This window comes from Aristolochia californica, unplaced genomic scaffold, assembly GCF_029961685.1.
Source record: "Aristolochia californica isolate CCGP_79_NKW_82.1479 unplaced genomic scaffold, dmAriCali1.0.hap1 SCAF_3, whole genome shotgun sequence".
In the NCBI taxonomy this organism is placed as follows: Eukaryota; Viridiplantae; Streptophyta; class Magnoliopsida; order Piperales; family Aristolochiaceae; genus Aristolochia; species Aristolochia californica.
In genome coordinates, this window is record NW_027181992.1 from 28,311,670 (window position 1) to 28,379,261 (window position 67,592).

Below are 67,592 nucleotides of genomic sequence, written 5' to 3' on the forward strand. Positions count from 1 at the left end.
GCTTGAAGTAAAATTTGACCAATGAATCCGTATGTGAAGAGCATACTGATATATTTAATGTCCACATCTGGACCTAGTACCAACCTATTCCAATGTTCGCTAGAATTAGTGGTAATGAAGGGAGAGTTAATCCCTTTGCCAATATTGTCATTCCAAGAATGAAATCGAGTCAGGTTCTTGGTTGATTCTTTTGAACAATCATTGTCCACCTTTTGGGGGCATAGCAAGAGCTCTTTAGACATTATATCCAAGAGTTTTAGTGGTTTGATTTTCTTCAAAAAATCTAGTTTTCTAAATTCTTTTTTGTCTAGTTTACCCATGCTTTTCAATCTAGTAAACTCGGATGGGGTATCCAATTTCATCTTAAATGATTTTACATTTTCAAAGAAGTTCATTTCCTTACATGAAGGATCTGTTATTGCTTCCTTTGCAGTTCGAGACTGGTAGGTACAAGTCCCTGAATCCTCTGTCTTATTATAAGACTGAGTTTTGGTTTCTTTTTCATGCATATCATAACCAGTAGAAAATCTGGGTCGACATGTATTCAACAGAATATTCATCCATCTGCTCTAAAGCGGACATTAAGACTTCATTTTTTCCCAAAGGAGATCTGGTAGAAGTCCCAAAAGAACTTGGTGTAACATGTGGTTTGTGGAATTCTTGAAGCTCGTTAGTTAATTTCTTTACTTTGAGTTGTAAGTACTCAACTTTAAACCCTAAGCGGGCGAAGTTCTCATTAATTTCTCTTCGTTCGAAAAGAACAAAGAGGTTGTCAAATAGAGATTGGAGTGTAGAGTGAAATACCATAAGAGTCGTTATTGTTGCTGCTCGATCGTTCAGGCAGCCACTGAGAGGATCCATTTTACCTGTCTATAACACAAGCAAATTCTAGAGTCAAAGTATTTGGTAAATAATTCTTTTCTCCTTTAATATTGTTGGAAGATAAGCTCAAGCCCACACGACCAAGGAAGGCCCACATATCTAAGATTATTATAAGATGGGTCCCAAGCCCATAAGAAGTAGGACCCACAATGATTACCATGAGTTGGCATCCTTATCACATAAGTTGGAAGATCAAGAAGGACTCACAAAAGTATCTTATCTTATGGTCACGTCAAAGAAGAGTTTTAGTTTGAGTTATGTTTGTCTTTTATCTATATTGAGTTATTTATTATGTTAGGACTTATCTTTAAGTGTTAGAGTTTGGGTGTAATTGGGACAAGGGTAGTTTTATTGTAATTGAACTCTACTACCTTCCTCTATTATAAATAGAGGTCCATGTACTCTGATTACAACAAGTTATTGATGTCAATGAAGTATTTTCCTTTTCCATAAATTCAACATGGTATCAGAGCAGGACTATGAGTTGACTTGGTCAACTCACGGAGGTAATGTGATCCTTTTTCTCTAAACCCTAGACCCTAAGGTCTAGGTTCGTAGTTATTTTTTATCAGTCCATACATCCGTAGTTTGCTTTGCATTTTTTACCTCAATACATAGTTTTTTATATTTATAAATATATATTTAAGGAAATATATTTGAGTCTACTTTCCAAAGAAAACATATTTGTTCCAATCGGAGTTATCTATAGAAAGATATCGATATTTGAATGATCGAAGATCAGATTGCAAAAAGGTTCTAGAAGCAGCAGCAATCTTCCGATTCCGAGGTATTTTTTGCTATCAATAACAAACTTTATATGAAGAAATATATATCAAAATAAATATCTTTAAGTCTATTCTTTCACCTATTCAACCAATTTTATATCTCAGTTATCTACAAAGAGAAATCGGCATTTGAATCATCAAAGGTCAGATTGAAAAAGAGGTTCGAGTAGCAGCATAAAGCTTCAAATTACGAGGTATTTTATGCTATAAAGAAAGAGACTTTATATGGAGAATTATATATCAAAAGAAAGATCCGTAAGTCTATTATATTACCTATTCAACCAATCCTCAGTATGATCTTTTTATAAGGAGATATTGATCTTTGAATAGTCAATGGTCATTCAATAAAAACAGGAGAAACAGTATTTAGTTCAACCAGATGACAGAGACCGAAATATATCAGATTATATATCTTCTGAAAATTATATTTTATGAATTTAATATATACTTTGATGAAATCTATTTAAGTCTAATTTCATAAGGGAAAAATTTTATGTCAATCTGATCTATATTTAAAGATATATTCGAATTGGAAGAATCAAAGGTCATGTTGGTATTTTGTTACATTGAAAATCCAAATTTAAGCCGATATTTTTGCATCACTGTTTGAGTTGATATATCAGAAAATATCTCACTTCTCCTTGGTTTGAGAGATTATTTATATATCTCTATTATTTGGGCTTATTGCTACATCTATGATATTTGGTTCAAGCTGGGATCACTACTATTACCTCTCAGCTTGAGGGGGAGAAGTACAAGAAAGAGGTATTTTATTTCATATGTTGTGAATAAGTTTATGTGGCCAAAATATTCAAGAAATGGGGCGCACAAAAAATGAAGCTTGTTCATCTAAGAAGAATTTTTATATCGTATTATTTCATGGGTTCTTTTACAAAGTTTATTATTTGGTTCGTGTTATATGTGCTGAAAGATGGTCATATTATATACAGTTGCTGCTACTATGTCTCTTTGGGGACATTATTTCTTGGGTTCTCTTTCGTGTTATATATCACATTGGGAAACCATGACGGAGAAACTTAGTATTACATCTATGTTATCCCCCCCCCCCCCCCCTGTAATGGCATTTATGTCTCCTACCACATGAGAGTTGTTGTCCAGTGGAGGGACATCGTGGTGAACACTTCAGAGCAATGCCAATAGACACACTACCGATAGAAGACGGAGTGTGCCCTACATCCAGCATTAGGACTGAAATATGAAGCAATAGCTTGCTGGCAAGGAGTGATTTTTACTCTCACTTATATAATGTTGCGGGGCCTCAATGAAGGACGCAACATCGTGAGGGGGAGTATTGGAAGATGAAGGCATATTAGAAGATGTGCCATTTTATACAAAAATATTCTATACATCATTTGCAGCAAGTTGGGAGTTCATGTTGTTCTCTCACCCCCCAGCTTGAGGGGGAGTGTTGGAAGATAAGCACAAGCCCACACGACCAAGGAAGGCCCCAAGATGGGCCCAAGCCCATAAGAAGTAGGGCCCACAATGATTACCATGAGCTGGCATCCTTATCACATAAGTTGGAAGATCAAGAAGGACTCACAAAAGTATCTTATCTTATGGTCACGTCAAAGAAGAGTTTTAGTTTGAATTATTTTTGTCTTTTATCTGTATTGAGTTATTTAATTATGTTAGGACTTATCTTTAATTGTTAGAGTTTGGGTGTAATTGGAACAAGGGTAGTTTTATTGTAATTGGACTCTACTACCTTCCTCTATTTAAATAGAGGTTCATCTACTCTGATTACAATAAGTTATTGATGTCAATGAAGTATTTTACTTTTCCATAAATTCAACAAATATATTCAACAATAAAAGAGAATTGAAAAAACCATTGTTGCCAGCAGAGTAATCTACCACTACAAAGAGAATCTTCAATATTTTGTTTCATGAAACCTACAAAGTTTTTATAGTCGGTACGTACTAGAAATTTTTTCGGTGCAAGATATTTAATGAATTTTTTTATACCATTTTTTATACCTAAAATTTATTTCTCGTAAGAATGATAATTTATTTCTACTGATTTGAATGTTCCAAAAGTGTATTTACATACTTTTTCTGAATCATTTTTTTTACATTTTAATACAGCTACCCAAGTGTGATCTGAAGCATCTGTTTCTAAAATTAGGGAGGCATCTAGATTAGGTAATGTTAAGGTTGGAAGTTTAGTTAACATTTGTTTGAACTCAATGACACTACTTAATATTATTTGGGGATTGACCCTATTCCTGCTGGCTTACTACCACGTGGGCTAAATCGTTATGCGTGTTGTGGACTCAATAGCTAACCGAGCACACAACGAAGAAGCACTGAGTTACAGAGTTAATAGTTTTCTTTCCACATTGTTTTAAATTCGTTTTTCATTCATTATTTAAGTTAAATTGCCATAGGGACAGAATTGTAATATTTAACCCTAAAACTAGGGGGGACGTCAAGCCTACTTAGGGGGCAAAGGAATGAGAAAAGGGCAAGCATTGAATTAGGTAAACAGGGTTTGGAGTTCTCCTTGATGAGCTCTAAGGTTTGGAGGTCTCCTTGATGAGCTCTAGGTCCAAGTTCCCTTAGAATCTGAATATCTTTCTCTCATCTTTGATTACTGTTTTCCATTGATCTATACCAAGGAAGAGAGGGAGTTGTTGTCCCTTTTCTGAGTTCAAAGAGTGGTTTCAGCCTCCTTTTCACCATCAGTAGCAAGGTAGGGATACTACCCTCCTTTTTGAGCAAGAAGTGAGGATTCTCCATCCTCTTATCACGAGCAGCACTGGTGCAAGGAATTGAAGCATCAAGACCAGCAAGAAGAAGGTAAGGATCCTCTAATATGTGATACAAAAGTTATACAAGATAGGAGTTTTCCAGCCCTATCACGAGCAGAACCAAGAGGGTTCCAAACCCTCTTTTCTGTGATCAAAGGAGGAGTCTTTCTTCTCCTGTCTGAGCAGCAACAGTAAGGGCTCTTTGCCCTTACCCTAAAATAGCATATTAGCCTCATAAAGAGAGCTCCTTTCCTTCAATCCAAGATCAACTCAAAGAAAGGATTTTTCCTCTTCCTTAATGAGGCCAGCAACTCACTTACAGTGCTGGATTCTCAAATCCCACGTCGAGTTACTCGATCCATGACTAGGGACCATAATAACTTGGTATCAGAGCAGAGTAACATGGGGGATACATCCAGTAATGAAGAACTTCAATTCAGGATAAAAACATATAGAAGAGAACTAGGCTGCAACACAAGGAGAGTTGGAAAAAAATTCTGGTATTGAAGTGGAAGTCAATAAGATAATTATCATGTTGTCTGTGCTAATGGTAGAGAGACAATCTATTCAAGAACTAAGGGTGGTGGCTCATTCGTACAACCGAAGAGGGGTGCAGTTGGTTGGGCGCACTGCTGGCCAAGCACCACAGAATGGAGGTACAATACAAAGGTACACAAAATTAGATTTTTCGACCTTTAATGGGTCAGTCGACCCTTAATTTGGTTGCATAGATGCAAGAATTTTTTTTAAATCAAGGGACTGCTGAGTTTGATAAGATGTGACTTATTTGAAAATTACAAGAAATATTTTAAAATTTTCTTAGGAAAGTTAAATGGACCTTTTATTGCCTCTTCTAGGGAAATAAATAAAAATTAATAATCAATCTAATATATTATTATACTTATAGATAAATTTTTAATCAAATAAAATGTCAAACACAAAATTGCAATGAAAATTGTTTCATGCTAAAAGTATTACAACATCAACTATTAAATACTTATTCAAAAATTTTCTATACAGTTTTCTACCCCATCTTGGTAGGAAAATCTTACTTAGAAAATTATATGATTTTTAATAAGAATTTTCAATTATAAAAATATTTTAAAAAAAACATGAGACATTAATAGTCCATAGAAATTATTTCTATAAAATGTAATTTTAATTTTTTTCAAGAGCAGTTTAAGGAAAAAAAAAATTTTACTTTTTGATCTCGCACATGCGAAATCATCTTCGCATGGGAGAGGGGGGGGGATTATTTCTCTCCTAATTTCTCCCCTGAACTTACTAGTTCTAGTTTTCTCTGAGATGAGATGGAGGGAAGGGGGTTATGATGCCGAGGAGGACCTGTCGTCGAGGATGACGGCGGCGACGGAAGCGGCAATGACGGAAACAGAAGCGATAGCGAGGAGAGAAAGAAATCGGAGGAAGAAATCAAACGGATGGCCACAGAGGCGGCCGACGAGCAGTTGTCGATGGTGGTAGAGGTGGCGACAACAGCCGATGGGAGGGGCTTGGCAATGATGAGGGGAGGAAAATGTTTCCCCCCCTCGCACCCGCTTCCCCGCTCCCTACCTGATACCAATCCCGACTCACCTCGAGCCGGCTCACGAGCCGACGAACCAAACCTGGCTTCGGTCGAGCTTGGCTCATTAAGGTAAACGAGCCAATTTCAGAACTCAAGCTCAGCTCGAGCTCGATAGATAACAAATCGCACCAAGCCAGCACCGAGCCGAACTCAAGCCGCTCACAAACCGACTCGGTTCAAAGCCACCCCTAGCCAAGCCTTCCTTTGATGATATTTGTGTTGCCATGTATAAAGTTCTAGTCAAAGATATATTTGGCTTTAAGAGAAAAAAATATTTCTTTTTTGGTCGATCTTCATCCTTTTCTTCTAGTTCCATCTTGTAGGTGAGGACAATGCCAAGTTGCTCCTCCAAGCTCATTGTTCTAAAATTCGCTTTCTCGTGAATGATGATTTTCATCATATCCCATGATTTGGGAAGTGCCTTAAGGAGCTTTTTATTTCTCATATATAGGGAATTTCTTCCCCTAGAATCTTCAGCTCATTCATAATATGGGTGAACCTAGAGTTCATGTGCTTGATGTGCCCATTTTTATTTTAAATTAATCGTATTGGGTGATGAGCAAGCTAATTCTAGAGGATTTGACCTAATTAGTGCCTTCATGGGTCACTTTCATCTTGTCCCAAATTTCTTTGACTATTTTGCAAGTGGAGATTCAATTGAACTCATTGGGAGCCAAGGCACATAGGAAAAGGTTTTGTGTTTGTCCAAATTTTGTCTTTGTCTTCCCTATTCAAGTCCTCATACTCCTTGGAGATGAGATGATCACCAACCATTTTTTGTGTTCAAACGGTCCATTCAAGGTGAGATGCCAAATGTCCCAATCCATGGATTGAATGAAGAATTTCATTCTTACATTCCAATCTCTATCATTTATCCCATTAAATATTGATGGACAGTTGGCAGATCGGCCTTTGGGAAGAAGCATTCTATCTTGAGAGCCCATTTGAAATCGAGTGTGAAATTCAAATAGGTTTTGATTGCTAGGAATTAGACGCCCTAATTCCAAACAAATGAAGCAATAATAATAGGGGGAGAAGAAAAAATCAAGCACAAAAATACCACAAGATTTATACAGGTTCCCCTCAAGGTGAGACTACGTCTTGTCTTCCGTCACTACAGTAATCCACTATGAAGATGAAATAGTTTACAAGAGAAATCGCACACACTTACAGGTGTTTGCTTTAACCTCTCCTCAAGCTGCAACTCAAGGTCTTCCTCGACGATGATAATGATGAAAGCTTAATTGACCCCCCACCCTTAGTAATAAAGAGAAAACTAGGGCAGCCACTTTACAAGAGTGAAATTCCCAAGCTACCTTAATAAAACATCTATCAATATATCGTAGATCTGGCAGGGGCTCCACCCCCTTCCAATCCCCATGGCGACCTTACCGTAAAAGGTCAATCTGCGTACCGACTCAATGTGATGCATTAATTTGGCTCGACAACTTAGCAAAGATTTCAATGAATAACTTGCTTTGATACCAATTTTTGGCTCAGGTGGCTTCTCAAGAGGGAGGTGAATTGAGATTTTTGAAATTGAAACTAAGTGCTTATGTAAAAAATTGAAAACAATTAGAAAAATTAACAAGCATACACCATAATAGAAGATGAGGAATTTTATTTATCCATGTTTCCTATTGGTAGTCACCATCCATGAACCCTTGCTTTAGAAAAATTAAGTAATTGCTCTATTAGCTGAAATTTTTAAATAAAAGATATTTTGGCTCTTTTTTAAGCCATGTATATGCTCAAATACACGATTAAAAATATCTTTGTGAGATTACACAGCTAGATTCTAGCTCTAGCAAGCTTTCCTATCTAGATTCCTTGGCTCTTGATCAACCGTGAGAAGAAACAATGAAAATCCAAAAATAAAAGAAAATGTTACACCCTTGAAATTTGGAAAGGCTTTTTTATCCTTGAAATTTCTGAGTCTCTAACCTTTGATGCACAAGAGATGAGTATCTAGATCTTGAATGACTAGTATGCATGGAGAGTTTGATAAAGATAGGCAGTTTTAGCAAGATTGTAGCTATTTTTCTCAAAAATGGGTTTGTGAAGAAATTTCAAATAAAAATAGTGGTTGAATGCAATAAATTTCAAATAAATGCTCACATTACTCTTCACAATGTGTCTACAGGGATATTTATAAGTTTCCCCCTCAAACTAACCATTTTTTGTTTGTTTTAATGAAACTGCAAAAAGTATTGATAGAAACTTATGATTGATCAATTAGGCCATCGATTAGTCAAATTCTCAACTTATTAGAAATGGTCTATTGATTGCTCAATCCAATTAGGTTGATCGATCAATGCAATTAGGTTAATTAATCATGCTTTATGGGGCTGGCTATACAATATTTTGGATGATCAATCATAGACTAGGGTATATTCGATCATGTTTTATAGTTCAATATGGTAGTTCTTGGTATGATCGATCAATCCGTTACATTGATTGATCATCCTTTATGTTCTTCTACCAAACCATATTTTGTATGATTGATCAAGCCCATGTAGGTTGATGATCATGTTTATGCCAGATTTAGAAAATTGGTTCTAAGCATAATGATTATGTATTTAAGGGGTTTTATAAGTTGAAAACATTATGATTTTGAGAAATGACATGCCATAAACCTTCAAAGCTCTTGTGCACCTTAAAATCCAAGTTTGGTGTTGTCTTCTTAGATGACTAATGTTCTTGAGATATTTCTATGTAGCGTTGTTAAAAGACACCCACAAGTTTAGAGTTGGCATAGCTAGTAAATAAGGAAAACTTCCATAGAGATGGCATAGAGTTGTAATTATACAAGTTAGTGTATGTTCTCTTATGTCTTTTTCCTTTTGAAGCATGTAACCCTAAGGGCATTGTAGTCATTGTAAACACCCTCAAACAACTCTAAATATAGCCTCAAGGCATGGGGTATAGCATTCAAGCCTCCTCCTCTTGGCTCAAAATTTTCCTTACACCTCTCTCTTTTTTCTTCTTCTTTGTCTCCCTTGGTTTCTTCTCTCCTCTCTCCCAAGAGCTAGAGTTCCTCTTTTCTCTCCTTCCCTTGAGATCTCTTTGGTTTATGTATTTGCCCTAGAAATCAATATGGTATCAACGTAGGCAAAGATCTAACTTGGAAAAGAAGAAGAAGAAGAAGAAAAATGAAAAAAAATGGAGTTTCTCTTTTTTTTCTTTAGTCCTCTTTCTCAATTTCAATTTTTCATTGGATTTTTCACCCTAGTACCGTATGTTTCATATATAAAATTATATATCATTGGAAATATATTTGAGTCTAATTTCAAACTCAAAAATAATCATTGAAATCACATTTTTTTAAAAAGAGAAACCAACATATGAAGCAGCAGAGGTCAAGTAACAAAAAAGTGTCATGTAGTAGCACAAAGCTTTAGATTTCTAAATTATTTTCACTAACATGACTGAGAATTTATATTAAGAAATAAATCTCAAAATAAATCTATGTAAGTCTAATTTCTATCCCAATAAACCATTTATCAATCTGATCTTTCTAGAGAGAGATATCCATATTTGAATAATCAAAGGTCATGTTAGTATCTTATTGCATGCGAAAATCCAAATTCAAGTCAAATTTTTTGCATCACTTTTTGAGTTGCTAATGCAATTTGAGTTTCCTATTTATTTTAAAAATATACTCAAGATTTTACCAACTTGAGTATATTTCCTTTATTAAAAAATTCCTTTCTTTGATGTTGTTAAAAGGTGGGACCAATCCCAACATGCCCACAAGGAATGAGTCACCACAAGAGATGGAATATGAGTCATCACACAAGGTGGAATCCTCATCACATGAGGTGGAAGGTTTGGCAATCTTCTTTGATTAATATACTTGATTGATCTTCTTTTGATTGATGTAATTTAGCTAATCATGGTTGATGTAATTATCACTCTAAACCCTAAACCCTAACTACATCTATCATGATTAGCTAAATTACATCAATCAAAGGAAGATCAATCAATTACATTAATCAAGGAAGATTGCCAAATCTTCCACCTTATATAATGACTCATCATGCCACCTCTTGTGATAACTCATCATGCCACCTCGTGTGGGCATGGTGGAGTTGGTCCTACCTTCTAACACTCCCCTCAAGTTGGGGTGACAAAACATCGTAGATGTCCAGCTTGTTGCAAATGTGGACTGGTTTGGTGATAATGTCTGCAACTTACCCTTGTGAGGAGATATGTTTGAGAGATAATATGTCGGCTTTGAATTTCTCTCGTATAAAGTGGCAGTCCACCTCAATGTGCTTTCTTCTCTCATGGAAGACCGGATTTGAGATGATATGAATTGCCTCTTGATTATCAAAATATAGAACCATAGGAGTTTCTTTATAGAATCCCAGTTCAGTGGGAAGGAACCTTATCCATAGAAGCTCACTAATTGTGTATTCCATGGCCTTGTATTCTGCTTCAGCACTAAACCTTGCAACTACATTCTGCTTCTTGCTTCTCCATGTTACCAAGTTTCCTCCAACTGTTGAACAATACCTAAAGTAGATTTTCTATCATCTGGGGATCCGGCCCAATCTGCATCTAAGAACCCTTCTATGTTGAAGTGACCATGGTTCTTATACAGAAGCCCTCTTCCTGGAGTTCCTTTCAAATATCACAATATTCTTTCTAGTGTTTTCCAGTGAGTAAGTTGTGGTTTGTGCATGTATTGACTCACAACACTTACTACATATGATATAAATGAGTTTCCCCAAAAGTCTTTGATATTTTTTGATATCCACATCTTCTCCAGTGCCTACAGATAATTTTGTATTTGAATCCATAGGGGTTTTTGCTGGTCACATCCAATCATTCATGTCTTCTGTAGTAGATCAAGGACATACTTCTTTTGAGATAGTATAATCCCATGTTTGGATTATAGTACTTCAATACCCAAAAATTATTTAAGTAGAACAAGATCTTTTTTCTTGAACTTTCACATATGTTTTCCTTGGTTTTATGATTACCCTTGATATCACTGCCAGTTAAGACAATACCTTTAACAAAAATGGCCAAATCACTTTCCCTTTAGGTGTGTCTTTAAGAAACATGGAGTGATCTATGAAACATCTATGAAACCCAGCCCTTACCAGTGTTTGGCTAAATTTATCAAACCTTGTACGAGGAGACTATTACAGACCATAGAGGGATTTCTTCAATCAACATACTAACTCCTCTTCAACCACAAATCCAAGTGGGTGTTGCATAAAAATTTCTTCCTTTATATCCCGATAGAGGAAAATATTTTTTACATCAAGCTGACAGATCGGCCAGGAAGAATTAGCAGCAAGGGATAATAAGATAATTATCGGGTCTAATTTGGCCATCAGAGAGAATTTTTCCTCATAATATATCCCATAGCATTAAGTATTGCCTTTGGCTACGAGGCGAGCAACTAACCCATCTAGATTGTGTTTAACCATTAGACCCACTTACAATCGACGGGTTTTTTGCTTGATGGAAGAGGAACTAGAGTCCAAGTCTGATTTTCATAGAGTGCATGCATTTCTTCTTCCATTTTATTTTGTTGATCTCACATCACATTAGTTTCCTTAAGAGAAGTCTTTCCCTATATGAGTTTTGTTTCTTTTTAACAAAGTCTGAAATTTTTGAATTAAAAAGTCTTGTCTCCTTATTCTGAATTCCAAATATTTTAGTGTCCTAAATCTCCCTTGGAATTTATCTCTTGAATGTTTTCTTTACAAATTGGTCGAGTTGTGTTCAAATAATTGTCTTATATGAGAAGTTTATTTTTATAAAGTTCTCATTATTATGTTTCATCTCAAAACTTTCTTATTGGGTTTTGTTAAGTGTCCTTAATGATCATGTTCATAGAGGAACTATTTTTTAACTCCTTCTTAAGTAATTTATGGTCACTTTTTATCCATCTATTAGTCTAATAGCTCCTTCTTACTTGGAAGTTTAAAGTGTTGCATTGTATATGCCTCCTTCCTTTTGAAGTATGAGAACTATTATCTTTTTATCCTCTCCCTTCATTCCTCAAAGTACTTTCCTCAATTTATTTTTGTTAAAATCACTTTAGAGAAATGCCTATAGACCTGCTACCTGAAAGTATAGGAGTGTGCCAATATCCAACTTGAGTCACGTTTTTTTATTCTTCACCCAAGAGGTGTTTTTTGTTTGAGCTAGAAAGTGAGTAGTCTCTTTGTTGTGCCCTAAAGTTGGGCTATTTTTTCGCATTGAAATTGAGCGGAGTATGTTTCAAATTATGACCATTTTGATTGGTGTATGAAATTTTGTCAAACACCTAGGAGTGATTTTTCTTCTCTCACCATTATGTTGTGCAAACTGGGTCTCTTGGTAAAGAACAAAGAGATCCCCAGTTTGAGGGAGAGAAGTAGAAGAAGAAGTACAAGACAAAACTAACTAACAATGAAGAATTCCAAGTGTTATGGTAATCATTATGAGGCTAGAATATCCAAGTAAGGCGGAGACAAGATGAGAAGAAGATGAAGACTACAAGCAAGATGTGAACAAGAAGAAGATGAATCAAAGCAAGGCAATCAGAAAAAAAATTCTAGCCTCAAAAGATTGGAATTTCTTCTCAAGCGCATAAGTTTCTTGACCAAGATTATTTTCAAAGTTGAGTTACAACACCAACTTGAGTGGGAGTGTTAAAATACACCCACATGTGTAGGGATGGCATAACTAGTAAATAAGGAGAACTCCCATAGAGTTGGTGTAGAGTTTTAATTAGGCAAGTTGGTGTATGTCCTCTTATGTCTTCTTCTTTTGAAGCATGTAGCCCTAAGGGCATTGTAATCATTTTAAACACCTTAACACATCTATAAATATAGTCTCAAGGCATGGGGTTCTTGACTCAAATTTGTCCTTATACCTCTCTCTCTTTTCCTCTTCTTTCTCTCCATTGGTTTCTTCTCTCCTCTTGAACTAGAGTTCCCCTCCTCTTCTTCCCTTGAGATTTTTTGGGTTTATGTGTTGGCCCTATAAATCAAAAAGCCTAGACTCCAGTCTTGAAACTTCATTTCTTCACTTTTGGTTGCTTCTTCAAGATGACTTGATATACAGCTGAGCTCAAGGTCGTACATTGATTTTTGTCGGTTCTTTGTGCATACTTTAATCATTGTCTCTCTCAAAGGAGTCACATCTGAAATGGTTGATTACAAATACTATTATGCACATGGTTAAGTTTAGTTAAAATATAGATGGAGGTCGACACCTCACCCTCATGCACCACCTAGATATCATCGGCTTTTCCATTCGACACAACCACCCACCGTTGTCCAAGAGAAAAAAGTTGTCACTCTAAAAGAAGCTTTGTTTCACTAAGATCTGGCTTGCAAGCTAAACAATCACCAGTTCAACATAACATCAATAAAAAATCAAAATGAGTTCAAAGCATCCAAAGCCAAAAAAATTATTTTAGTTTTCTCGCACTCTCTCTCAAATCAGTGCCTTAGCACATGTCCTCTCTTATTCTATGTTTTCCTTTTTTCTCTCTCTCTCTATCCCTCAGTTCCTCTACTTTACTTCTCTCTTCTTCTGTTTTCTCTCATTTCAACCCTCTCTCTCTCAATCCCTCCTTGCAATTTCAAGAAAAAAGATAGGACCTTTACTTGATTTTCCATCTCTATAAGTTGGGACCATTCCCATGTAAAAGAAACCTAAAAGTTAAGAACTTTTGTTTTGGTTAGCAGCCACTATATATGAGAAGCTATAAGTATTTTCCTATCTAGACTTCAAATTAGGCTATTACCAAATCTAAATGAATATGAGATGTACAAAGAATATGGGTTTTCACATTTATGATAGTTTTTAAGAATTTTTAGTTGTGCCTTTTGGATAGACTTAGCTGCCCTAGTTATAATTATTATTATGCTTGATGAATGATATTTTTTTGGTTTCTATTGGGTAGGTTATTTTTAAAATACAAATTATTTTGGTCATATCTTATATTTTCCATATTACATTTTTCTCTTATATTATGGCTACTAGATAGAGAATGTCCTACTTTATCTCTAGTTAAATTTTTATTCAATTTAGACATTTATTTTAGGATATATGTAATTTTGAGTATTGAGGGGTATTTTTATCCTTTTGTAAATGTTCACTTAAACCCTGATTATAGAGAAGAATGACCTTTTTGGCTAGGATTCCAAGGCAGCAAAGCCACCCCTCTTCCATAAATATTTTCCTTTTCTATTTTCTCCCCAAATTACCTATTTTTCATGGTATCAGAGCAGTAATGCAAGTCTTGGGCTTTCCTTCAATTTTGTGGATCTTCTCTCCATTTTTAGCAATCTCCTTGAAGGTTTTCCCCAGATTTCTAGACTAGTAGAGCAAAAAATTCATTTTTTTTCCATTTTTATGCCTATCTTAGCCTACTGGCTAATGATTACTACTTCTATTTGATTGAATGTTGGGATTTAGAAGTGTTTGATGATCCCAATTTGAGGAAATTTCTCAAATTTGCCTATGTCATCAACCTAATGCTTATGTCATCATCCATGTAGCCTACATCATCCTAATTTCTTGCAATTAGGTCATTCTTTCGTTGATTTATGGTCTCAGTTGTTGGAATTGATCACTATTGGTTCTAAATTGAGTGAATTGGATGTTGCATTGCTCTAATTGAATTCGGTGTCAGGCCCACTTGACTATACAAACATAGAAATTTGGGGAAAGTACTTCCCTTTGTTTAATTGATGCTCTAGTGTACAGAATTGTGGTTGATTCCAGCACATATTTAATGGTTGATTCCAGCACACGGGTTGTTGACCAATGGACGGCTGAGATCTCATATGTGAAATTCTCTCAGTCTATTCAAATAACTACGATGTGTGAAATAGATTGAATTATGTAAACTGGTCTAGATCAGTTTTGATGTATTTGAGGACCAAAAGAATGGCAAAATATATATATGATGATCCCCCGGTACCTGTTATTGATGATTGGGTGGCCGAAGATAATTTAGTAATGACCCTGTTGGTCAACAGTATGGAATCCAGATTTAGTGATCAGATTTTGAGTTGTAGTACTGCTAGGGCAATATGGACTACATTGGCTTCCATTTTGTCTCAAGAAAGTAATTTTTCAAGGATCTATGACTTATATGTGAAGTTATTTAATATGAAGCATTGAGGTAAATCAATGACATATTATTTCACTGAGATGAAGGGAGTATTAAAGAAGATGAGTACATTCCATCCTTCTTCAACATTCATAAAAAAGAAATCCAGATTCAAGTAGCCTGGTTTTTGGATGGTTTGGTGCATGAGTATGATGTTATTAGAGCCCAGTTGTTAGTCAATGAGGATGTGACCACTCTTGAGCAAACCTTTAACAAAGTTCTTTGAGCTGAAGGTGCAGTTGTAAATAAGAATGAGTCGAGTGGAGCCCTCTCAGAAGCAGTTGCTCTTAACCTTCAATATGTTGGAAGATAGGCCCAAACCCACACGACCAATGAAGGCCCATATATCTAAGAGTGTTATAAGATGGGCCCAAGCCCACACGACCAAGGAAGGCCAACATATCTAAGAGTATTGGAAGACGGGCCCAAGCCTATACGACCAAGGAAGGCCCACATATCTAAGAATGTTGGAAGATGGGCCCAAGCCCATAAGATATGGACCCACAGAAGAGTTTTAGTTTAAAGGTATTTTAGTCATGTTAATCTTCTATTTATATTGGGTTATTTAATTATTCTGGGACTTATCTTTAAGTATTATAGTTTGGGTGTAATTAGGACAAAGGTAGTTTAATTGTAATTGGACTCTACTACCTTCCTCTATTATAAATAATGGTTCATGTACTCTTATTAAAAACAAGTTAATGAAGTATTTCTCTTTTCCATAAATTCAACATGGTATTAGAGCAGGTTCTGTGAGTTGACATGGTCAACCCACAAAGATTATAGTTTGGGTGTAATTAGGACAAAGGTAGTTTAATTGTAATTGGACTCTACTATCTTCCTCTATTATAAATAATGGTTCATGTACTCTTATTACAAACAAGTCAATGAAGTATTTCTCTTTTCCATAAATTCAACATGGTATCAGAGCAAGTTCTGTGAGTTGACATGGTCAACCCACAAAGATAATGAGATCCTTTTTTTGATCTATTATTTCAAGCAGTTTATGTTTTGTATTTATCTTTTTCTCTCTTTTTAGTCCTTATACCCGTAGTTTACTTTGATTTTTCACCTATATACTGAGATTTTAATATTTAACTTTATATATTGATGGAAATAAATTCGATTTTTCCAAGGAAAAATTATTTTTCCAATCGGAGTTATCTACAAAGAGAAATCGATATTTGAAGTAGCAAAAATCAGATTGCAAAAAAGGTTCGAATAGCAACAAAAAACTTCAACTTTTGAGTTATTTTATGATATCAAGAATAAAACTTTATATAAAGAAATATATATCAAAAGAAATATCTATAAGTCTATTTTCTTACCTATTCAACTAATTCTCGATCTGAGTTATCTACAAAGAGATATAGATATTTGAAGCAGCGAAGGTCAAATTATAAAAGAGGTTTGAGCAGCAGCAGAAAGCTTCAACTTCCGAGGTATTTTATGCTATCAAGAATGAGACTTTATATGGAGAATTATATGTCAAAAGAAAGATCTATAAGTTATTTTCTAACCTATTCAACAAATTCTTGATATGAGTTTTTTATAAGGAGATATTGATCTTGGAAGAGTTAATAGTAATGCTGGCAAAAGGAGAAAAAGAACTTAGTTCAGCCAGATTACAGAAACCGAGATCTATCAGATTATTTATCTCAAAATTTTTATATTTTATGAAGAAAAGTTATACTTGGATGAAATTTATGTAAGTCAGGTTTCGTAAGGAAAAACTTTCATGTCAATCTGATCTATATTTAAATATATATTCGCATTGGAAGAACCAAAGGTCATGCAGGTATCCTGTTGTATTGAAAAATACAAATTTAAGCCAATTGTTTTGAGTCACTTTTTGAGTTGCTATATCAGGAAAATATCTCACTTCTCCCTGGTTTGAGGGATTATTACTACATCTATGTTATTAGGGTTATTGTTACATATATGATATTTGGTTCAAGTTGGGATCACTGCCATTACCTCCCAGCTTGAGGGGGAGAAGTAGAAGAAGTATAAGAAGGAGGTATTTTATTCCATATGTTGTGGATAAGTTTTATGTGACCAAAATATTCAAGAAAGGAGGTGCACAAATGAATCTTTTTCATCTAAGAAAAAAAATTTATATCGGATTATTTCATGGGTCCTTTTACAAGGTTTACTATTTTGGTCAGTGTTATATGTGTTGGAAGATGGTCGTGTTATATTGGACTAAACCCAATTCAACTGCAGCTATTGTGTCTCTTTAGATGAGACATTATTATTGAAGACGAGGTAGCCTCAGTATCATTTCTCATACCATCATTTATTTGACTCTCACAAATATCTTTGGGCCAAACCTCATTGTAACCTTATGAGTGTTGTTACGGTTGGGACACCGTGATGGATGAACTTATTACTACATCTACTACCCATTAATTTCTTCCTATGAAAGTCGGTGCCCGGGTTGGGACATCGTGATGAATGAACTTATTAATACATATATGTTTCATCACCTTGATGGCAGAACTTATTACTACATTTATGTTATAAACCCCCCCCCCCCCCCCCTGAATTGGCATTTATTACTTCTACCACTTAAGAGTCGTTGTCCTGTGGAGGGACACGGTGATGGAAGAGTTTTTATTACACTTTTGAGCATTGCGTACAGACCCACTACCTACAGAAGATTGGAGTATGCCCTACTGGAGTATAGAGCAATGTCATACGACTTGGAGTGATTTTATTTTCACTTATCTTATGCCAATTGGGACTCATGGAAAAACCACCAGCATGAAGGGGAGTGTTGGAAGATGTAGAGGACTGCCATTTTATACAAAAATATCATATACATCATTTGCAGCAAGTTGGGAGTTCATGATGTTCTCTCACCCCCAACTTGAGTGGGAGTGTTGGAAGATGGGCCCAAGCCCACACAACCAAGGAAGGCCCACATATCTAAGAGTGTTGGAAGATGGGCCCAAGCCCACACGACCAAGGAAGGCCCACATATCTAAGAATGTTGGAAGATGGACCCAAACCCATAAGATATGGACCCACAGAAGAGTTTCAGTTCAAAAGTTAGTAATGTTAATCTTCTATTTATATTGGGTTATTTAATTATGCTAGGACTTATCTTTAAGTGTTAGAGTTTGGGTGTAATTGGGACAAAGGTAGTTGAATTGTAATTGGACTTTACTACTTTGCTCTATTATAAATAGAGGTTCATGTACTCTGATTATAATAAGTCAATGAAGTATTTCTTATGGAATTTAGGACTCCATTAATAATATCTCGAGCAAGGGGAGAGAGAAAGAAAAAAAAGAGAAAGAAAGAAGAGATCTCGGGTGGAGAGAAGAGAAGAAGAAGAAAAAATAAAGACTTCAAGAGGGAAAGCTTTTCATGAGAATGAGAGAAGGGGAGAGCTTGATTGAAAGCTTCAACCAAGACCCCCTATTTATACTATTTCTAATACATAATTATGGAAAGTCCTTAATCAATTAGGATTCCTACTTTCCCTTAGAATACATCAATCTAAGGAAGATAAATTAACCATATAAATCAAGGAAGATATTGATCGGTGCAAAACTGCAATGCACAGTATTGTAGTTTTATAGTAAAGTGATGAGAAGAGTATCATCTTTTGGGATTGGTAACTTACTTTTGACAAATACCAAAATTATATTAATCTCAAATTTATCTAGAGAAGTCACTAAGATTTTTTTAATTACAAATGAAAATAAATCAATTCAAAAAAATACTCAAATGAAAAGAAAGATGTTGTTCGAAAATCAATTTAATGAGAAAGAAAACTTCAAGGAAATCGATTTCACCTAATCTCTTACTATGGTTTACTCATCTAATTAATTGAATTTAATTCTCTCGGTATCTTAGCTAATCTCCAACTCATCCAAAAGGCTCTTTCAATAGTCAATTGGAAATATTATTGTTCATCATTTTACACAAGAGTATGCAAATTAATAAAGCAAGAAAGTTAAGACTAACGATTTTAATACTACATAGGTTCATACAAGTCTTTTGATCTCTATATTTACCTATGCCAAAATATCCAAGATCTATCCTATAATTCCCTCTTTCGATGGCAAATCACAAGATCAAAATCATCTTATTAATGGCTAGACAATTAGAAGCAATAAGCCTAGAACAAATAGATAAACATGGAAGAGAATTAATTCCAATTAGCATAGAAAAACAAGGAAACTAGATTACATTGTTTTCCTAGAATAAAGAAAATTTAGTTCATGTTCAAAAATAAATATAACGAATTCACCCTCTTTGGTTCTATGAGGGGAAAAGAATAAAATGAATGGAGAAAAATAATCTAGCCGTCTGTTCTCCTTTTCCTTCTCTGTTGTAGCTTCATCAAAACCTTTGCCCAGCTTCTTCTTAACCTCTTTGTCACAGGTCTTCTCTGATTAATCTTTTGTTGCAGCATCTTGTTCAACTGCCAGAATAATCTTCCTCCGTCTGTGCTTCTCAGTCCTCTCCAGAATCCTCTCTCTTTTTCCTTTCCGTCCTCTCCAGAATCCTCTTTCCTTTGTCGTGAGCGTCTTCCCTCTCTTCTCCGAATTTTTATCTCCCTCTTCCGTCCATCTTTCCTCTCTGTTGTAGATGTTGGAATTATGGTTTCAAATATATTATTTATAAAATAAAATTACCATGATATTAGAGGCATGGGGCCTACTTCTAGATGATTTTTCATTGAATGTTTAGTACAGGGAATAATGGCCAGCACATCCCCCTGTAGAGGTAGATTCATTGGGTGCATTGACTGGACACATCCCTTGGGCATAAGGAGATGTATCTCTCTTGAAGGGATGTATCTCTCCTTAGGGGATGTATCTCTCCTTAGAGGATGTATCTCTCCTAAGGGGATGTATCTCTCCTTAGAGGATGTATCTCTCCTAAGGGGATGTATCTCTCCTTAGAGGATGTATCTCTCCTATGGGGATGTATCCTTATGAATAGTCATTAGTGCCACACCCTTTGGAAATCTATAAATTCCTCCATGGTCTTACAAGTGAGGCTAAGGCTATTTGCACACCCAGTCTGTTTGAACGGGAGCAAGCTTATCACTTGTAAACGAATTATCAAAGGTTATCTTGTGCACTTCAAATTTCATTTATATTATTCAAGATGAAAGGTATGCTCTCTTTATTCTTATTATTTCAATTCTATGATATATGTATGGCTCTCATGAAAAGAAAAATTGTGGATTTAATATCTATTTCAATGATGTTTATTTTATTATTATTAGACATCAAGTCTAACAGCAGAGTCGTCAAAACTCCCCAGAATTTTTCTCCGTCAGCCTCCTCTCCAATTCGTGTTGAATAATCTTCTTTTCCTCTCTTCTCTCTATCGCAACTTCTTCCCAGAACTCTTCTGAATAATCCTTTGTTAGGTTCTTCCCGAGCCATGGATCGAGTCACCTTCTTTCCTCTCTTCCCTCCATATTGGTTCTTGAAGCTGGAAGAGGATTCTTGTTCCTTGAACGTGGAATGATGGAAATAGGAATGGAATGATTGAGCTTTGAAGGAAGTTCAACCTGAACCTCAGAGGGAGAATCTGACCTAGTCCTCTGAGGGAGAATCTGACCTGTTTAATTCTAATTTCTCAATACTTCCTTTTCCTTCACCTTGACGTCCCCCTAAATACCCTAAATAGGGTTGAGCGTGGAATTACAAAATAGACCCATGGGTCAAGTGGTTCACGCCACATTACATCTAAACCAAACCAAACCAAACTAAACCAAATGAAAATACATTAAAAGTAAATTGACATAATTTAATTCCTATGCATGTGAATAACTCGTGATGCTATGGAGTCCATAACATCACCCCCCTCTTGGAGAAAGAGCCTGTCCTCAAGCTCGAAGTAGGGGTAGAAGGTGTGAAACATAGCTTAAGGGCTCCCATGTCGTGTCACTGGGATCAGCATCAGCCCATTGCACTAGGATCTCCCAATCACCCAGAATGCGGCGAGCTTGTAATACCTGTGCTGGAGCAGAAAGGACACATCCCTCATGTAGTGGGGGCAGAGGTGTGTGCATCAAGGGAGAGTCACCTTGGAAGGCCTTCAGTTGGGAGACATGAAACACATTGTGAATCCTGACCTATGGCTGAAGTTGCAAGCGGTAGGCAACTATACCAATGCGGTCCATAACCTGAAAGGGATCATAATACTTCGGAGAGAGCTTGTGGCATTTGGAGGCTGTCAATGACAGCTACCTGTAATGTTGGAGACGCAACCATACATAATCTCCTAGAGAAAAGAAGACTTCCCAATGCTTTTGGTCATAATACAACTTCATGTATGTTGTGCCTCCTGGAGATGAGTGCGCACCTCAGTGAGCAAGGTGTCTCTTTCTGCTAATGCTTGGTCCAAAGTGGCGACCTTGGAGGCACCCGGTTCATATGATAAAAGGTTGGGCGGGTTTCTACCATATACTACCTTGAATGGGGTTGTTCCGAGTGCGTTGTGGTAGGAGGTGTTGTAATAGAATTCAGCCCAGGCGAGCCACTTAACCCACCGTTTAGGTGAGTCGCCCACGAGAAAAAGAAGATACATCTCAATTGTCTTGTTGACAACCTCTGTCTAACCATCTGTCTGCGGATGGTAGGTTGAAGAGAATGCTAACGTTGTGCCCTGCAGATTGAATAGTTCTTTCCAGAATGTATTGGTAAAGATGTCACCCCTGTCACTTGTAATGGAATTAGGCATCCCATGTAAGCGGACAATATTATCCATAAAGAGCTGCTCTACGTGAGCTGCAGTGTAAGGATGCGCCAGAGATATGAAATAGCCATACTTTGACAAACAATCAACCACTACAAAGATAACGGATTTGCCGAATGATGAGGGAAGTCCATCTATGAAGTCCATGGAAATATCAGACTAGACATGTGATGGCAGCTGAAGTGGTTGGAGGAACCCACCTGGAATTATTGATTCAGTTTTATTCCATTAACAAATCTGACAAGCCGCCACATACTATACTGCGCTTCATACCCCTCCAATAAAATTCCCAACTTGTCCGAAAATATGTTTTTTGTCAGCCCTCATGTGTACTGTCATGGAAGGAGGCTAAAATGTTGTGAATCAGTGGTGACGTGTAGTGTAGAAAGATCCTATTTTTGAAGAGGACCAGATTATCCTGAACCGTCCAATGGTTTGCCGTTGTTCCCTGCTAGATCTCATGATATAAAGCAATAATGTCCGGGTATTGTTGTGTCTCTTCCCGTATAGAATCCAACAAGAGAGCTCTGGGCTGACTTTATGGCATGTAATTGCGGCTCTGGAATGTCCCGGCGAGATAAAACATCAGCCCCCACATTCAAACTCCCAGGTTTATACTCCACAGTAAAGTCAAACCCCATAAGTTTACTTAACCAATGTTGTTGCGGTGAGGTAGGTAGGCGCTGCTCAAGCAGATACTTGAGGCTGCAATGATCAGTGCAAATAAAACTCCCAGGTTTATACTCCACAGTAAAGTCAAACCCCATAAGTTTACTTAACCAATGTTGTTGCGGTGAGGTAGGTAGGCGCTGCTCAAGCAGATACTTGAGGCTGCAATGATCAGTGCAAATAAAAAATGGGCGCCCCCAGAGATAAGGCCGCCAATGTTGTATGGCTTTCGCTAATCCGATCAGCTCCCTCTCATAAGCTGCTAACTTGTGGTGGTGTTGGCCATGTTGGTGGCTAAAATAAGCAATCCGGTGTCCCTGTTGGTGTAACACTGCACCAATACTGCCCCCCGAAGCATCACATTCTACCACAAATGACTCATCAAAGTTTGGTAGCTGCAAAACTGGTGCGGATGATAAGGCCTCTTTCAACTGCTGAAAGGAATGAGCCGTTGTCTCGGATTAGGTAAAGGCATTTTTCTTTAGTAGGTTGTTGAGCGGTGCTGCAATCTGGCCATAGCTGCCCAAAAATCCCCTTAATGTTGTAATGGATGTGGGAGGAGGCCAATCTATGATGGCCTGTATCTTACTCTGGTCGACCTTCACCCCAACTGCTGAAATAACTTGGCCCAAGTATGCCACTTCTGAGGTTCCCATAAAATATTTGGACTGATTTAAAACTAAATGATGTGAGCGGATAAGAGTAAATACCTGGTGAAGGTGCTAAATATGTTCTTCCCAACTGTTGCTATATACCAAAATATCATCGAAAAATACCAAAATGTATTTCCTCAAGAGAGGAAAATACCTCATTCATGAGGGCCTGGAATATGGGAGGCACATTTGAGAGACCAAATGGCATTACGAGGAACTCGAAATGCCCGTGGTGCATGCGGAATGTTGTTTTCTCTACATCTGATGGATGAACTCGGATTTTATGATAGCCAGATTTCAAATCGAGCTTGGTAAAAATAGTAGCACCATGTAACTCATCTAGCAACTCGTCCACCACTGGGATGGGAAATTTATCTTTAATGGTATGCGCATTGAGTTGCCTGTAATCCACACAAAACCTCCACGACTTATCATGCTTGCGGACCAGTAATACCGGTGAGGAAAAAGGAGACCTGTTGGGCTGAATAATCCCATGGGCTAGCATCTTTTGGCACTGCCTTTCAATCTCATCCTTCTGTAAGTGGGGGTAACGATAAGGACGCACCACTATAGGTTCAGTGCCCGTTTTCAAACGGATACGATGATCACAGTGCCTAATTGGTGGTAGAGCAGTAGGTTCCCAAAAGATATCCTCAAAGCCTGTAAGTAATTGAGATAACTTACAGTTGTCCATGCTCTGGACTTGAACAACCTGAAGTGCGCAGGGCACTGGTGCTTGGGTGCCATGCAATGTAATCTGACTATGGTTCTCTATAAAGGACATGGTGAGAGCCTGAAAATCCCATAAGATTGGCCCCAATAGTTGTAGCCATTTAATTCCCAGTACCAAATCAAAGCCGGACAGTGGAATCACCAAGAAATCTGCAATAAATGTTTGTCCCTCCATATCAAAGTGTGTGGCTGGAGAGATGCCCACACTGGTAATTTTAGCCCCATTGGCTACTGATACAGAAAGGCTAGTCTGTTGCTGAACTACTAACCCAAGTTGTTCTGCCGCTGGCTGACTGGTGAAATTATGTATACTGCCAGAGTCAATAAAGCAAGTAACTGTAGATGATGTAACTGGGCTTTAACATGCAAGGTACTAGAACTGCACAGACCAGTCATGGCATGAAGGGAAATCTTTGGACCCTCTTGGTCTATCTCCAAAATCTCCTCCTCTGGTAGTATGTCTTCACCATCCTCCCACAGACATATACTGAATAATCTTTTGCATAGATGTCCTTGTACATACTATTCATCACAGTTAAAACAAAGGCCCTTGGCCTTTCTCTGATCCATTTCCTGTTTGTTCAGCTTTTTGAAGTAAGGAGCAGGTAGAGTCGAGTTAGAGCTGTCTGGGCGTGGTGCTGCACTGGCTCCAGAACGTGGAGGTCCATAATAAGGGGTTGGCGCAATGGCATTGTGCCTTCCTAGCCAAGCTGGTTTTCTGACCAGGGAATCCTTTAGAACTCGTTGCCTATGCTCAATTGACCTAAATAAATTCATAGCGTGGTCCAAATCTGTAGGTCCATGTAATTCAACTTCTAGCCGTAGAGCTTCTATCAAACCACTAGTAAAAATATGAACATACTAGGTGTGACTGACAAACTCATTAGCGCGGGCCAACCGTTCCTAGAAGGTCTTTTGATACACCTCTAGTGATCCAGTTTGCTTATAATTGATTAATTCGCCCAATGGATTGCTACTAGCTGGAGGACCAAACCTCATCATGCAAGATTGTCTAAAGGTTGCCCAATCCTGAACCAATTGGTCATTTCAGAATTTGAGGTACCATAGAAGCGCTTCATCGAGCATGTGGTAGGCGGCCAAATAAACTTTCTCATCCACAGGTGTTTTTTGATGATAAAAGAATTGATCACACTTGGTTAACCAAATCAAGGGGTACTTAGACCCATCATATGTAGGATAGTCTAGTTTTAAATACCTGGGAACCGTATTTGGTCCCTGAGTGGCAGGCCCCAGATGGGGATTGTGATGATGCATTGGTGGTGGTGGAGGAGGTGGTGGGTGGTATTGATGGTGGTCGGCCAGTGGAGAGTAGGCTGTCGGCGGTTGTACTCGTGTACCACTATCATCTTGTTGCCGGAGGAGAGCTTGGATGGTGGCATCCATGGATTTTATGGCCTCACGCAGGTCAGATTTTGTCTGACGCACCTCTTCCAGGGATTGAGCCAGAAGGTCTGTCCTTTGGCGATTATCTTCAACTAATTGCCTCAAATCCTTAGGGGAAGAGGAATCCCCAAGGGTGGACTTATCTGATACCAAGATGTGAGGTTCTTCCCGAGCCATGGATTGAGTCACCCTTCTTTCCTCTCTTCCCTCCATATTGGTTCTTGATGCTGGAAGAGGATTCTGGTTCCCTGAAAGTGGAATGATGGAAATAGGAATGGAATGATTGAGCTTTGAAGGAAGCTCGACCTAGACCTCTGAGGGAGAATCTGACCTGTTTAATTCTAATATCTCAATACTTACTTTTCCTTCACCTTGACGTCCCCCTAAATAGGGTTGAGGACGGAATTACAAAATAGACCCATGGGGCAAGTGGTTCACGCCACATTACATCTAAACCAAACCAAACCAAACTGAACCAAATGAAATTACATTAAAAATAAATTGACATAATTTAATTCCTATGCATGTGGATAACTCGTGATGCTATGGACTCCATAACATCCTCCTTCTCCCCTCTTCCATAGCGTCGCCCCGAAATAATATTCCTTCGGTGCTCATATGGTTATCAGGTATTTCGGATTCCCCTCCAGATCTACCCCCTTCGATGATGCCATTATCTCTTAAGATTTGAACGAAAATGATGTGGACGTGGGAGTGAGAAAATGAGCAGCCACGAACAGACCGGTACCGGGGGAAAAATCTCCTAAAACCAAGTCAAAAACCTCCTCTTTTTCGTGCTTGCCAAATCCCAGTCAAAAACCCCATAGCTGCTGTGTGAATCTCTCATCAATCAAACAGCCGAAGAAAATCTTTCACTCATGATTTTCCTTTTTGCCAATTCAAACCTCATTCTGGTTTGTGTCAGATCCTATTCTCTAATATTTCCATAAAGGATGGGGATGCGTTCCGCTCCAAATAACCAAGAAAATGGCCAACCTGTGATGAAAATCTGGATAAGGAAATTTGGATCTTTAAAACCGATAAAAATAAATTAAGTTAGATTAACATTTAAAGGTTAAGAAGAGATAAAATATACTAAATTATACAAGTCGTCAGATATGCAAATCTTTCCAACTCATATTGGGAAAGATACCAGCTTGTGGTATATTTGTGAGTCTCACTTGATCCTCAAATCTTCGAATGTATTTCAGCTCATTCCAGCTCATATGATGACTCCTCAAGGTGGGTCTCACCAGCTCGTGCAACCATGGTAGGTCTCACATTGTAACACTCCCCCTCAAGCTAAGGGTAATAAAACATCATAGATGCCCAACTTGTTGCAGATGGTGGACAAAATTTTATGTGTGACTATTTTGGTGAGAATGTCTGCAACCTAGTTCTATGAAGATATATGCTTGAGAGATAATATGCCTGCAGTGAATTTTTCTCGTATCAAGTAACAGTCTACTTCAATATGTTTTTTTCTCTCATAGAAGATTGGATTTGATGTGATGTGTATTGTGGCCTGATTATCGCAATATAGGTCCATAAGAGATTCTTTCTACAATCTCAGTTCAGTAAGAAGATATCTGATCAATAGGAGTTCACTGATTGTGTGTGCCATGACTTTCTAATCTGTTTTTGCACTAGACTGTGCAACTACATTCTGTTTCTTGCTTTTCCATGTAACCAAGTTCCCTCCAACCATCATACAATATCCCGAAGTTGATTTTCTGTCATTCGGAAATCAGGCCCAGTTCACATCTAAGAATCCTTCGATGTTGAAGTGACCATGATTTTTATAGAGAAGCCCTCTTCTTGGTGCTCCTTTCAGATATCGCAATATTCTTTCTAGTGTTTGCCAATGACTAAGTTGTGGGTTGTGCATATATTGACTTACCACACTAACTGCATATGAAATATTTGGCCTCTTTACAGAGAGGTAAATAAGTTTTTCCACCAATCTTTGATATTTTTCGATATCTACCTCTTCTCTAGTACTTGCACATAGTTTTGTATTTTGGTCCATTGGACTTATTGCTAGTCTACATACCATCATTCTTGTCTCCTCCAATAGGTCAAAGACATACTTCCTTTAAGATAATATAATTCCATGTTTGGATTGTAATACTCCAATTATAGAATTAGATAAAAGAATAACTTTCCCTTCTATTACTTTCATTGATACAGTTATTTATAGGTACAAAATGATAAGAGGATTTACATGATTGTAGAATTACAAGTGTACACGATAGTAAACTTACAAGTTGAGACAATCTCAACTTCTCTTATCTTCTTTATCTCTATCATGCCCCCGCAAGATGAAGCTCTGCGAGGAGATGCCAATCTTGGTCTTCAAGAGGAGAAAGCGTGTTCGGGGAAGCGGTGTAGTAAGAGCATAATTAGGGAAATTCCTTAATCAATTAGGATTCCTACTTTCCCTTATAATACATCAGTCTAAGAAAGATAAATCAATCATATAAATCAAGGAAGATATGCAAATCTTTCCAACTCATGTTGGGAAAGATACCAGCTCGTGGTATATTTGTGGGTCCCAGTTGATCCTCAAATCTTCCAATGTATTCCATCTCATGTGATGACTCCTCTTGGCTAACGTCCTCATGGTGGGTCCCACTAGCTCGTGTAACCATGGTGGGTCCCACATTGTAACATTTCTCTTTTCCATAAATTCAACACAATCTTCTACTAGTGAGCCTGATGGTCAATTTTATGGTAGAAATAATAGAGGTAGAGGTCATTCTTACACAACCCGTGGTCGTGGCTGAAATGATTGGGGGGATCAGAAATGCGTTTATTGTGGTAGGACTAATCATATTTCTGAGAAATGTTAGGACAAATTTGGTAAACCTATATGGGCGAACTCTATACTCACAAATAATGACACCTCCTCACACACTGGATCCTGTGAGGAAATTCAGCAGTTATTATAGTGATTGGGTCAATTGACTGCTTCAAGGACTACCGAGACTCCTCCTTCTTCCTCAACGAGTGCCACGATGGCTAGTACAGATATGAATGCATTGAATGTGTCTCATTCTCCCTCTTGGATAATTGATTCAGGAACCTCTACATACATATCAAGTATGCCTCCTCTATCTCAATCCATTAGTCCATCTCATTCATATCATCGAGTTACTTTCGCTGATAGATCCACCTCTGCCATTCAAGGGGAGGGTATACTTCACACTACTCGAAAAATATCCTTAGATTCTATTTTATTTGTACCAAAACTTCTAGTTAAACTCTTGTCTGTGATTCATATAACTAAATCCTTAAACTGTTTAGTAACCTTTTATCCTACTTCTTGTGTTTTCTAGGACTTGCGGACGAAGAGGATGATTTGGTTCAGGACATGAGAAGGGAGGGCTCTACATGCTAGATGACGTGTCCGTTTCATGAGTTGTAGCTCTCACTATTGCAAATTCTTCTTACTTGTGGCCTATACACTTGGGACATCCCTCACCAGCTAAGTTGCGTCAGTCTTTTCCTTCTCTGCTAGCCAAAATTTCATTTGATTGCCAATCTTGTTAGTTGGCAGAGCCCCAATCCGATCCACAGTATATTGATTGTTGTTTCATTAAGCGCAGTTTGATAATTTTACTCTTGTATCACGGTTACCCTAATTTTCTCTTTATAATTGAAGGGCGCTACTATTAGGGTTTTATCATCTTAATCCGAAGAACATCTCGAGTTGCAGCCCAAGAGGTTAGAGAGAAACACCTGTAAGTGTGCGATTTCTCTTGTAAACTATTTCATCTTCATAGTGGATTACTGCAGTGGCGGAAGACAGGACGTAGTCTCACCTTGAGACGAACCTATATAAATCTTGTTGTTTGTTTTTGTGCTTGCTTTTCCTTTCTTCAGTGATTATGATTATTGCTTTCATTAGTTTGGAATTAGGGCATTTAGTTCCAAACAGTGATCTACATGAAGAAGTGTATATGGAATAACCTCCTAGGTATGTTGCTCAGGAGGAGATAGAAAAGGTGTGTAAGTTGTAGAAGACTAATTATGGACTTAAACAGAGTCCACGAGTCTGGTTTGAAAAGTTTAGTGATGTGGCACTACAGTTTGGGTTCTATAGGAGCCATTGTGATCATTCTATGTTCCTACTTAAAAATGAAGACTAGTATGGTGGTGTTGGTTGTCTATGTAGATGATATTGTGTTATTTGGTAATGATCTTGATGGTATTACAAAAGTTAAATAATATCTGGCCTCACATTTTCAAATAAAGGATATGAGCTCTCTCAAGTACTTCCTTGGCATTGAAGTTGCTCGTAGCAAGCGAGCAATTTTTCTTTTTCAGAGAAAATATATATTAGATATAGTATAGGAGTATGGTTTATTAGGTGCTAAACCCATAGACACCCCATGGAAGTTAATCATAATCTACATGACACCCACCTACACTCAAGGATAAAACTCAATACCGACGGTTAGTAGGTAAACATCTATGCTACAGTTACTAAGCCGGATACCTCATTTGTTGTGGGAGTTGTGAGCAAGTTAATGAAAAATCCTCAAAAAGTCCATTTAGAAGCTACTCAAAAGGATTTTAAAGTACTTGAAGGACGCACCTGGAAAAGGTCTTCTACATACTCAAAATGGGAAAATTGATGTACTTGGGTATTTTGATGCCGATTATGTTGGGTGTAAGATGGATAAACGTTCTACATCATTGTTGTTTTGTTGGAGGCAACCTAGTAAGTTAAAAAAGTAAGAAACAGACAGTTGTGACTAGGTCTAATGCAGAGGCCGAGTATCGAGCAATGACTCATACAATTATTGAGTTTATGTAGATTAAGTTTGTGCTTCTTGAGTTGTTTTTTTGTTACCTGACCCTATGGTTATGAATTGTGATAACCAGGCAACCATTTTTATTGCCAGTAACCTTGTATTCCATGAGTGACTAAAACATATAGAGGTTGACTGCCATTTTATTAGAGATGCAGTTATGCAGGCGAAGGTGGTAACTCCTTATGTAAAGTCTTAAAACGAGTTGGGAGATATATTTACCAAGCCTTTGGGGAGATGTGAATATGTATCCTCAAGCTGAGATTGTTTGATATCTACTCTCTCGCTTGAAGGTGAGTGTTAAAATACAAGTTTAGGGGGATTTTGGTTATTTCCTATATTTTTCATATTACATTTTTCTCTTATAATATTGACTATTAGATAGAAAATGTCTTACTTTATCTCTAGTTAAATTTTCATTTAATTTAGACATGTATTTTAGGAGGTATATAATTTTGAGTAATGAGGGATATTTTTATCCTTTTCACTTAAACCTTGATTATAAAGAAGCAAGAAAGGCCTTTTTGGCTCAAATTCTAAGGCAGCAAAGCTGCCCCTCTTCCATAAATCTTTTTCCTCTTCTGTTTTCTCCCCAAATCATCTATTTTTCTTAGTCTTCTTTGGTGAAATTTTATTCAAATAGTTTTTATTTGATAATATTAGTCTTCTTTGATTCTTTTAATCAAAGAATTATACTTTTGATAAAAATACCTTTTTTATATTTTGACTTTTAATATTATATATTTATTTATTTGTCAAAATGAAAATTTTGGACTTTGATAGGATTTGCAAAATTTTGGAATAAGTGAAGGTAAATTTTACCTTGACTTAAACATACTCTTGGCCAAGTAATTTGTCCATGAAACCAAGGGCAGAAAAGAAAAAAAAAATCAAATATTAATAAAGAGGTTAGCCTTTAATTGTCACAGTTGAATTTCAAAGAAAAAGAAGAAAAAAATTGTCATTCTCTCGTTGAGAGGAAGGTCTCCTCTTCCCATGTCCGTTGTTCTGCACTTTAAAAACTGTATCTGCGTTTTCATTGCTGCTTTCCGGGAGTGAAAAATGGAGTTCTCCTTGAGCGGGAACGCCCTCAAAACCTTCCACCGAGCTGTCACGTGCCTCGCTCGGGTTGGCAACGAGCTTTTTATTCAAGCTTCTGCTTCTCATGTAAGCATTTTCTGTTTTTCATTTTTATGATCATCTGGATTTTTTCCAGCAGTAATGGGGCTTTTCATTAACTGGCCGATGGAACCGAATTGAACCGTTTTCGGTGTAGATTTATTTGCGTTTTGCTAAGATATATAGCTTGTGTGCGCGTATAGCTGCCAGTTCTATGCTTATTGAGTTCTTGCTCTGTGGATTTTTTTACCGTCTGACTTTCTTCAAGGAAATCGCCACATAGTCAGTGAACGTGCAAGTGGCTCTGTTGCGTTTAATACTTAAAACATCTCACATTTCTTGATTAACACAGCAAGAGTATGTGAAATAAAGGAAAAAATGTCTTGCTTATTTTCTTAAATATATCCAGATAAATCTGTCTTTAACTTGTTTGAATTGTTCTTATTAGTGGAGTGTCAGCCTCTGTCTTAACTTTCTTTGAACTCTCATTTGTAGAGCAGAGGAAGTGATATGATGACATCGGTCGTGCTTTGGTTTAACAATTCTTTCTGTATTAAATGCTGAGACCTTGGTTTTGATAATATTTGCTATTGATCGTATGTGATGTGTGTTTCACAAAAAAATATGACACAAATGAGAGTGGGATTTGTCATTTCCTGTGTTCACTGCACACGAGCATCTATGTACTATGTGAGATTACTTCAAGAAATGGTGCTACATTGTTCAATACTCATTGTGGGAACACTTTCTGTGCAACCACATTTTGAAACCTACGCCTGCGGCGGAACTTGCTAACACAATGCAGTGCTATTACACTCTGAAACTTTTTATGATGGGGTGAAATTTGTGACTAAGTCATGGACATGAGACTGAAGCATGAATAGAGCATCATTTTGCCTTGTGTACACTTTGGTTAAATGTCTCAAGGTTGTCTCCTCGAATGTTACCATTACACTTCATGTGTCAAAAGTGTATAATTTGTGAAGCATGTAAAAAATATATTTACCCTAATTTGTAAGTTGTACAATATTTTAAATACATAGTGAGGGGGAGGATTAGGTATGTGACCTAACCCTAATCCTCCTTCCCTCTTCTCCGTCCCTCCCTCTCTCTCTCTCTCTCTCTCTCTCTCTCTCTCTCTCTCTCTCTCTCTCTCTCAGCCAACCTCTCTCATTCTCCTTCCTCTCTCACTTGATCATCTTCTCCTCTTCTTCTTATAACTCTTCTCTCTAGTTATTACTTGTTACATGGGATCCTAAATCTAACAACACCTTGGCCAGGTTCAATCATGCTAAACTTTGATGGGAGTGCTCAGGAAACCTGGGGGCAGTTGGATATGGAGGTGTTTTCCGAATTGATGGAAACAATCTCATCTTTTATGCTAGACCTACAGGAGTATCTGATTCCACCTCGTCTAAACTCTTTGCCCTTCTCCAAGGGCTTATCATCTTTCAGGCCCCCTTATCATTGAAGGAGACTCTTAGGTAGTCCTCAGTTGGTGCTCTTCCTTCATTACTCCGTGGTGCCATTAGCTGTTCTTTCACCGCATTTCGATTATATTTCCCCTTTTCCACTGTACTTTTTTTTATAAAAAAAAATAGTGTTGAGAATTGTATTAACAAGAGGAAATTACATCAGGGGGGACCGTCCCAAACAGTGAGAGATTGGATGGAGCTCCCAAACTTAGCTAATTAATCGGCTAAAGAATTTGCCGATCTGATTACATGGTTCCAAGAACATGAAATAGCAGATACAATGTCGAAAATGGAATGCTGGGTAGGCCAGTGGTGTCAAGGGGGGAAACCGATCCCGACCCCCAGCTAATAACGATACTAGAATCTCCTTCAATGAGTAAATGCTTGGAGAGACGTTTCTGGAATATATTCAGACCATGAAGGAGAACAAAGATTTCACAAGGAGTAGAGTCAGCAAGACCCAGAGGTTCCACATAAGATAAGATGGCCTCACTTGAGGAGTTGTGGAATACGCCCCCAAATCCAGCCGGACTTGGGCATCCCAAGGCACTATCGTCAAAGTTCAACCATGCCAAATGTCTTTGATGGGCCTGCCATGTGGGCGAGGATACACCAGTTGGTTCGAATCAGCACTCCCTTGAGGGCAGAAATTTCTCAATGAGAGCGAAACCAGTTGACAATATGACCCACAACTAGCTCGATAAAACAATCAATGCTGTTGGACTTGTGATTAAAACACTCTAACCAAATGCACCAGGACACGTGGTCAAGACAAGCATATAAAAGGACCTTGTCAAGCTTGGGGAGAGGGGTGCCTCTTACCATCCGGATAGTTCCAATTTGGTCTTGCGGGTGGGTAAGCTGAAGATTGATTTTTTTCGGAAGGCACACATCCAGACTTTCAAACAATAGCTGTAATGGAGGAAAACATACTAGACCGACTCCTTGCACATATCACAGAGAAGGTAGACCGCATTAGGGCTTGAAAACCCCCGCCTATGGAGGTTTTTGGTAGTAAGAATCATCCCTCTAATGGCTGTCCATATGAAAAACTTGATTTTATTTGGGGCGGAAAACTTCCATGCAGCAGCGGCATCGTGCTCAGGGGGGCTGACCTTTTCCACTATACTTGGATCCGTGTACCGCGTTCAGCTAACTCCCTAGTTGATTCTTTGGCCAAAAGAGGAGCCTCCCTGTGATACCTTGTTATAAAGGGAGGACTCCTCTAAATGCCTTTGTATTCTTTTGTCTAATAAAATTCTCATTTCTATCCAAAAAAAAAAAAAAAAGTGTTGACTATGCAACTTATTTCCTGTTTTCTACAATACTCAATTAGTTCTTATTTATTTGGACTTAATTTAAAGCAGATAAAGAGTGAAATGTAATTCTTTGGAAGAGCCACTAGAAAATCTATCTGGTTGTAATTATCATTATCACATCTTCTCCCCGGATATGTTGGTTTTGCTATATGTATCATCTTTCATACTGCTCTATCATTTGCTTCCTCCTTTGCGAGGTCAACTTTCTTCAAAATTTTCTTACGACTGCCATCCTTGTTTAGGCCTTTCCTGAGAAAATCCATCTGCCTGATATACTTCTTGTCACCGTCAAGCATAGCCCGACCATGTCAAATGACTTTCTCATGTTCTTGTCTATTACTGCTACTTATGACCAACAGTAGCTCACATCTTATTCTGCCTTACATCTGTCTCGACATTCTTTTATCTGTTACTCTCATCTTCTGCAGATTCTGGTTCTTCAAACGTTTTAGTATTGCTGTTGTTGTACTTCACATAAAGAATTTGGTACATTTGTAGAAGTTGTCAATATATCAAGTAGGTTGATTTTGTTGGAGTACTTGAAAGCTTTACTTATTTTGTTAAGCGAAGGGTATTTCTGCCCTTGTCAGTAATGAAAACAAATGAGGGTCAACCATATTCTGATCCTTCCTTTTTTGTTCTTTTTTAGTTGTCAACTTTTACAATACTTGCCACCCATTAGCTTCAGATAGTGGCAAGGTCATCTTCTGAAAGATGGAGTGGCTTGTTGTTGACAGCACCAAATATAAAGATTTATGATAAGGATTTGGAACGACTTTAGCTTTTAACTTTCTACTGTACTGTCTAGTATGTCGTTCTGGGTGTGTATGGTCACATAACAAGACCCACTCTTTATTTCCACATTTTTGTGTTTAATAGCAAAGTTTAAGTGACTCTTGTTTTACGGAATTAAACAGATGGTCTTTGCTGATTATTTGAGTCGTCCATACGTGTTTTGATATTTCAGTTTTATACATGTGTTTTCTTGTTTTATTGAATAACACTATTCTTGTTTTTTTCTTCCTATATTATTTTTATTTGTCCCCTTTGTAATGTTAATAGTCTTCTTTCTATCATTTTCCTTTTTCTTCCTTTTGGTTTTTTAAATGTTGATTACATACTCAAACGCCCCTCTTGTCCTTGGTGAGACTTGAACCCAACACCTCACACTAGAAAACCCCATGTGACCATTGAGCCAAATGCCCAAGCCACATCTTTGTTTTCTCCTTTACAAGAGCATGCAAGAGAAACTAAACCAACAAGTAAGTAAATGTGATCTCCTTTATAAACAAGAGCAGGAAACATCTCATAGTTCCTGAGAATCTATAATAGTGAAGATGACGCTGCAAATGGTTGGGAAAAATGATAGTTTCCTTGCTGAAACCCTAAGGGCACAAAGAGAAAGAGGCAAGAGCCAAGACGACTGATGGAATTCTTATTGTTTCACCAAATTGATGCCCATTATTATAAGTAAATTCTGCTTGTGCAAGACTAGATCCCATTTCTTGGGTCTACTACTTGAAACACCATGCTCTATGTTGCCAAAAGTTTGATTTACCGCTTCGATTTGCCCATCTGTTAGTGGATGACAAGTGCTACTGAACTGAAGTTTAGAATCAAATCTTTGCCATAAAGAGTGCAAAAGGGATTTAAGAATTTAGAATCACGATCTGAGGTAATGGACTTAGGAATTGATGTAGATGAACCACCTCTTTGAAGAGAAGATATGTTACATATGTAGCATGCGCTGTTTTCCTACAAGGGATGAAAAGGGCCGTCTTTGAGAAGCCATCAACCACAAATAACACTGAGTCATTTTGTCTTTGTGTCCTCATAAGTCCAAACACAAAGTCCATAGATAAATTTTTTCAAGGACCTTTTGGAATGGGCAATGACATGTATAAGCTTGTGTTTTGTGAGTGTCCTTTTGAGTTTGGCAAATATAGCACCTTCGGACAAATTTGCTAACATCTCTCTTCAACTGTGGCCAATAGTATTGTTTCTCCATCATTTCCACCATTATTACACCCCTAGTGTACTCCTAAGCCACCACTATGAAGGCCTCTAATGATCTTCTCTGCAAAGAGCTACAAAGACAAGCTTCTAAGAAAAGGAACCCGTCATGGATCAAGGAAGCATCATGTTGCTCTAATTGGCTTTGCTCCCATGCAGTCTTAAAAACAAATCATATGTAGCGAAGTATTCTTTCTAGGACTCAAATGCTGTCACTTTAGTGCTCAAAGTCCTCTTCTGCTCAGTGCATCACCCATTTTGTTCAATTCACCCAATTTATGCTTGCGGTCAAAAGTAAATTCCTGCAAGAAAGCAATCCACCTAGCATGCATGCGGTTAGGATTAGTAACACTATGATTAAACTTTATTGCTTGATGATTAGAGTATAGGATAAACTCCTGCTGGATCAAATTGTTTTCCAATACTTCAGTGCTTGGATCCCAACATATAATTCCAGCACATAGATAGACCACTTATTTTGAGCATCACTTTTTCATTGTAAAAAGCCACAAGTTTACCTTCTTGAGATAAAACAGCGCCAATACCCACACAACAAGTATCACATTCCACCTCAATTTTTTTTTTCAAAGCTCGGAAAGCAAGAATGGGAGCAGAAGTAAGTTTATTCTTTATCATGCAAAACTCTTCTCATCCTCAGGAGTCCACTCAAATTTACCCTTCTTCGTATAGTCTGTGATGAGGCTAACATGCTGCTTGAATTACTGACAAACCTTCTACAAATTGTGGCAAGACTATGAAAAGACACTTCATTTTTATATCTCGGTATAGGCCAATCTCTAATAGTTTTCATCTTTTCCCCATCAACTTTAATTTCCCCTCACTGACCACATACCCCAAGAATTACCAATCGCCTTGTCTTAAAACTGCACATCTTTAAGTTGGCATACAACTTGTTTTCTTTTAAAATAGGAAAAAAAAAAAGACTGAAGATGATTCACATGTTTGAATTAATGAGGATAGCAAGAAGAGCTTTCCGTAGCAGCTTCTATAAATCTCTATGTGAGAAGAAGGAGATGGCCCTCATCTTACAAGTTTTGGGCTGATTTTTCATTCCAATAGGAGCAATGACAATTTTCTTACCATTCTTATGAAACACAATGATGTTATCCTTCCCCTTTTGGGTAACATCATAATCATATTGCCATGACTGCCCCAAGATTAAATGACTAATATCCATATCAACAACATCAAATAATAATTCATCAAAGTATACATTTCCAATGGAAAAAGAAACCTTACATTGTTGGGTAATTTTTTGTTGTTGTTCATCCTATATCCAAGAAGCTATATAAGGATCTGAATTAAGCAACATAGGTGAGCCAAACTTGTCTACTAACCACCTTTGCTATAATATTTTTTTGCAATCATTGTGGACCACTAGATCATACACTAGTCCTTTTATTGTGCATTTAGTCTGAAACATTTTGTGGCGTTTGAATCTGTTTGAAGGGATTTGGCTTATGAAGGAGTCTTTTTATTACTCTGAGGCTCGGTCCTTCATCAGCATAAGCCCAATGTGCATTACCAAGCTCATCATCCACATCTTCACATCATCACCCAAATTATCTATAAGCTCATCTTTCTAGTCACCATTTTGTTGGTTAACATATTCCTCCTCCTAAGTTGAGGTTGGGTGGCTTCTCAAAAAAAAAAAAAAAAAAAAAAAACAAACAAGTTGAGGTTGGGTGTAACTGTTAAACTGATGCCCTTTCTTGCAACATAGGTAGCATGTATTATCTCCAGGTGCTGATTTTGTTGTACTTGCTCACTTTATTGTTCTTGGGATTGAGAATTCCTCCTTTGATAGGCTTGTGTGATGGGTGGATGGCTTGCCTTAGGCTCAAAGCCTAAGCTTGCTTGCCGGTCTTAATAACTTATTTACACTTGTTTTGATTTGCTTCAAATTTTGAAGAATCCCTCATATAAGACCTCCCAACTAATTGAACTTTATAAAACAAAACTTTTGAAAATGTGTCCCAGCCTTGTAGTCAAGTGAATAGCTTCATTTAAGTTCCACACTTTTACATAGATATTTTCTCTTGTAAAACAGGTTTGAGACCTCCAATAAGCCTAGAAGCCTTTTGTGAATCAGTTTCAGTAAGATCTTTACGAGTGCATATTCTCCAATACTTTGTGTGCTTTGTTGGCAGTTTTGGTACAGATGGAACAATTATTCATCATAATCACATGGAAGGAATTTGCTTGTAGAAGCTGTTCTTTTCATGGCCAAAATTTTATTTTGGAACCTTCCGTACCTTGCACATGTCATCTGAAGTTGTTCCCACCTTGCAGATGCTCCTCCTTTCAAGTTATAGGCAACTAATTTAGCTTTCTTGTGGTCTGGTGGTTCCATATAATTAAAAAAATTTCAACTTCAAGTAGTCAATCCTAGAAATTTTCAATATGAAGCTGACCATTGAAGTCGTCCCCATGGAAGATCAATCTTAATTTTGTAGTCATTATTACCATTATTAGGTCATTCCCAGTAAATCCATAATCTGCCCTTCCACAATCATCTTCTCCCTCACTGGATTCATCTAGGACAGGCTGGAGTTGTAGGATTTGTTGGTTCAATGGTCATTCTCCTCCTATGAACTGGATGTTCTTTCTCTTGTTTTGCTCGATCACAAGCCCCTTCATTGATAGGAATAGGTGCAGATTTCTGGATTTCCAAGCATGTCTTTTTTTCAGCTATTTGTTTCATGGATGTTTGCGGACCTTGGAGAGTTCCCATGATTGCACCTATGTATGTGAACCAACAATTCCTTCACACTGTTCAGCCTCCATTGCAGGGAAAATCCTACTTTTGTACTACTTGATGCTCCAAATAGTTGAGAAATTGAGGGTTTCCTTGTCAAAACTCTAAAGGGTACAAAGAGAATGCGGCAAGATCAAGACGACTAGAATTCTTATTTCTTTCACCAAACTGATGCCCATGAAAACCCTAAAATTGATACTTACTAAACAACTTCAAAGAGATAAAAATGACCCTATTGATTTTAACTGAAAAAGGTAAGGAGAGAGAGAGAGATGAAGAGAGAATAAGAGAGAAAGAGAGATTGAGAAGAGGGCTCAAGACGACCCCCCAACTTATTTAATTAAGTGATTATGCCAGATTTAAAAAATTGCCCCTCACTTAAGGGAAACCCTTATCTTTGTACATCTCTCAGTATGTCCTACGTACATGAAACTTGGACTATAAACATAATTCAACATAGAGAACAAGATTACATCAGAATATAAATGTGAAGTTAAGGTGAAATGACCAAAATGTCCTTGTACTAGTTTTTCTACTCTCTCCCTCAAACTGGAGTGTATATGTTGAAGAGACCCAGCTTGCTATAGAAGTTCATGAATTCATACTTAACCAATGCTTTAGTGAAAACACCACCAAGCTGATCACCAAATCGAACATATGGAGTTGCCACCTCCTCATCACAATATCCCGAATGAAGTGACAGACTGCCTCTGTGTTTTTTTTTTCTCATGAAACAATGGATTACTAGCAATGATGATAGCTGTCTAGTTATCACAATAAATAGTCATAGGTTCCTTTTGATAAAAACCTAACTCTTGGGCGACAAATCTCACCCACGTTAGTTCACTTACGGTGTGGGCCATTGCTCTATACTCTGCTTTTGCACTAGATCGAGCAACAACATTCTGTTTCTTACTCTTCCAGCTAATTAAGTTTCCTCCCAGAAACACACATTACCCAATGGTTGATCATTTGTCCATCTTGGAACCTGCATAATCAATGTTAGAAAATGCTTCAATTCTCAATTGATCATTTAGTATAAAGAGAAAACCTATCCCCGGTGCTCCTTTAAGATATCTTAAGATTCTCTGTGCAGCCTATAGGTGATTCTTACGTGGATGTTCCATGAACTGACCAGAAATGAGATATCTGGTCTAGTAACTATAACATATATGAGTTTGTCATTTTACCTTGTTGTTATTTATATTTCTTGATGTAATCTTGTTCTACATGTCAAACTATGTCTATAGACCAAATTTCATGTAAAAAAGACACGTGGAATAGGAGATATAGAAAATTACGGTTTCACTTAAAGTAGGGACAATGTTGTAAATTGTACTCAACCCTCTCAACCCTAAGTTATAAATAGAGGTTGGGGGACATGCAGGTCCCCTATCTCTGTCTTTTTCTCAATTTTCTCTTCCCCACTTTCTATCCCTCACATTCTCTCTCTTCAACCTTCTTTCTTCTTACTTTTTTCACTTCGATACATTATTTTATCTTTCAATTTTGTACTATGATCATCATGAAGGTCATGTGCTACCTCCATAGGTGTATCAACTAGTTTAGCTCCCAAAATACCATATTCTTGGAGCATATCATTTGCATATTTCCTTTTTGCTTATCGCAATTTCTATCCCCAAAAGTTAAACCGGTTGACCTAGATCTTTAATCTGAAAATGAGTGGCCAAATTTAACTTCTTCAATACTTGATAAAATGATATCATCTACATATACCACTAAGACAATAATCCGAGATGATCTCTTCATAATAAACAAGGAATGTTCACAGTGACTTTTGAAAAATCCCATGGACATAACTGATTGGCTGAATTTTTCAAACCATGCCCGTAGACTCTATTTTAAATCATTAGTAGCTTTCTTGAGTCTACATACTTTATGTATCCTCCCCTCGAGCAGTATACTTCAGAAGTTGCTCCATGTATACTTATTCTTCAAGATCATTGTACATGAAAACATTCTTGATGTCTAGCTGGGATAGAGACTAACTTTGATTCACTACAACAAACACCAGTATACAAATAGAGGACAGTTAGGCATCTGGAGAAAAAACCTCAATTCATCCACTCTATAAGTCTGGGTGTACCCTTAGCAACTAGGCATGCGTTATGTATTTCGATTGACCCATCTGCATTATATTTTGTTGTATACACCCATTGACAACCAACTACTACAACCCCTAGAGGTAAGTCACATAACTCTCAAGTATCTCTATCGACCAATGCTTCCATCTCAACATCCTTGACTTGGTTCCAATGAGGAGACAACTGCACTGAAGAAGGAATAGTGCTAGTGGAGATGGACAACGCAAACTTATGATAATTGTTAGATAAGGAGTCAAATGATACAAAGTAAGATAGAGGATGGTGAATACCTTTTCTGACACCCTTTTGGAGAGCAATAGGAAGGTGCAAGTCACTTACCTCAAGATCATAGACGATGCAGAGTCATGGCCCGGTGTGAGAGAGGGATTTGGAGCTAGATGAGATGGAGCCTGTCTGCACTGATACACTTGTAGTGGTTTCTCAGTAGTGACATCTTATGAAGACTGAATACATTCATCAACTGGAACAGGAATAACAGATGCAGGGACTGAAGGAACAAGAGGAATCGTCTCAAACCTAGGAGTCTCAAAGAACGGAACATCCTCAAAAAATGTAACATCTACAAATACAAATATTTTTCTAGTAGATGAACAAATATATTTGTACCCCTTTTGTGTCCGAGAGTATCCTAAGAAGATACACTGGACAACCTGAGGAATCAGTTTATCCTTAGAGGGTTCGAAAGCATGAGTAAAACAAACGCAACCAAACACAGGGGATGGTACAGGAAATAAAGGAGTAATAGGAATTTTACCCTCAAGGAAAGAAGAAGATATCTTGTTTATAAAAAAAGGCAGTAAGAACAACATCATCCCAATATGATTTGGGAACATTCATATGAATCATCATAGTACGAGCCACTTCAAGCAAGTGACGATTTATACACCCAACAACACCATTTCGCTGTGGAGTAAAGACACCAGATGTTTGATGAATAATCCTTTGAGATTAACAAAAGGAGTTAAACTTCCAATTAATAAAACCAAGACCATTGTCTGTATGCAATACATTGATTGAGGCAGCATGCGGTATCTTTATTTCATTATAAAAAAGTTGGAATACATCAAAAACTTCAGATTTTTCCCAAAGGAGATAAATACAAGTACACCTACTAAAATCATCAATAAATGAAATAAAATACCTATGGCTAAACTAGCTAGTTATAGGACAAGGATCCCAAACGTCTGAATGTACAAGCTCAAATAATTTACTTGTTTGATGAGATGAAACTGGAAAAAAACTCCGGTGATGCTTGCCTAGTTGATGTGACTCACACCGAATAGAAATGCTAGAAGGAAATTCTTGAACTACTTGAATCAGCTTTGTAAGAGATGGATAACCAATTTTGAGATGCCATTGTAGGGGTGAGTTGGGTGAATGTAGCTCATTTAACATATTTTCTAGTATGTGGCTCTCTAAATAATACAGTTCTCTCTCACGAATAGAACCAATCATCTTCTTCATCATGAGATCTTGAAAGACACAACAATGAGTAGGATAAAAAGTTAGAACAGTTCATAGACTTTGCAAGCTGACTCATAGATAGTAAATTTAGAGAAAATTTGGGAACAAGTAAGGCTAACTGAGGTGATAGGAAAGAAGCAAGAGTAACATTTCTCACTCGCATTGGTGAAAAATACCTATCGACAAGATTGACATGTTTTATGGGGGGGTTAGTCAACAAAATGGATTTTTGAAGTTCAAGTTCATGTCCAACATGAAGATCATGTCAGTCATGTATATGAACTTCATCTTCGCACTTGGTGTTAGTGTTGACGCCTTCATGTACAGGAAAACAGTTTCCAGTGTTATAGTGCCCACCCATTAGAAAAACATAAAAAACAAGAGAATCCCTAAACCTTTACAGTACACTTATAATTACAACATAATCCTTGAACCCCAAATTAGGTAAAACAATCATTATTACTACACGAATAAGTTATTTAATTTATAATTAAAATATATTAATATATTTATTAATTGAATTAGATATTTTATTGTGCATTAATATTGTAATTACGTGAGCCAATGAAATACGCACATGATTAATTACAAGTAATAAATAAATAACGTTATAAATAACAAAAACGAAAGTAATATGTTTGGCTATTAATTTATTAATAACATATGATATACTATAACCTAAAAATGAATGATGTAAGAGGAAAAATTGATCTAATCATAACTTTAATACACTATATATTTGTACGTAATATTACCACTATTAAATCACTAATATAATACAATAAATAAAAAATAAATATAATGAGTAAATAAGGCGTAGTATTAATTAATAATATATTTCCACAAAATTGAAATTATTCAATTGATCAAATGCATATTGTAACTATATTTTATTTACCAGACTTAAATATCTAGTTTAATATTGTAATAAAATTTAATAAAAATAATATATAAATAAATATACAACTTTATTACTAATGTAATAAAGTTGTATTGTAATAACCAGTTCGTGATTAGTATTAAAATCATCAAATTACAAGTTTAGTACATAAGAACAACACATGTTCAAAAACAATAAAAGATACAATCATCTGTTATTATTCCACATGCAAGTCGCTATGTCATCTCAAAATTGTGCAGCTCTTGTGGATTCTAATGCACGCTGCCTCCAAAAGCTTGTTACTTGGGTATCCTCTTCCACAAGACCATTGCTATCATCGCTGTCTGTATCGTCCGTTGCACGTAATTGGACCCCATCACCTCCTCCACCAAACTCGTCATCCGAATCATCATCTTCCAAATCAAATATATCATTGTAATCCTCTCTACGTATATAATTGTGTAATATGCAGCAAGCAATGCCAATTTTTGTCTGCATCTTAAAAGAAAATGGAGGAGTACCTTTCAACATTTGAAATTGAGCTTTTAAAGCACCAAAAGTTCTCTCAATAGTATTCTGCAAAGACGAGTGTCTTCGATTGAATAATTCTTTTTCATTCCTAGGAATATTATCTCCAAATTCTTGCAAATAATACCGAGTTCCTCGATATGGAGCCAAAAATCCTGGTAGATTTGCATAACCAGCATCGACTAGATAATATTTACCTACAATACAAAATATTTTCTACATAAAATAAATAAAGATAAAATAGATAAAAGATTACTGCATAAAAATATATTATTTACCTTCAGGTACAAATAGTCTATTTCGGCGAGTCTATGCGTCCTTCAGTACACGAGAATCAGCTGCTGATCCCTCCCATCCAGCTAGTACATAAGTGAATTGCATGTCAAATGTACATGCTGCCATCGCATTTTATGAGAGATAGCCCTTTCTGTTCCAAAAACTTGGTTGTTCTTCAAGCGGGATGTTCGCTTTGATATGCGTTCCATCAATAGCCCCAATACAATCCTAATTATATAATTTCAATTAGTATTGACTAAATTTAGTTAGAGGGTAAGTGATGTTGAAGTATGGATAAAACATTGAATTGTTTAAAATCCCCAAGTGTGTGCGTTCTGAAGGTTGTTTGATGTAATCAGAGTGAAGTTTGAGGATAACATCCAACACCTTGTTGAAATATTTACTTATGGTCCAGTTCGATCTATCAAACATCTTTGCTATGACACTATAGGCTTGTTGTTGACCAACAGTTAAGAGGAAATAGGCAAGTTGTTCCTCCACTGAGATGGTCTTAGTATTTTTGCCAATTTGTGAAATACAATTTGATTCATCCTGTAAACTTTTCGAAATTTAACAAGAGATTTGTCTAAGGCCTTTTGCAAATACAACGGACCATTCATCCCACAAGAACGTGGTACACCTCTATTGCCATGGCATAGATAGTATCTTACTATGACGACAATAATACATGCCAATCCAACCATAGTTACATCTATTTCTTCTTCTGTCATAATATCCATGAGAATCTGCAAATTTAATATTCTAAAAAGTCATAAACAAAAATAAACATCAATCTTCAATCATAACCTATTCATCCAAACTCAACAATCATATTCACATCGATACTCATCCACCATATTATCCACATAATATATTAAGACAACAAACATATAAAATAAAAACCTTAACCATACTGATAAGTCTAGCAACGTTATAATTCAAACATCGTCTTTAATACATAACAATCTTCCCAAAAAAGATATTGTACTTAAAAATGCATTACAATTAGTTGTTTGCACAATAATTAAGTAACCCGACCCGCTCTGCCACTGTCATTTTTGCAAACATGGCCTTCTTACTTGGCGTATCCAACCATCCAAGAGCGCCAGACTTCAGTGCATCTGACAGGTCCGGGATTTCCATGAGGGCATTGATCCAAGGTTCTTCGATATCGCGCTCCTTATACTTCATAACACAATTCATTGCTTCAGCTATTCGGCTAACTGCATCAATTAATTGTCTATTATCATCAGTGGGCAATTCGCTTCTCTTTCTACGAAAACCTAAAGATGACCCTTTACTTCTACGAGATTGATCCGCTGTCGAATCATTTCCGCTAATGAATTCCGGTGGAGTTCCCATAACTACGTCAACATTGTCGGGCTCGTCCATCGGGATAGGAGCCGACTCATCATGGATTATTTCATCGCCCAGATCTATAGGAGTTGTACTACCACTCCCTACGGCTATTGAGTTTCCGACTACCATAGCCAATTTGTCGTAAAGGGGGCAACCTTGTTGTCTATACTTCTCAGCATCTTTATGCTCCAGTCTTGCCATATAGAATGACATGCAGTAACTCGTTGTGTGGTTGCATCCCAACCGAACCCACTAGTGTTGAAACAACTCGTTACCATTTGGTATGTTTTCTTCCATGATCTTGTTCGATTCTTAAGTTGCTCAACAGTTTTTTTATTGACTGTGTCTTCATTGACCTTATTGACACATTCCGTATATACCTCATGCTTCCAAACCCCATTGGGCAACTTGTTCCCCATATATACCTGCTCGACTAAAAGATCGAGCATTTTGTTGTCTTCTTCAAAGCTCCAAAAGTCATATGATCGACCACTTGGTTGTTTTCTTGCAGCCATTTTCAATATAAATCCGAGATTGTCCTCATGGAAAAAACTTTATCAGACAACCATTACCCGTCATGAAAACAAAAACCACAAATAAGAAAATACCATGTGGTGGATATTTATAACACTCGAATCTCCTCACCACATGGCAAAAACATTCCATAGCACTTCAAAAATTTTAAACAACATTCTAAAACATTCCAAAATTAATCAACTGTTTCCATTGGAGTTGCACTAAACAATGCAAACACACACACACATCAAGTCCAAATTCACTGAACACCCCTGGTAGAGAGCCCCATATGACTTCACAATCACTATGAACTGTACCTCGTCAGTGATGGGGGTCGGGTTTCGTTGGCTAATGGACACCCGTGTAGGCGACTCAACTTTGTTTGAACCGGACTAAACACCGTAAACCGTAATTGAGAACCTTAAAAAACCCTAGACCCTAAACCCTAACCCTAGACCCCATACCCCCCAAATCTCCTAAACCCTATACCCTAAACCCTAATTCCAGAAGTTAAACAAAAAACCCTAGATCTTAAAAACCCTAAAAGTCCCAAACCCTAAACCCTATCATCCAATAAACCTTAACTGAAAAAAAATTGAAAAAAAATTGAAAAAAAAACCTAAACCCTAATTCCAAAACCTAAACCCTAACAATACCATAAATCCTTGACCCTAAACACTTAACCCCTAACCCAAATCTCCTAAACCCTATACCCTAAACCCTAATTCCAGAAGTTAAACAAAAAACCCTAGATCTTAAAAACCCTAAAAGTCCCAAACCCTAAACCCTATCATCCAATAAACCTTAACTGAAAAAAAATTGAAAAAAAATTGAAAAAAAAACCTAAACCCTAACAATACCATAAATCCTTGACCCTAAACACTTAACCCCTAAATACAGAGCACCAAACCCTAAAAACACTAAACCCTAACTCTAATAAAAAATTTAGACCCTAAACCGTAACACTAAATCCCACAATTATGCACAAATAACCCCAAATTAGGCACTAAAACTAAAATTAAATCAAATACAACACTCATTTAATCAGAAAAAAATTAGGGTTTAGTCATACCTTCTGAAATTTGGGAAAAACCGAAGCCGACGGCTGAAATCAGAGCCAAATGGGGAAATAAATGCCGAATCAAAGCCCAAATGTCAAAATCGAAGAAAACCGAAACCGAAATAGGGGAAATCGCAGGAAATCGGAAGGTATTTTGGGGGAAAAGATAATAGCGAGAGGGAGAAGGGAGTGAGATGCCGAAAGGGAGAAAAGAGGGAGGCCGAGAGGGATAAGAGAGAAGGAGAAGCGAGCGGGAGGTTCAGAGGGAGAGCGAGTCTGAGATGGAGAGAAGGACGCCAAAAGGACGTTCGCAGCGAAAGATGGAGGCCGTAGAGAGGGAGACCGGAGAGGGACGGTGGAGATGAGAGAGGGAGCAAAGAGCTCGGGGTTTAGGGAGATGACAGAGGGGCTGTGGGAACGAAATGGCAGAAATGAGCGAGAGGGTGTGTAGCAGAGAGAGACCCGCGCTCGTTTCATGTACATGATTCCCAAAATCGGGTAGAAAGCACTTTCTGCCGTTTACTCTTGGGACATGATCTCTTGAGTCATGGATGATCATGTACATGACATGAAGTTTGGCACTCCCTAACGACCTCAGGACATGAACTGAGTAATGCGCCTGAAGTTCATGTCCTGAGTCATGTTGACTAACCCCCCCAAAAGCAATGACTCCTTTCAGTCAGCAAATAATGAAGGCATACCTGACATGTGTTTAGTAGCTTATAAATCAAGAATCCAAGATGGTGAATGATGCACAGTGAAGGCAGACATACCTGATCCTGTGCCTGTGGGATAAGGTAAAATTACCAAAATGCCCTTGTACTAGTTTTTCTATAACTTATGAAGGGTTAAAATGTCCTAAACGCCTTAAATAAAAAAATAACAGAAAAATCAATGAAAAATATATACTCTAGACTATTAGGGCTTGAGCTTCATTTCTTCTTCTTCTTCTTCTTCTTATTGAGCATGGGTCTATCAAAGAGTATTCAAGTACCTAGCTTGCTTCTCTACATCAGAATAGATATACGACCTTTCACTATGAAGGACATACTGAAGGAAAGGTAACACTAAAGTGTTGTGTGAGACTAAAATCCATTGATCTTTTCCTTCTATGAACTATATTTTATGCTCTGGAAATTATAAATTTTGTAGACTTTCTAAATATACATTTTACTTCCTGTGCAGCTAGGTTTTCAGACTTTGAATTCTTCTCGATCTGCCTATCAAGCTATAACGTTAAAAGCTGATTTTTTTGATGCTTATACGCTTTCAACAGCTGAAGTGCAGTGTAGCGTGCTTTTGAAGGTATGCAAAAATTGCTTAAGTCTGAATCTTTGAATAGTCAAAAGGAAAGGTGAAAGAAAAGATATCGTCTTTTGGTAGCATTACTGTCACAGTCCCATTGCTGACTTTTTCTTAGGCTGTTTGTTCGATTCTCAGGACACCGATCGCAAGTATTGACCATCTGTTCGTGATTTTACCTAATGCTGATGCCACAAAAGTTCAGTGGACTTTAGATTGCTATAATGGTATGAGATGATTGCTATACTGTGACAAATTCTGTATGTGCGGCAATGACATAGTAGGGGGAGTGCTAATGTCCTTATCCGGAGTTAACATGTAATGTGAAATTAGTAAATTAGACATACTATATGAATGACACACTTATAATTGGATTCTATTCAAAATTCTGCCAGCTTCTAAAAGTTTTTCAAAATTTTAAGTTTCCTTTGATTGGAGACATTAATTGAATCCATGAGTTTCTGAAAGGAAGACATGTCATATGTACTATTTAGCCATTGGATCACGAGACATGTCATATGTACTATTTAGCCATTGGATCACGTGAATGATGTACTTCCCAAGGGCATTTTGGTCATTTTAACTTGTGGATAGCCGAGTAATTTAGCCCCCTCTCACCTAGATTAATAGGTAAGTGATAGTTGAGTTTATATTATATTTATCCTGTATTCTGGAGCCATAAGGTTTATGTATTAGTGAGAGGGGCATTTCTGGAATAGTATTTGTTTTCACTTAAGAAAGAAATAAAGTTAGGGGTCAAATTCTGACCCCTAACTAGCATTGCAGAACTTCGCAGAACTTCCTCTCTCTCTCAATTTCTTCTCTCTCAAGTCACTTCTCTATCTTTTTTTCTTCCTTTTTTACATGGGTTTCAGAATCGGAGAATTGATTTTGAGCTATATCTATCAAGTTTTCTTCTTCTTTCTCAGTCTGCGGCAACTTCCAAGTTTGAAGCTTTGACCTTTTCATTCTGGAAGGGTCTTTCAGGTCAGTATTTTCCTGTTCCTTGGGCGACAGCTTATCGGCTGATGGTTTAATTTGGAGGTAGTTTATGAGCTGTTGCTGTGCTCCTCAGTTGCGTTGAAATTTGTGATTTGGTGATTACCTGAATACCTGCACAGACCTGCTTTGCTGGAAATTTTATGTTAATGTAATCTATTCAAGGAATTGAGTTGTTTCTTGTTAGATTAGGATGATACCCAGTGTTAGAAGTTTTTGGTTGTTGCAGGATTGATGTTTATTGTAGGCTGTTAAGATCTGTGCAATAGTGTGTGGTGATGTTACTTGCTGTTTCGTCAATAATTTTGAACATAGTCGGTGCTGATTGTGGTCAATACTAGTGTTGTTGGGGGAAAGAATTTGTTGAGTTCTGTAGTTTTAATCGATGGGGATAAATGTTTTGGGGAGAAAGATAATCTCCCATATGCTGATTACCACTACCAATCTAGATGGTAAATAGTATCTTTCTGGTGTAGGCCAGTTAAGATGTACCTTGAGTCCAAAGAGAAAGATCATCTACTGCTCAAAGATCCTCCATCTCCTATTATGGAAAAAGGATAATGCAACAATTATGATGTGGCTTGTCAATAGCATTGAACAACACATAAAGGCTATGTACTACAATACTGCAAAAGAGATGTTGAATGTGTTGAAAACCTCTTTTTCCCATTAGAAATAATTTATCTCGTTATACCAAATTGTTTACATTGTAGGGAGTGCTACCACGTCTTCACAAGATAAGAATAATAAAGGTGTCGAAACTTTAGCTCTTAATACCACCTCCATTTAGTAGAAGAAAGAAGATTTTGAGGTAGAGGAAGTAGTGTAGGCAGAAGAGGCCCAAGAAGAGATGAAGGAGGTTAAGGCTACGGTATAAGTCATAGGAAAAGGTGTGCATTGTGCTTGCAGTAATCATTACTCGGATAGGTGTTGGGACAAATATGGAGAACCAACATAGGTGGCTAATCAGAGTTCCTATGCAACTAATGCAGAAAATGAGAATGTTATAAGTGATCCCATCGTGAGCATTAGAGATGAGATGGCAAAGCCCATGCAACGGTTTGCTTCACCCAATTAACAATCACAGCCTAGTATATCATCATCCAATGTGAGTGTTACTCTTGCACATTCAGGTACTTCTATACTACATGTCTCTGCTAGTGATAAAGGTAAGTAGATTATTGATTCAAGCGCTTTTGCCCATAAGACAGGTACTTTGTCCCAATTTTGCTTATTTCATCCTTCTTCATCTAGTTCTTCTATAGCTTTAGCTAATTGTTCTTTGTTTCTCTATTTGTGATGAGGGGGCGATTCGTGCTACTCCCTCTATGTCCTTACCTTTTTTTTTTTGTTCCCAAGTTCCGTGTTAGTTTGACATCCGTTAGTCAAATTATAAAACATCTTAATTGTTTTGTATCATTTTTCCATCTTTTTGTGTGTTTCAAGATCTCAGGTCGAAGAAGATGATTAGTGGAGGATGTGAGAGAGATGGCTTATACTATTTTCAAGGCATAACAAATGCAATAACCCTTGCACTACATACCACTGACTCCCCTTACCACAACTTCGGCTTGGGCATCCCTCATCAGTTAAACTTCATCAGTTGTTTAAAAAATCGAGTCCCTTAGTTACATTGAGAGTGAGGTTTGTCAACTTGGCAAACATCAGAGGCCGTCATTTCATAATCGTGTGAATAAACAAAGTGATTCTCCATTTGATTTAATTCATTTAAATGAATGGGTCCGTGTAGGGTCTCAAGTGTCTTTGGGTTTCAATATTTTGTATCTTTTGTTGATGATAGTTTTAGAACTACTTTCATGAAAGATAAAAGTGGGGTCCTTGATGTATTCTAAAATTTTAATTATGAAATAAAGAGTTAGTTTGATGTTTCAATTTGTGTTCTTCGGCAGTGGACTAGACTATTGTCATAAATTGTTTGATGAGTTTAGTGCTTCCTAATGAAATTTACACCAAACTTCTTGTGTATACCCGTTAGAGGAAATGGGTAGAAAAAAGAAAGAACAAACATTTACTTGGTATTGCTCGTACTATGTTATTTCAAATGTAGGTTTCCAAAATTTTTTGGGGAGATGTAATCCTCGCAGTTTGTTTCCTGATTAATGGTATGCCAAATGGTCAAGTTCCACTTAAGCTTCTTGGACCAAAATGTGCATTATTTACTCTTACCCCCAAAGAGTGTTTGGTTGTCTGTGTTTTGTTCATATTTTGAGTCATTTGCTTAATAAGTTATCTCCTAGGTTTATTAAGAGCGTCTTTCTAGGATAAGTTATCTCTTGTTAATGTTGTTCCATTGGAGATGCCTTGTACTAAAGGGGAGAAACCTTTACAAGTGTATCAATAGCGAACAAAAGCAAAGGGTCCAAGTCCTACCTTCGTACCAGAACCTCCCCATCCTCCACCTTCATTGGTGTTGGCTGAAGATCCTACTTTCATTGATCTTGACTTGCCTATTGCATTGTTGACAAGAGTATGGTTTAAAACTAAACATCTTCTTTGTAAGTTTGTATGTTTTGATTTCTTGTCTCCTGCCTATTTGTTATTTTCTATCTCTGTCTTCTATTTCCATTATTACGTCCAATACAAGAGGTTTTGAGTCGTGTTTAGTGGAAGCAAGCCATGGATGATGAGATACAAGCCTTGGTATCTAGGATGACATGGAAGTTGTGCTACCCTCTTTTGATGGAGCGACAATTGTGAGGTATCATTGGGTTTACAAAGTCGAGTGTATGGCTCTATAGAGAGGTAAAAAGCATAATTAGTAGTCAAGTGATATACACAAGCTTATGGTGTAAATATATTTGAAACATTCTCCCCTATGACTAGGTTGACTTTTGTCCATATTTTGCTATTTGTTGACAAAGGTTGGCCTCTCTTATAGCTTGATACGAAGAATGCATTTCTATATGGTGATTTGTTTGAGGAGGAATATATGGAGCAACTTCTTGGTTATGTTGCTTAGAAGGAGATTGAGAAAGTGTGTAGGTTGTACTGCCACGGGCCTCATCTCTACCTGGATGCACTCTAGAAAGGAGTTTCAACACCTTTCATGTGCCCCCCTTCGTGTTAATTGGAAGGTGATTGCTCAAATGTCTATTCCCTCCCCATCCCCTCGGATGATGGCTTGGGTTCACCCCCGGCTGGTTGCTTCAAGCTCAACTTTGATGGGTGTACCCTCGGCTGTCCTGGTTTGGTAGGCTTTGGTGATCTTTGATGCTAGTGGCACCACAATTATTTCCTACTCAGGCCGCATTGGCATTGCTAACTCGACTACGGCTGAGCTATCTGGTCTCTTTCACGGTCTTCGTATATTTGATGATCATTTCAGCTGACCTCTTATTGTGGAAGGAGATTCTCGGGTCGTCATCGGCTGGTACTCCACCTTCCCATGTTCTGAGATCAACCAATTCAGCTACTGATTTTTGGGCAAAGCTGGGTCCCTCCCTTCAATCCCTTGTTGTAAGGGGAGGCTTCCCTTGATGTATCTTTTTTTTTTTTTTGAATTAATATTATCACCATTTAAAAAAAAAAAGGTGTGTAGGTTGAAGAAGGCTATATATGGAATAAAACAAGGTCCTAGGGCTTGGTTTGAGAAATTCAGTAAGGTGGTCATGTCTTTAGTCTTTTAGAGGAGTCAATCACTCAGTTTTTTGTCATGAAAAGGAATATTGGACTAATAATGTGATAGTTTATTTCGATGATATTGTCATTTTTGGAAGTGATTTGTTGCGGATTGTAGCAGCAAAGCTCCACCTAAAGAGTCAGTTTTAGGCCAAGGACCTTGAACAATTGAAATATTTCCAAGGGCATTGAAGTAGCAAAAGCAAAATATGGATTGGTTTTGTCACAAAGAGTACATAGTGGATTTGTTGCAAGTAATTGGAATGTTACTAGCCAAGCTAGTTGATACCCCTACAATTAGTAATAATGAACTCCATGATGAACATACTTAATGATAGGATATAATACAGGAGATCAGTTGGGAAATTGATCTATGCTACAATTATAAGGCCAAATATATCATACGCTTTGAATGTGCTTAGTCAATTCTTGATCCTTGGAAGGTTCATTTTGATGTAGTGTATCAGATTTTGAGATATCTAAATGGTTCCCTTGACAATTGTTTGTTTTATAAGTCTCATGGGAATCTAGAAATAATAAGTTTCTCAGATGCAGATTATGTTGAGTCTAGATTATACTAGAGGTCTACAAGTGTGAATTGCTCTTTCTTTGGAGGAAACCTAGTTATATGGAGGAGCAAAAAGCAAACTCTGATTGCATGATTGAGTGTTGAAGCTTGTAAAGTTGGGCCCAAGGCCCATCCCAAAATGATTGGCCAACTTAGGAAACCTCTTTTCCTACTAATAAACTCAAGATCTTTGTACTCACTAATCTATGTGGGACTATTCCTTAACACTTCCCCTCACGTGTAGACCATATTTTGTGGCTCTACAAGTGGAGAATTAAGGAGTAGGCAGTTTAGGTTTATGCCCTCCTTTGTGGCTCTACAAGTGGATAGTTTTAGGTGTCGGCCATTTTTGGCTCTACAAGTAGATAGTTTTTAGGTACAGGCCCATATATGAGTACCTGCTTGGATACCATGATAAGTTGGGTCCAAGGCCCATCCCAAAATGACTAGCAACCTTAGGAAGCCTTTTTCCCAACTAATAAACTCAAGATCTTTGTACTCACTAATTCATGTGGGACTATTCCTTAACAAAGCTTAATACAAGGCTATGGCACACACAATGTGTGAATTGTTATGGGTGAAGTCTCTCATTATTGTGCTTAATTTTGAAATCAAGGAATTACTTTTTTTTTTTTTTTTAACATTGAATACAACTAGAGTAAAAACTTGACTGTCTTCAGGAATTACCATCCTAAAACAGTGCCTTTATGGTTTTATGATCTTCATATCTCATGAGTAATTTTTATTTATTTTTTCCGTTTTTACTTTTCTACATTATTAAGAGAGTCATTGGATACAGTTTGGGCATGTTTGACTGAGACCTAGTAGTGGGCTATTTAGTATGGTTTTCTCTGAGAGTGATCTAGATGGAAATGTCTAGGGAAGACTTGAAGAAGGCAAACCTAATAAATGAGCTAGCAGATGATAGAATGGAATAGAAGGATTGTGATAGGAACCACAACATAGTCAGAATGGGACTTTGATTAGTTGATATTTTATATGGTTTTTGTTGTGAATACCCTACAGCTAGATAATTAAAGTAACTAGAGTCACATTTTGCATAATAAGAACAATTAAGATGAAATAGCTTCATCAGAAAAGCAAGAGTCTCATTTTGTATAATAAGAACCAATTAAGATGGCATCGTTTTGTCTTAAAAAAATGACATAGTTTTGGTCTAAAATGTTTAAAAATATGCCACTTCTGCCTGCCCCAGATCAGTAACATCGAATAATGAGTCTCATTACCATAATCTGGGGAGATGCAAAACATCGTAATTGACCCTACATGATCGTATCTTCTCCAAAACTTATTTGCCTTCTTACTGCTTGAGGTAAAGTTGAATTTCTTATGGTAGGAAATTTATGGGAATGTGGAACAGGAATGAAGAAATCATATTGGATTAGTTGCAATATTGAGCCAGATATACAGCACCTTTCTCTTGATAGGACGAAATTCCCTAGTAGTTTCATTGTAAGGCCTGCTGATTTGAACAGATTGTTGGCTAACTTCCAATCATCACTTCAAGAGATCACGATTCTTGCTACTGAACCTACAGCCCAACCTGATTCTGGGGTTGCAGTGGGAGGAAAAGCATTGGAGCTCAGAAGTTACATAGATCCAACAAAAGGTGGATTGAGTCGTATAAATAACCTGTTGATCTCTTTTTCTTTTTAACCCACTGAAGTTCAGTGAATATGTTGATAACAGATAACAGTGATGCATCTCTGCATACCCAACTCTGGCTAGATCCTGCAGAAGAGTTTTTGCAGTATAAGCACGGGGGTGATGCTGTGGATGTGACATTCAGTGTGAAAGAGCTGAAGGTACCTTCATTGTATTTTTCTTGAGGTTTATGAAATTATACATTTCAAAATAACTAGCCAAAGTTAGGAAGCCTATTCCCAACTACTAGACATACCATATTTCTAATCGCATATCCATATGGGATTATTTTCAACATTCCACCTCAAATATGAGCCATTTTTATGTTTTTTACACATGGACAATGTTTGGTGGGGACCCATGTAATGTCATGCTAAAGTTGTGTTTGGGTCTAACCCATAATAACTAAGATAATTTTAGAAGGTCTTCTCCCAAGCATTAAGCACAGGATTTTTCTAATCCTGGATTCATATGAGACTACTATTAACAATGGATTCTTGAGCAAAACAATTGGACTTAGTGTTATGCGTGCCAGCTGCTGAAAGAGTTACAGAAGTAATGCGACTGATCAATGTTATTTTTGTATAAAGTGCAAGGAAGAGTGTCATAATTATGTTTTTATTCTCTGTTGCTTTTTTTTTAAATGAATTCTTTGTTTCTTTAAGTGCACCATTTCACGTAATTCTATGATTTTCTTTCACAAAACAGGCATTTCTCACATTTTGCGAAGGGTGCGAAGTTGATATCCACTTATTTTTTGAGAAAGCTGGGGAGTAAGATCTTATAATCTTTCTGAAACTCTTTATGAAAAAAAGATCTTATAATCTTTGCCTGTCTTTTAAATAATGTTAGAGAATACAACAAAGACTTTATATTCAGCATTGATTATTTTGACAGACCTATTTTAATGGCACCAAAATTTGGTTTGGATGATGGGAGCAACTCCGAGTTTGATGCAATGCTGGTTCTTGCTACAATGCTGACATCGCTACTTCATCTAGGAAGTACGTCTGAGCCTCCACAAGGAGCTGCAGGTCTTGCTTGCAACCATCCTATTCATGCTTCAGCTCAGGCTACTGCTACAATAGGTGACCCATCACCAGTTTCAGAGCATCATTCAAACCACACAAGAATCTGGTCTGATCTTTCAGGTGACTATTTTCAGCATGGAGTGATGATATCTTGAACTATGAGTTGATAATTCATAACTAAACGATTTTTTTCAAGTAGGAAGTGCTGCCAAAAGCTCAGCTGGTCTTCAAGAAAGAAATGCTCCTAGTCACTGTTCAGGCCTTAATCCTAGGGAACAGTATAACTTGCAAAGGCTTACTAGGATGGATATTACAAGCGATCCACCAGTGAGAGACAAGGCACCTCATTCGTATCCTATTCTTGGTTTATGTGTTTGTTTCCATTATTTATTTTATTTATGTTATTAATGTTATTTATAGTTAATTTTTTTCTGAACATGTATTATCTTGTTTACTTTGAAGCTTAGTGGGTGAGTAAAATCAGCAAAGCTTTATTAAAAATTTCATGTGAATCAACAATAGTAGGGCTTGTTTGGTGCTTCTCTCCCATAACTTGTTCACAAAAATAAAATAAAAAACTCCCCATTAATTTTCATCACCTTCTGTTTTGCAAATTTGATGCTTTCTGTTGTTCCTCTTTCTATTCCTATCTTTGGCACACGTGTCACTGTTCTAAGAAGTGTAGGTTTAATGTTTAGCTTGGACCAAGTTGCATACCTAATATGACCATTTTGAAACAATGGGCAAGAATGATTAACAAATGAAAGTATCCTACTAAGGATAAGGTACTGTAGATTATCAAATGGTGAATAAGATAATATGGGATTAGTAACTCCCGAGGGAACTGATACTGAAAATGAAAGTGATGCTGCAGAACCATTTGACCTTGACGATGTATAGAACACAAAGCCAAGTGGAAGGAGGTCAGTCCGGTGATTCTCAAGGTTGGATTAAACATCATTTCAGATGTTTTCTTTGTCCTAAGAAATTTTCTTCTTTTCTACTAATTTATTTCTTGCTGTTTTTTTTTTGCATACCGAACAGGTGTGGATAATCACCAACGTTCACAGCATCATCCTGGTAATTGGATTAGCGCTGGTGATGATGTTGATGACGAAGAAGATGATGGAGAGATTTATGTTCAGTCGACACCTTAAAACAAACATTAAGAAAGATAATGTTGAGCCCATTGAGTTTGGAGAGGAATATTAGGTTCTGTTTTTTTTCTCTGTTTCCTTTCAAATTTTACGGCGTTCTTTACTAACTAGCTATTTGATTATGCATTTATATACATTCTTAATGTTTTTTTGAAAAAGATGTAATAATAAAATAGAAGAAAATTACAAAGTTTGAGGGAGCATTTCCTTTACAACCAGTGATTGTAGGGTAACTCCTTGCCTAGCAAGTATATCTGCCGTTGAATTTGCGGATCTCGGAATGTGGGTCCAACAACAAGAAACAATTAAGGTAATATCTAAAATTTCCTTAAATGTATACATCTCACTGTTGATTGTACATATCCAAATTCAGTTTCAACTCCTCAATTACTAAATTTTGAAGCATTTGATGGACGTTGCACTTGGCCATCATGGATGAACTGATCCTTTGATTTAGTTAGACTACATGCAACTATTGTGGATGTTTGGTGAAAAGGTGAGGGAAAATTTCCGTTTATTTTTGGGAAAAAATTGATAATGAGCTAAGCCTATGCTACTCGAAAGCAGGCCATATCCCAATAAATTGTTCTCCTCATCTTCTTATGCGTGTGCATGATGTTTCGAAGGAATCTTTCTTTTGTTCCTTTGTTGATTGGGTTTGTCCTGACCCGTTGGTGGTTAATGTCTTAAATTTTCCTTTTTGTCTTTCGATCATGTCTTATTATAATACCATCCACTTCGACAGTCCCATCAGTATTTTGGAAGTGTTTGGGTAATATTTAGAAGAAAAAAAATTGTTAGACGGGAGAACAGGTCTCCATTGAACTGGCAATCTATTGAATGAAGTGGGCATCACAAGCTTTTTTTTCTTCCAGCTGATGATTTGATGTAATGTGTATTATACTCAGAATAACAGCCATTTACGTTCCCAGAAAGTATCTCGACTGGAATGCACTCTTCTGATTCATTTGCTTTGGAAATCAATTCAGCCTTGTACACCCGTTACAGTTGTTTATGCAAAATTCAGTTCTTTGTTGAAAAGAAACTACCGACTCCTTACCATGAACTGTGCGCGGTGCTAAAATTAAATCAATGGCTTGAATCGAGGATGGTGAAATAAAAATATAACGGAGATCAACTGAATTAGGATAATTTGTGAGGAATGGCGTTACTTTGAAGTTGTTGGGTTTTATAAAAACTGGTAAAGGAGGAAATGCTTCAAAATGTTGGGAATCTCGAGTTTGTTAACCTAAAAAACTTATGGGGAATGTGTAGTGAAAGGATTATTGATAGAAATTATAGCCGTTTTGAAGTGGTAAAACGAATAAACAAATCCTTTGGCTTTGACTTTGGGAATCTGTGCTCCAAACCTTCCAAAGATTTTATTATTTTTCTCTGGGATTATAAAAATGCGAGTCAGAAAGATAATTTTATCCAGAGGCGTGGCTCGAAGGTCAAGGACGGACGCCAACGGCCCGTTGAGGGCAATACGGTAATTAATTCCAATCAAGGGTAAACTGGGGTGAGAGACGAAGATAGGTATGTGACAGCAGGGTGTGACGGAGAGATTTCTATCACGGCGATTCGTGGTCTGGTGTGGGCCCCGTCTAACAGCCCACACGATTCGCGTTTTTCAATTTCTACGACTTGGTGGGTGGACTTCACGTACGTCGACCCCACTGCCCCGCCTTAACGTACGATAACGCCGTTATTCGTAAGCGGTTTAATGAGAGACGGCTAGAGCTAAAAGGCGACCTTTTTAAAAAAAATAAAAATAAAAGATGTAGAATTAAACTATAGAGCGCCCCGTCGTCTAAATGCCTAATCGGATCAACTGCCAATTTGACCCTGTATTTTAGTTGTTTTACAACCTTGCCATTGGCCCTGCCCCCATTGATGCCGCGTCTCAAAATTGCATCCCTAGTTTACCCTCCTATCTAATCCCACCAGCTTTGCTTTTTAATTAGATTGGAGCCACCTGCTGTCCTTTACTTATTCTATTTGCTTCACCTACTTGTTTTTTCTTCTGTCTCTGTCCAATACACATCTCTATAAGACTCTTACAATTTTATGTTGAACTACTTCAAACTATGTAATTTTTTTTATGTATTCGATAATACATAAAATTATTTGGTATAGTCATTGATCAAACGGTTGAGATAACCGTTGATCAGACATCTATGATAATCATTGATCGGATGGTTGAGATAACCATTGATCATACTTCGTACCAAATGGAAATAAAATACAATGTTAAGAATTCACTTAAATTGTAACGAATTAAATGGCGATAAAGTACAAAGTTAAGAATTGTTCCATTTAGTATAAAGTACATAGGATGGAATGTCTTTGTTGATGTAAGAAGCATTTCATTGTCACTTTTAAAGGTAAAAATGACAAGGACATATTAAATGTATGAATTGATTAAAAGAAAGAGTTGTTGTTGTTGTGAGTAATTTTCATGGTTAAATTTCAACGAATAATCAAACTCTCCACGAGTAAAAGTCATACTTTTGGCTCCTTCGGCTACCCAATCAATACAAGTGGCAATTATGTAGTTTATGTAAAGGATGTGTGCATATGTGTACCCTCCTACCATATAACATGCAACTCGCCCTCTCCGTCTTGTGCATTCCTCCCTTGTCCACTCTCGGTTTATGAGAAAAGAGACGCAGAATGGCGTCTTCCTCTACCACTGTCTTCATCGTCTTCGTCCTGATCTTAGCCTTATTCATCTCGTCTTCCACTGTCCAGGCGGGTGAGCACGAATTCGGCTGGATGCCGTCGCGATCAAGCTGCAACGGAAACCTGGGGGACTGCCTGGAGGAAGATGAATTTGACATGGATTCCGAGATCAGTCGCCGGATTCTCGCTACCAGCCAGTACATTAGCTACGAGGCGTTGAAGAAGAACAGTGTGCCGTGCTCGCGGCGGGGGGCTTCTTACTACAATTGCAGGTCTGGAGCGCAAGCCAACCCTTACAACAGAGGCTGCAGCGCCATTACTAGGTGCCGGAGCTGATTTCTGCGTCTTCTGTGTTATGCTTCCATTTGGGTAATTTTTATGTTTTTGCTATATGTGTTTGCTGATTATACTACCTGGGGAGATTGGAGGTGTTTATTATGTTCATTTGGTGAAATGAAAGGCTCTGGATGATGGTATAAATTATATTTGAAATATGTATGTGTAAAACATTCTTTCCTATAATCTTCTTTTTTTTTCTTTTTCCTTTTTCTACCTTTTCTTCCCAGTTAGGCCCACTGTTGTTCCTTTACTCTTTCTTGATCCTCTCCATAGTAGCAATTTTGGGGAATTTCGTGGGAGTAAAATACAAAAGATTCCTATTTCTGGTCTACAGAAGAATGAGCAGTCCGCGTGAAAAAAAGCCTTATTCCATCAGTCTGGGAATGGAAAATGCTTCTGAAACTTTGTGTTACAGTTGATGGTTCTGCTCTACCTCAATACTAATTCTATTTTCCTCTTGAATTCTCTTACTGGAATGAGGATAACCAGACCTGGGTCAATCTTGGTAGTTAGGTTGTCATTCTTCTTTCAGACGAATGCAGTTCCTTCTCTCAACCCACCGAATAATTTGCGAGCGAAGAAAAGAATCAGGAGAAAGAAGAGTGCAGCTTGAAAGGTGAAACCGCTATCACATTTTCTTATGAAGGAAGAGGAAGAATATCAAGATGCGATAGTTAAAAAATAAAATAAAATCATAAATCAGTACAGAACATGTATCCGAAATTCGAATTGAAGTCGCATCAACCATTTTCTTTCTTGTCTTTTCTTTTGTTTACTTAAATGAGTTCTGTAATTATGAACCTTTTCCTCCAAATTCTTTAAAACACTCAGCTTACCCTCGTTCCACTCAATGGCTCTCTGATATTTAAGAAGCAGCGCATGAAATGCACGAGAGAGTATTAAAAGGCTCCCCACTCTTTGTAAAGTCTAAAGATGTCCTAGAATTCAAGTACCTTCTTCTGTATTTCAATTTATATCTGTTAAGAAGAGTTTTTTCAATGAATCCACTATGGCCGCTTGTTACCACGGTTAACAATCACGGTTAACAATCTTGTACTAATCGTTCCAACGGTTCCTCACAATGCGGATCCCTCATTGTATTTGTCTTTTATCTCCAGTTTTTTCATACGCCCTTTGATAGTGTTGTGTGGCTAAACTTTTACACTCCTGTTTTTTCTTCTGAACATCATTCAAACGCTCACATGGGAAAAGGAAGAGAGAGATCACTTTCTGTGTAGCAAAGGGACAAAAGGAGTAGTGGTAGGCCTTTCCTACTGAAAAAGAGGTAAAGAGGGGACAAGCGGGGCGGGAAGGCTCAACCCTCCTCAACCTGGTCTCCTCCGTGTTGACCGTCATAAAGAGGTCTTCATAATCAGGTATCAAAATTTACGATATCCGACGTGGATTAAATGGGTGAATGATAAAGATAAATATATTTGTAGATATAAAAATAATGATAGAGATAAATATAATTAATGTTTGAATTAGAGATAGACTCAAATTGTAGAATTAAAGATAAACCTGTCACTGCGACATCCCCATCGCCATCGCCGTTCGCCCCGACGGCCATAGCGCCGACCGCTCCCAGCCTGCCAGTGCCGCCCAGAATTCTCCTTCCCCCCCCCCCCCCCCTCCCCCCCCCCCCCTTTCGCCCTGAACCCGTCATCTCTCCAACTCATCTCTCCTGACGCTGTCGTCGTCGCGATTCAGTCTCGCCGGCGCCAACAATGCCGTTCCGTCTTGTCACCGCCATCATCGTCGACGCTCTCCTAACCGTCGCCGCCTTTCGCCCCTCCGGCCACAGTGTCGACCACCCTCAACCAACCGACGCCGCACATAATCCACTGCTCTTCCGTCTCTCTTCTCTCGTCGTCGATTTCCTGCCAAAATCGGTCGACCCTGCTGTCGCCTGCCTCTAGCCATCGCTGCCATTCGCCCCTCTGCCCACAGTGCCGATCGCCCCAGCTTGCCGGCGCCGCCCGTCTCGGTAGCACCGAGATGACCTAAGTTCAAAGGGGAAAATTATTTCCCCCTTGACGCATCGTCCCGAGCACGTATGTGCGCCTCGTGCGAACTCGCACGTGTGACATTTTTTTATTAAAAAGAAATCCTATCCAGACGATGTGATTCCGTCCGCCCCAGCCGCTGTCTTTCCACCGGACAATGCAATTATGGCCACCCCAGCCGCTGCCCTTCCTTAGGACGATGCGATTCTGTCCGCTCCAACTATTGCTATTCCACCAGACGATGCTATTCCGTCCGTACCAGCCGCCTCTAGTGCCACTGCTCTCCCACCGAATGATGAAATTCCCTCCGCACCAGTTGCCTCTAGTGCCGCTACTCTTCCACCAGACGATGTGATTCCGTCCGCCCCAGCCGCCTCCAGTGCCGCTGCTCTTCCTTCGGACGATGCGATTCCGTCTGCCTTAGCCGCCTCCAGTGCCGCTAGTCTACTCAATCACTACCAGTGCGGTTGTTCTACTCAACCGCTACCGGTGCTGTTATTCTCTCCGAACCACTTCCAAGAACATGCGTCCTCTTTTTGAAGATCAAGATTGGACTCTCCTCTCAGAGCTCTTGCAGGGGCATAATAGAGATAAAAATAAATATAGTAATAAATATAAAGATAAGGATAGAGATAAAGATAACTAGTATTTGAATTAGAGATAAACTTAAATTATAAAATCTTAATCATCTACAATCTCTATGTAATTTCTATAAATAATTTATACCTGATCAATAATAATCAGGGCAATACTATTTTTCATTCCTAAATTCTATAAATACAAAATGTTATACTGAATCACGGTGACCGCAGAGGTTTACAATCGTATCAGGAGCCGAAAATTAGATGCGACATTCATCAAGCGTCTTTGAATATCCTCAGACCACTTAATTCTTCCTGCTCCTCATCTCGTCGGTCTTCAATCTTGTACTAATCGTTGTTTGTTGTTGCTGTAAGAGGACTTAGTTGGGGCGGTAACCAGTACGTCACGAGGTAGAACAGCAACGCTCAGAGCTGATGAAAATCCATTTAAGAATGTCTGCAGCTGCCTCAATCAAGATCTTAAGAACCCACAAAACATCAACTGTGTGTGTTTAAATGATTCAAATTTTATTTTACCTCTACCCATCTTCGGAAACTGAGCTTTTTCTTTATCAATCATTCACGTACCAATTAAATGATAGACATTTTTCGACACCATCATCGAATCTTTGCCGTGGTGAATCTTCAAAAGCTCTGCCTGTCGGCAAACTGGTCGGTTCTCTATAGTTTAGAGAAATGTAGATTTGAACCCTATCGAGAGGATTCAGTCAGCGAAATAACCAGACATTTGGACCACTTGTACTGACAGTAAAAAAAAAGGGGTTCAAGCTTGATCTTCGATTTTTTTTTTTTTTTTTGTTATGGATCCTCGTCAATCTGCTTTTATATTTCTTAGCTCCATCATGAAGGGACCTGATAGACAACTGAAAAGAATAAGAAAATCTCACCCAGTGGAAGCAGTAGAAGAACCCTGCAGAAGACAGGCAGCTGCCAACTCTAAAATATCCAGAATATCAAACCTGAAGATGGCCCAACACCTAAAAAATATAGGAGATATCCAATCTTCTCGTTAAAATATACAACGACAATATGGAGTTACGAATTGATTCAATATGGGGTTGCCCAAATATCCAAATAATGAAAAAAGTCTGGTGATAAAAAAAAGAAAAGAAAAATATTATACTTCTAACTAGTAAATTTCATTACTTTGAACAATGTGTCAACGTTATGTATGAACAAAATTAAAAACAATAACAAATATAAGTAAAGAAAATTTATTCACACACTACAAATGAACACAAAAGTTTTGTTGTCCAAGTTTGATAAATTCACCAGTTCAACCCTAATGACTTGGAATTTGATAAGAAAGAGATTTCTAACTGATCCTAACATGTTTTAAATATGGATATGCATGCTTGAAACATGTTAAAGATGCAAATGCCCCATGGATCCAAACCTTTTAAAGTGAACAACAAATGCTCATTAAATTCTCAAGTGAACGTGCGGTGAGATATTTATTTTGCCCATTTACAAAAAACTGACCTAACAATCACAAATGATTTGTAAAGTGATTTATAGGTCAATCATACGTAACGGGCTATGTTTTTTGTAAGAAATGACTTATAGATTGAGAGTCAACACTCAGTTAAAAATCCCTCGCCTCCTCCTTTTCCCGATTATTGCAAAACCTAATATATAAAAACTAAAAGAGTTTACAGTCCCTAAAAGTTACAGAGAGTTTTTGGAATTATCTCTCTCTACATTTGTGCATTTTCATTCCATTTTAGATTTACACTTTTTTCTTAAATCAAAACTTCGAGTTTTTACTTTCCGATTCTCTTGTAAACTAGAAGATAGAGGAAAAATATTAGTTTCTCTTTTCTTCTGATATCTTAATCCAAATGGCCTTACTGTCTGATGCAGACACACCTAGACTAGGGAGGTTCGGATAATCAGACAAAATTCAGATAAAGTGCTGTACGAATCTCAATCCAACTTATTGGCAACACCTGGTTGTTGGATGTAAGGATGTAAGGACATGTGAAAGCTGCTTACAATCTCTTGCTAGTGAAGATGGAAGGAAAAGATGGCCACCCTATGGTAGTAGGATCTGAAAAAGGGTAGGTCATTCATCTTTCTTGAGATGTTTTCCACTATCTACATATGGGTTCTCACAAGGGGCAAACCAAAGTCCTCATTATATAGTTAGATGGATACAGAATAGCAAGACGGATGAATACATGTTTGAGGGATAGATGTTCCAGCAGACTTGCACCCCCTCAAACAATATTAGTCTGCACGGTAGAGAAACAAGAACAAACAGGTGTCATTTAAGCTTTAAGAAGATTAGAGTTTGTAGCAATCTAGGTGAATCTAAGAATAGCTAACTAACGCTAAGAAGCACCATACCATATTAGAGTTCGAAAACGTGTTTTCCACAGTAGAAACGGCAGACTTAAAAATACCTGACATTGTAAAATTGGTTGAAATTGTTTCATTCGAACAACTATAGAACAACTTACAACATCTTCAGAGGACAAGTCATAGTTCGACTGTTTAAAATGATAAATAAAAGATCATATTGCTTATTTCCTAATGTAAGCTGGTTAATCCGAGTATTGTATAAGAGAATGAAAATAGTGACCATCATATGCTTGATCTATACTGCATTTAGCTCCATTCAATTGCACAAAATTTTGAATGGAACTATCCAACTTCACATCATCTGTGACATTCGCACATACACTGCTAATTTAAAAAGGGGAAGTCAGTACTATGGAGAAAGCTCATCGTGAATAGAACATATAATGAAGAGATCTGGCACAGGAAGTTCCCAACAAACATGAGAGTTACAACATCGGCATTCATTCCAACACCAAATATAGTCATCAGTCATAGGAAAACTGTTAGGTTCCCTTGCTATGGATCGAGTCACCTTGCATTCACCTCTTGTTTCCAGGGTTGCTATTGATGATCGATGCTTCCTCTCTTCCAGCAACGACGACACTTCTTGAGCCTTCTCAAGCCCTTTCTCTCTTCCGTATCCCAAAGTCCCAAGAGGCTCTGCTTTTTTTCGCTACTTCTATAAGCACCGAGAGCTTACCTTGTTTTTACGCAGTCTCTCTGTAAGTGCTGTGAGTACAGAGATGCGAAAAACCAATGTGAGAGAAAATTTATTTTCCCTTGCGTGTAACACACGTCAGATCAAATAAAAGGATTTGAAAAATCTCCTCCATGTCCCTTGGGCCCACCTCTCTTATGGTGGCCCCTACCCGAGTGTTGTAGACCGGACTCCACCACTCAACACTACCTTTGTCCCAATTACACCCAAAATCTAACACTTAAGGATAAACTTTAGCATAATTAAATAACTCAATATAATAGAAGACAACATAACTCAAACTAGAACTCTTCTATGAGTATGTGACCATAAGATAAAGATGCCAACCCGTGGTTATCTTTGTGAGTCTTTCTTGATCTTCCAACCAACTTGTGGTTATCTTTGTGAGTCCTTCTTGATCTTCCAACTTATGTGATAAAGATGCCAGCTCGTGGTAAACATGGTGGGTCCTACATCTTATGTGCTTGGGCCCATCTTGTAGGCCTTCCTTGGTCGTGTGGGCTGGAGCCCATCTTCCAACAATTATTATGGAAGAAGGACTCCTCAGTTGCTATATATTGTCAACGTTGGTTATCCTGATGAAGATTTGAATAAAGAACATTGTGGCTCCATCATCTTATCTTTATTTGATTCCCATTATCAAGTTATTGTTATTTGGCAGATTTACTCCTACCGTCCTTTATTTGACTCTCACTTACCTCTTTGGCCAAACCCTTTTTAAGCATTGCTTTAGTTGGTCTATTTTATTTATATGGGTGTTTTAAGTCCATTGAGACTTTTTATTGGTACTCGTGGGTCTTTTATCATCGTCTTGTAAATGACAGGCATTACCCACTTTAGTGATTATTATCACTATATTTGTTCGAAATCCTTTGAGTTTGGTTTCGACTTATGTTTCATCACCCATTTTTACCTTTGAGAGTCGGTGCCTGGGTTGGGACACCATGATGGAGGAGTTTATTACTACATCTATGTTATTTGGTTCAAGCTGGGATCACTACCATTACCTCCCAACTTGAGGGGGAGAAGTAGAAGAAGAAGTACAAGAAAGAGGTATTTTATATGTTGTGGTAATTTTAATGCGACGAAAAATATTAAAGGAAAGGGGGAGCACAAAGATGAAGCTTTTGCATCTACGAAGAATTTTTTTCAGCAAAGAAAATTGAAGACCAAGAATCCTAACTAGCAATAATAAATTTTGTAATTATTGGTGATACCTGACTCGGCTCGACTCCATTCTATTTCTCCGATTCGATTATTATTTTGAGGTATTCGTAACATATTATTTGGTGCAGATACTCGCATCAAATTATTTCATGGGTCCTTTTACAAGGATTTTTATTATTTTGGTTAGTGTTATATGGGCCCCGGCCCATTTCATGTGCAATTATTGTATTTCTTTGGATGAGACATTATTATTGAAGGACTTCTTAGTTGCTAATTTTTTAGTTATTCTGAT

General features: G+C 37.6%; 2 protein-coding genes across 7 annotated transcripts; both read left to right on the forward strand.

The window, feature by feature from the left end:
* Window positions 1-31,154: 31,154 nt before the first annotated feature.
* Window positions 31,155-57,645, forward strand: LOC137959917 (uncharacterized). Of its 6 annotated transcripts, none has more exons than XR_011114089.1 (10): window positions 31,155-31,332; window positions 48,265-48,384; window positions 48,500-48,608; window positions 54,969-55,217; window positions 55,298-55,413; window positions 55,961-56,025; window positions 56,132-56,403; window positions 56,487-56,633; window positions 57,184-57,227; window positions 57,328-57,374. XR_011114089.1 is itself a non-coding variant. In XM_068807332.1 (10 exons), the coding sequence occupies exons 1-10, from the start codon at window positions 31,228-31,230 to the stop codon at window positions 57,438-57,440; spliced, it is 1,347 nt and encodes a 448-aa protein (XP_068663433.1). In that variant the 5' UTR covers window positions 31,155-31,227; the 3' UTR covers window positions 57,441-57,645. The 6 variants fall into 6 exon arrangements, 5 of the variants coding, with proteins under 5 accessions (XP_068663433.1, XP_068663434.1, XP_068663435.1 ...); XM_068807332.1 differs by having other exon boundaries at window positions 56,480-56,633; window positions 57,328-57,645; XM_068807333.1 differs by having other exon boundaries at window positions 56,483-56,633; window positions 57,328-57,645.
* Window positions 57,646-60,080: 2,435 nt separating this feature from the next.
* Window positions 60,081-60,677, forward strand: LOC137959918 (rapid alkalinization factor-like). Its single transcript, XM_068807337.1, has one exon. It carries the CDS (start codon window positions 60,117-60,119, stop codon window positions 60,459-60,461), a length of 345 nt encoding a protein of 114 aa, XP_068663438.1. The 5' UTR covers window positions 60,081-60,116; the 3' UTR covers window positions 60,462-60,677.
* Window positions 60,678-67,592: the final 6,915 nt, after the last annotated feature.

Excerpts from the sequence above, each read along its gene's own strand:
- LOC137959918 (XM_068807337.1), top strand. The coding sequence starts at position 60,117 with ATGGCGTCTTCCTCTACCACTGTCTTCATCGTCTTCGTCCTGATCTTA.
- LOC137959917 (XM_068807332.1), top strand. The coding sequence starts at position 31,228 with ATGGAGTTCTCCTTGAGCGGGAACGCCCTCAAAACCTTCCACCGAGCT. Across the intron at positions 48,385-48,499 it reads AGTGTAGCGTGCTTTTGAAG|GCTGTTTGTTCGATTCTCAG; the intron begins GTATGCAAAAAT and ends ACTTTTTCTTAG. Across the intron at positions 48,609-54,968 it reads GACTTTAGATTGCTATAATG|GAATGAAGAAATCATATTGG; the intron begins GTATGAGATGAT and ends AATGTGGAACAG.